At 43.8% G+C, this 60,948-nt stretch overlaps 1 long non-coding RNA gene across 1 annotated transcript; it reads right to left on the reverse strand.

Moving 5' to 3' along the window:
• Window positions 1-25,782: 25,782 nt before the first annotated feature.
• Window positions 25,783-50,088, reverse strand: LOC142362513 (uncharacterized). The gene is made up of 6 exons (XR_012765114.1): window positions 50,010-50,088; window positions 46,942-47,053; window positions 36,824-36,988; window positions 34,127-34,255; window positions 33,007-33,112; window positions 25,783-25,842 (listed from the first exon to the last, which is right to left on the reverse strand). It is a non-coding gene; the product is annotated as an uncharacterized LOC142362513 (long non-coding RNA).
• Window positions 50,089-60,948: the final 10,860 nt, after the last annotated feature.

Genomic DNA, 60,948 nt, shown 5'->3' on the forward strand with positions numbered 1-60,948 from the left:
TTCGCTGGCCACAGTGTGGAAAAAGAAAACAAACACCACTCAAACCTGTACACTGCTCCGCTTTGAGGACTGATATTGAGCAGACTAAAGTGTTGACTCTGGATCAGGAAAACTATCCACACTCTCCTGCCTTGTTCACAATCTTCTTAAGGCCACTGCAATGATCTCCAAAGTGACCATCCAAACAGATAGAGAAAGCCTGAAGTGTAACTCCTCTCTCACTCGGTATCACGTAATGCCGAGGCTGGGGTAGAATTAAACGGGCAACTACTATATTTCAAAAAACAAAGATATTTGCTCTTCCAATTAATCTTTAGTGCAAGGGCTTCAAAGCAGCCCACTGTGCTGCTGCCCACCACTGGGAGATGGGTGTGGGAAGTGCTCCATCTCGCTGCCCACACAGCCCCGCCAGGTGCCTGGTGTTCAGAGCCCGGTGCCTTTCGGAGGGTGGGAAATGCTCACATACCAGCGCAGGGATTAAGGCAGACCGTAGCAGGAATGTCTAAAATGGGTGTAGTCGGTCACTTTGGAACAAGGGGAGTCAGTTGTCACTTATTAACCTGCATCCAGATGAAATTACGGGGATTAGCTCCCTTTTAAATCAGGCACCTTAATTAATTAGTTCCAATAAGCTAGTTCTCCAGCCTGGTGGTGAGAGGGACTCCAGGGATGCCAGCAGTCACTCACCAGCAGGCCGGTCAGCTGCTTCAAAGGAGAAAGAACTTTTTTTACTCAAGACAACATGCTGACTTAGTATTAAAATCCTACGTTAGATAGCTACTGCAGGATCAGAAGTGCTGACCCAGAAGTGCCAGTTTCGCTCTGTGGACCTCAGATTTGGATGCTACATCTGGTCAAAGTGAACCCCACATCTCCACAGCAGAGCACTGCTCCAAAGCACTCATACTGTGGCATGAAATCCCAGTGGCACAGGCCTGTCCCTCATATAAGACTTCTCTTCATCATCTCACTCAACGTTACAAAATAGATTCCTAATGTTGCCTTATGCCTCAGCCCACAGGACTGAATCAGAATTGAAAAGGTGGCTCCAAAAATCCACCTCGATCTACCACTCGGCTCGGACAGGCACCTCTGCAGAGTCTCCTCCAGCTCAGCAGCAGTGCTGGAGGTGAGAACAAGGTGGGCAGATTTCATCTTGTATCCCAGCACATTTGGCCAGAAAGTGTGAAAAGGATGAAACGGGAAACGTTTTGCCTGTGCCTATTGGCGCCCGTGGGAACAGCGTGTATAAGCAAGTCATTTATCCTCCTCAAGCTTCCTGTGGCAACCAGAAACCTGATAGTTTGGCAGATGAAAACAAAATGAGCACAGGGCAGATCAGACTCAAGGGCACTGCTATATGCACAGCTCAGTTCAGTGCCGTCTGCAGAGCGATACCACATTTGAAAGGAATGAAAAAGCTGAAGAAATAGCTCATCGAACTGAGAAAAGGGGCGACAGACGAAATGACTGCCACTTTACAAAGGCCATTTCTTCTCCTGCCACCCCCACAAATGAACTCTAAAACTGATGCAAGCAATAGCAGTAATTTCTGAAGCAGGCAGCTCTGGCCCTTGTGAAGATGGATCAGAGAATGGAAGTCTGGGATTGATGCAACCATTATATATGATCGTCCAACCAATACTCCCCAGTGTATTTTGCGCAAGCCATTTTTTTTTTCTTTCATATGTCCCCTTTTTTTTTTTTTTTTTTCCAGCAAAGAAGACTTTGTATTTGCAGGATTAAGTGCAATTCTTGTCGGATACTTTTTCGGCAGGAAATGGAATTTTTAGTTGTGGTTGTTCAGTTCTGTTTTTCCTCTAAAAGCGATTGTTTCCCAGACTAAATTTCTAGTTTTCATTTAAAAAAAAAAAAATCCTTAAACCCAAAGCTTTTTGGTATTTTTTTTTCCAAATTCAGCTTAAATTCAATGTAGTTTGAATATTATCCTCTCTGACTACCCTATTTCGAGCTACCTCTTTCCCAGTATAAGGTGACTGTCTGCACAGGGAGACACCAAGACACCCTGGGAGCTGTGGCATATCAGGGATGTCCAATCCCTAAAGGAAAAGTGAGGCATCATAGCTTCAGCAATGTATCTTTACAGAATTACAGGATCACAGAATCACAGAATGGTAGGGGTTGGAAGGGACCTCCGGTGATCATCTGGTCCAACCACCCTGCCAAAGCAGGGTCACCCAAAGCAGGACGCACAGGACCCCATCCAGGCGGGTCTTGAATATCTCCAGAGAAGGAGACTCCACAACCTCCCTGGGCAGCCTGTTCCACTGCTCTGTTACCCTCAAAGTAAAGAAGTTCTTCCTTTAACTGCACTGTAATTCCCGGGAGGCATCAACATGCTATGCTGCAAACCAGAGCTGTCATTTGCAGCTGAAGATAGTCCCATTTTGATTTTTCACACCTAGTAAGGTCCTCTAGAGGCGAATATGATGCAGGTAGAGGAGGGAAAAACAATCAACCCTCTACCACCCACATGCAAGGACATGTCTGCCCTGTGTAATGCAGGGCAATATTTGAGTTCATCCCACTGGAGTGCCCAGTAGGACAGACTTATCTAAGGTCATTTATGGTGGGACAGAGGAGGGGAGGGAAACATATCTGCTCATGGGGGAGATCATCCCAGATCACCTCCAGGGGATGGGAGTGGGGCACAGGTAGGAAGTGGGTGCTTGTCTGGGGTAGGCTGCAATGGGATCCCTCACACGGTGAAGATGTGGCCACCAGCGAGCAACACCCAGCGTGAGCCATCAGACTTCTCACCATTGCGGGGCTGCTTTTCCCATCATCTCTGTACTCCTGCATGCATCCAGCTCTCCCAGCTGGGATTTCCATACAGACCATTGCTGAAATCCAAATGTGCAGCTCAGCTTGAGGGTGACAGGCTGCACACCGCTCTCTGCTCTTCAGAGGCTGCAAGCACACTGCCGAGTCAAAAGGCAGAAAACCAGGATTACTTCTGGCTCGAGGTTCCAGGCATGGCAGCAGAAAGTTTCACCTTCCCATTGCAAGGTTTCATTTCCCGTGCCAAGCCCATGTCAGACGTCATGTCAAGCCTCTAAATTCTCCTTTTGGAGTTTTCCTTTCAAAAAAAAAGCAGTGCCGTTTCTAGGAGGTAGGAAGCTACAGACTGCTGTCTGGTTTGATGTGTGTGTATTTTTAAAAATGAATGAAAAATGTTCTGGATGGATAGGGCGTAACAATATGTAGGCCTGAGGCATCAGATGGTTAGAAAGCTGTATTCAGTGTGTGCACAGATGTAATTCACTGTAAGGAATATGTGACACCACACAGCAGTTCAAAGTAGCAGGCTGGTACTAATTACTATGCTCTTAATGACTTCATCCATCAAACCATAACATGTTCTATAATTATACAGCACAGCCATATGACAACCAAATGCCCAGCCACGCTTTCACAGAAGATGGTTACACAGCAAAATCCTCTGTTGATTACAAGCAGAAAACTTGAAAAATAATTGCATTTTTAAGATATATGAGCCCCCAAAATTACTTTATTTTACCCTTTTGCAAAGAGAAAAGGTAAACCATTAAGGGTTTGGGAGGAAGGAGGTTGCACACAGATAAGGCAGGGAGGCTCTGGTGAGATTTCACACAGATCTGGGATGTCCACAGCCCATGACTTGGACCAGTTAAGAACACTAGGCAGACATGCCTTGGCCTAACAGAGTTGTGCTGCTACACAAGGACAGTCCAGTGGCGGGAATAGCACCTAACTGCGACCAGGGGAACTGCCTCGCAGGCTGGCAGTGGCCTCAGCATCTTCAGAGGGTACAGCAGGGGAGAGGATGAAGTTTGTCTACGACAGATCCTTCCCAGGGTCTGGGCACCATCACTGCTCACATCACCTCCGTCTGCACCAGCAAGGCCCATGTCTTGGCTCTTTCCCTCTGTAAGATGAACACGCCTACCACATCTACCATCAACAGCTACCCTCCTCTCCAGAAAAACAGCACACTCCAGCGCACAGACTTCTCCCCCTGGGGAGAGGGCGTGCGGTAAAACTCTGCGACAGATGTCATTCACACTGCTGCGTGAACTACAGAAAGATGCTCTGGTGCTAGAGCAGAGGAAGGCAGGGGTCTGGCCCCCAGTTTTCTGCAGCCTTTTCTTCTTTCCCTCCTGAGGTCCAGTCCCTTCGTCGCTTCCGTCCACTCGGCGACACCCTGCTCAGCGACACAGCATAGATGGAGGTAAGTATAGCTCACCCACTCATCGTTTGTGCAATGCTGGCTTCACCCATTTCACGTACACATCAAAAAAGGTGAGTTTCCCATGTTTTCATTTACTGTCTTACCACTGCTTTTCTTCCAGAATCACTATGGAGGGTGTTCTACAGGAACCTAGACAATAAAACTACAGACAATACAGAATATATCAGGATGAACTACATATTCCCAAGCTAATAAACCGCGAAGCTAACATTGCACAGATATCCTGTGACAGACACCTGCAAGCCCTAGAGCTGATTGCTGGCTGGCTGAGCGAGGCTGCGGTGGGTCTGGATGCGCTGAGCTCTCCTGTCCTCAATCCATCACAATGAAGCAGAGGATTTCTTCTCGCCTTACAAACCTAACTTGCATACCAGAATCAGAGGGCTAATCTCCCTAGAGTTTCTCTGTCGAGTTGAATGAGTGAAACAGTGAATAGGTGAGTTGGCTACCTCTTCTGTGCATCTCTAAGCCATTGACTACGTGTGTGCGAGTGCTTCTTTGTAAGACACACTGGCACAGGGATGTAAAGCATCAGATTTATTAAACAGCATAAGGAAACCACAGAAAAAAGTGGTCAGGAGCAGACCAGAATGTGTCAGACGGGTTCTTATATGCCAGCTCAGCAGAAAATTACTGAACTTCAATGACCAGATCTTGTCCCTAATTTGGGAGAGATGCAGCTTCCGGGAAGGGCATGACACAGACCCAGTTAGGCAAGCTGAACACAGAGTCTCCAAAAAGCATTTAAAAATGCAGCTATCTTGCAGCATATGCCTTCAGCATAATATATGCCACATATCGGCAGAGCCCTCAGGCACAATACTAGTCCAGTTAATTTCTCAATCGATTGCCAGCCCATGGGTTTTTTACACAGATATTGATGGCATTTCAGCAACTTGATCCAGAGACCTGCACTCCTGATTCAGAGATGCAGGTTACTCATCATATGGAAACAATCAAATGGCTGTAACAGCCTCAAAGAGTGCTTGATTCCAGGAAAAACAGGAAAAAATATTTTGTTTTAAAAATGGACAAAATGTACAGTGCTTGTTCCTGGTAGAACTTCTTAAATCTTTAGAGTATTTCACAATTTAATTATTGGCATAAAACTTGCAGTTCATAAGCATGAAAATGAAAATTTTAAGTGCCTTTCCTCTGCTAGTAGATAGTGGGAGTACTTTCCTCTATGGGTTTTTTGTAAGACTAATATAACTGCTGAGAAAGGCCTGTATAAAACTATTCTACTTCATCAGCTTTTACTGAGTGCGATGAGGTCTAATACTCACCTCGGTGGCATTTCTGCATTAGTCTGTAGCATAAAGGCTTCAGGATGCTGCCGCTAGGCTTTCCTTTCCTATCTCCACATGGCCACTGCAGCGTTAACTACAGAGCCGCTCGGAGTGCCTTGACCACCGTTACCATACCCTGCTTCATTGCCACCTCTCCTCTTGTCTCCTGGCTGTCTGGAGCTTCATCAGAATGGTTGCACCTCCCAGGGCCTCCTCTTCTCCTTCCGATGGCCAGGTATTTTCTGGGTCCGTGGGGCACACAGGTTGCTGCAGCTGAATTGCCAGAAATGCCTCGTACTGCTCGGGTTTGTCTACAGAGCCTAGGGCCACCGCGTGGTTTGTTTGTGGCTATTCTGGTTAAAACACATAGCTCATCACGACACGGGGCAGCACAGGAATCTCCTGGAGCTCTTGAAAAAGCTTGGCAGTGAAATGCCATCTCAAAAATATTTCCTTCTTTTTCCCAGAGTGTTTTTGCCCCCACCTCAAGCCGTGCCCTACACAGAACAGGGCACCTCTTGAGCCCCATCGTTTGCTGTGCTGTCCAGCGGCCATTTGTTCCTACAGGTCGATGCCTGCCTCTAGCAACTTCTCACCCTTACACCCACAGAGCGTCCTTATTGCAGGATTTTGTCAGAAGTTTAAATGACTGAAGTCAGCATGTCTTGCCTCCTACGTACTGTCCCGTTGATGTCACAGAGAAGATCGATGCATATAAGCTCAGGAAGAACTGTTTGCACCTAAAGGAGTCAGCGTGGTTAACCACGGTGACCTGTTTCTGCACAGGAACAAAGAGTCGCTGTCTCACACCAGGCCACCAGCCACCACAGCAAGGAGACACACTGCCGTCCCAGACAGTGCAGCCCAGGCAGTGGCAGCTCTGAAAGGAAGGAGAAAAATTACCCTTTCAGTGTATGGAGGGCCTGGGGACCTGAGGAGACACTGCCAGATGCCACCAGCTTGCTCCTGCATAACTGCAAGAGTAAAGCCTCTGAGAAGACTGCATCAGTCACTATTCTCTGACTTAAGGAATGTCACACTTAAATTGGATTTTTCTTAGGCTTATCCTGCACCTTGTCCCTTTTTGCCTTCTGGGTTTGAACACTAGCAAGCAGTGGAGGGAAGGATTGCCTTAATACTGGGGTGTCTGCTGCCTGTGTCACCTCACTAGAGCCATGCATTATCTCTGCCAGTTTGCACCAGGCCAGCACAGCCAAGGGTTCGTTGCTATGAGGTTTTTGACATGAAAGGAGACTGTTAAGGTCAAGCTCTCCATCAGTCTGCAGTTTGTACTTTGTGTTGTGCCATGGGGCTGACTTCTTCTGCCTGTAGACCTTGCACACCGTAGAAAATTATATTCCACTGCCATCTCTTGAGCTGACCCTGGCAACAGGCTGTGCACACGAGTTCTGCACCTCCACAAACCCAGCCTGTGTCCCTCGAAGCTAAGACTTGCAGGTTATTTAGCTCCCCCAGGATTTTTCTGTTGTTTCTGTCAGTCGCTCCTCTATGTCCTGCCTTTAGCTCAACGAGTGCTCGCTGGACTCATTCGCATCCATGCTCATTTTTTAATGAACAAATTAACAGAAGTGTTAATATGGAAGTGTTCATAGAAGTTCCCTCTAGCTAAATGGTCATTATTGCTCCCATTTAGAAAAATCCAATCTACATTAGGAGTTTTTCACATCTTGCTTTGGCGGGGTTTGGGTTTGTTTGGTTTTTAAATCATTAATCCAAGGTAGTCAGTCTCTCTGTCCACAAGTAAAGCAGCACACGATGCTCCCAAGACCACCGCCCTCCACTGCGGTTTTCTGTCTGAAAACGGGAGTCAAAGAGTTTCAGAGAAGAGACTGCTGCTGGAAAAGCATCAGGACAAAAAAGGAGGACCAAGGACAACTGGAAAGGATTACCTCACCCTGCACCCTGCACGCGTCATCCCTCTCCACCCCTCACTCCTTCTTACTATCTCCACATCAATCTTTTCCTCCTGCTGCCAGCACCAGTGACTGCCTCAGCCACACCATCAGCGTGTAACCCACCTGCACTTGACCTTTTTTTTCCCCTCTCCCCTACATAAACAAACCAGGCTTCTGCCTAAGAGCCCATGAGGATGCACAGCATTAGGCACATTTTTCAGCTGCCGATGCCTTCCTGAGGCAACCGCAAACACCAGCTGCCAGCCACCCAGGTTCACAGTGAGCCAAATGGTCAGAAGAGCCTAAAAACGGTGGAGCAAGTTGGAAACCAATGAACTGGACCTGGGAGGTAAAAGATGACTCGTTAGTCAAAGTGGGTATTGCTTTCTCTGTCTTTCAAAAAAATAAAAACTAGTGGAAGTGCTCTCACGCTTACAGCCAGTCTTAAAGGGCATCATGGCATTACATCAGCCATGAGATTATTTTGTTTTCAGTATCACTACCCAAAGGAGAGTTAAGCACACGCAATAAGACTACGTCACAGAGAAATCATCCTCTATAAAAAGCGTGTTTCATAATAGGTGACTGTGTATTATCTTTTCTGCCTTTGGGAGATGATGAAAAGGGGAGTCATCACCAGCCACACTGTCTCCAGCATGACAGGCCAACATGCAGGTGATATTTCACTCCAATTACGGGTAAACTTGGCAATTCGTAATTCTGTCTAACATAGATGGACATGAAAGCACTTTGGAGGAAGTTCACGGGATGCCAGGCAATGAGATCATGGCCCCAAGGGAGGGGCATTTTAAGACTAAAAACAACAGACTTCTGCACTTTAAATGGGGCAAACCTTCAACATCAGGTCAAGGACAGGTACAACTCTGTGTGTGTGCATGTGCATGTGCACGTATACGCACACAGACTCGATGGAATAAGCATGTGCTTAGCTTAACATAGCTATCAAGTTGTAGCACTGCATTTCTCCAAACCTCTACTAAAATATTTTCAAAAAACAAGCACATCACGACACTTAGCAAGTTTTGCAGGAGCAGTTTAATACGTGGCTTCGTTAAATCTTTACATGTCAGGCTGTCATAGCTGTATCAACAAGCAACGTGCTGCCACCAAAAGGGGTTGTCTCCATGAAACAACACAGCAGAGCTCACGCCATGTGTGGGTCAGATGCCCAAGCAGGGCCAGGCCTGACCCACTGCCCATAAAGCCAAAAGATGAAAACTACAGGGAATGGAACAAGTACACAGACACGTCCAAGCTGTGGTGGTCACATACCTCGTCTGAGTTGCCAAGTACTGACACCACATCCATCTACTTATCTTCCTGAAGGAAGTACAACCCGTGTTAGAGCCCAAAGGCAGCCAGCTTCTGCCAGGCCCCGCCTGTGTCTGATGAACTAGCAGAAGGCAGAGGATCATTTTAAACCAAGGACAGCTAGGAATAGGCTGTTGTCTCACAAGGCAGTTCTGTCTGTAGGGAAGCCCCCTCGCAACTCCATCCTCTTCCTCTTGAGCAATCTTCTCCCCAAGGGGAGAGACAAAGGGTAAGAGTCTGCCCTTCAAAATTCAGAAGATAAGCACTGAAATCTGAGGTTGTTGTCCTTTGCAGTGTGTGCCCAGAAACTGATATATCACTACAGGGGGATGTATCTGACTTGTCTTAGATGTGACTTTGGCAGTGAAATGAACATCAAAGGTTGGGCAGATGAATCTTACGCAAGGCCCCTAGCACCAGAAGACATTTAGCAATCTGCTGTGCTTCCACAGCTTTGAAGCTCTTGTTCTTGGCCCCCAGGACAGTCCTTCTTTCCTTGCCTTCTCGACAAAGAGGCATCTCCTTTCCACCTCCTCTCTTGAAAACATGAAGTCCCATGAGTTTGTGCAGTCCCATGGCTAGAAGGAAGTGTGCAACCTGTAACTACTGCTCCCTGCTTTTAAAGGTCCAAAGGACATTTTAAGGAAGATAATGGGTGCCCTGCACATTGGAAAATGGTTCCTTTCAGCGTATTTGTCACAGGAAATGGTATCATCCAATGGAGACAGGCTAAAAACCAGTGGACCTGAACTCCACAATTAGTTTATTAATTATCAAACATTTCAACTCTGGAATCCGGTTTCTTTGTCTACAAACTGTGAATCATGACTTCAAGTATTCAAAATGCTTTCAATGCCATTAATGCAAGGTGACGTAAGGGAAGCATTTGATGTTCTTACATCTAAATCAATATGGGTTTTTTTCCCATGAACAGTTCTTTCAAATTAACACATTTGTTAGGCTTCATTCAGTAGTACTTTAGAGTGGGTTACTAGGGCCTCATCATACAAACCTCAACGAGAAGAAGGCAGAGAACCCACTGCAATAAAACACAGCAGCAAAAAGAGGGTGTGCTTTTCTTCTTGTTTTGTGACTCAGTTACTTGTGGAAGAACGTGGGGTGGTGTGCGGGGGATCTGAGAAGAGAAAAAAGTGATCATGAAATGATAAAGCTCCTCCTGAATAGGAGTAGCACTACAGCACTTCATTTATTCGAGGCTGTGGGCAAAAGCAGATTCTGAAGAAAAATTAACCACAGAGAGCTGATTTGGTTTTGAAAATTTTAAAACCCTTGCTTGGAAATAACCTTTTTTTTCTTTCTTTTTTTTTCTTTTTGGCATTAACTTGGTCTCATATTCAGAGCCACAATGGAATTTATTGCTGAAGGATCTCAATTCCAGCTCCTTGGGTTTTACATGGGTAACACCTAAGTGTGCAGCTGTGTGCTGTGCCGAACACCTTGTGCATGCCAGCTGACTTAGAAAGGGTGACTTGGAATTTTTCAAGTTCAGTCTTTTTATTCTTTTTACAGTTCTCTGTTCTCATCTCCTCCCCTTCAGCGTATTTCCTGTTTCCTCATCCTGTAATAGTTACACACACTTAAACGGTGGATCAAACACCTTTTGAGCTGTTGTTGTCAAGTTTTATTAACATTTCCCACATCGTTTCCTGTTTTCATACTGATGCCCCAGCAAAGGCCTGCATGAGTGAGCAATGTAGCTGGTCAATACCTACCCTGAACTGCTGGCAGATCGTCCTCTTCATAGAGAATCACCCATCCCAAAAGGTATTAAAATGATGTTGCTGCCACCATAAATTTAGTAGACATTAAAGGAATCATTTCACCTATCAACAGAGTTCAGCCAGCTTTGAGGGAGATGCAATAAACTTTAAATATATCAAGACTGGACTTGGACCTTGGCCAGGGAGTAGCAAAGGATGTTGCATGTGCCTGAGAACACAGGGGAGGTTTGTGTTGGTAGAAAGCCTTTTCCCAGCCTGTTGTAGGCAAGATGCCTCTGACAAAAAAAGTTGCAAAAAATGCCATTTTGTTCCTGCAGGCTGCAGCACCTCAATACCAAGTCCCATCCCTGTGGTTACACTTCCAACAGAGCAGTGTCCCAAAGAGCACTGAAGACAGGCACCAATAAATTTAAGAGAATAAATAAAGTTTCCATCGACTTCAAAGCAGCAATTGCAAGAACAAGCCTTCTGCTTGCAAGTATCAAGGTCTACTAATATAATATTTAGCATGCAAGATGCCCCAGTCTGTAAGTATGTGATGCCATAGGAAAACTGCTTCACTAAGTCAGCACCAAAAAGTGACTGTATGGAGTTTGTTACATTGCTCTCCCAAGTAATCTCCCTGCAAAATACAGCAACATTTCTCTATGGAAATACAAATTATGTGTGTCAGTAGGAGGAAACAAATCGAGTGCTTTGTGCTAGCCAGCAATATTAAAAGCAGCGGACACTTCAAGGCACATTCAGAGTATGTCAGACAGTGACTGAAAGCAGTAGGGAAAAAAGCCTACGTTCTCCCACATCAAGCTGCAACAGGGTTTGAGGGAGGGGAGTGGAGCTTTAAATGGTTTGAGGCTTAAAAAGAAGCCAAATCACAAGAGAAAGCGATTTCAGATCCAGTATGTCTGTGTTTCTAACCAAAAGTCTGTGTAAAAAAAGGAACAGAGAACTGTGTTTTTCACAATTTTTTCTTGTGGTGTTTTGCTAAGGCTGTTACTTCACAGGATGTTCTATTGTCTTCACTGCCACGATGCGCAGAAATACCCTGCAAGCCACTGTGGGCTCTGATACAGTGCCTGGCGACATGAAAGACATGTTTTTGCTTTCAGGACCGACAGACTGAAAATCAATATCTGAGAGCTTTGCCAACCACACCAGGCAGGCAACCTTCCCGGTTCAGTGAGATTTCAATGCAAAGGAGAAAAGCCACTAAGCCCACTGCATCCAGGTTGGTGTTTGCTGGACTCCTGAAGTCCTCTTGCTAAAGAAAAAGCAAGATTAAACTATAATTGTGCTTTATTTTGGTTCCTGAGGTGCTTTTTACGAACCTGGGGGGATGGAAAGAGGACCACTGACTTTTCAAGCTTTTATTTACTCCGCTGCAGCCAGGCTACTTTTCAATAAATATTCACAGCTGGGATTGCTGCATGATCAGGGTCTAGCACTACAAGAGAAAGCAGCAAAGCATTTTTGGGAAAGTTATTGGCACAGACCTGGGACTCCAGGAAGATCAGCAGCAGTCACATCTTTGTTCTGGTGGCCTCAAATAAAGGTCCAGCATCTGACAGCAGGAAGACCAGACCACAGAAAACAAGATCCTTTGTGCTCCTTAACCCACTGGGTACCTGGATTTCACCATTCCCAATGAAGGAAAGCCCTGAAGCAGTGGTAGGTAGAGATGGGAATGGGTTGATGTCCAAAAATCTGAGACTACACTGCAAGAGAAGAAGCAGAGCTAGGGCTATGTTTACCTCCACCAAGACCTGTGGCCACCATCTGTCTGCACACTCATATTGAGTGGCAGCTTAGGTCAAAGTAGGCATTTCCAGCTGGGTGACTTAGGGGATGTAAGAGCAGCAAGCCCTGCTCATCTCAGCCTTCATCTCTAGCCAAAACTAAAAGGTCTTTGTGAATAGTATCTTCAATAACCCCTTGAAGATCCAAATCTACCTCCACAGACATGTCCTTCTCCCCATCAACTGGCCAACAAGTTGGCTGGGATGAATCCTGCCCAGAGCCTCCCAACAATGCAGGAGCCTGCAAGAGAATTCCAGGGACTCCCTGGGACTCGTGGAGACCTCCAGCATGCAGACAAGACAGGGTGGGGGGCTTCTGCGAATCCCTGGTCTGAGAGTCAGCTCAGACCTCTGCATTAACAACAGCATCACCATACCCCAGCTTCACTGTGGAGAGGAGCCAGCCCACCTGGAGGCGCAAATGCTGGAGAAGACCATCCACCACCATCTAGACCCACCCATCATTATTATGCAAAATGTGCTTCTCCTGATGCAAATCTGTCCTGCAATGCACTGCTCTTGTGAGCATCCCCACTAGCCCGCTGATCTTTATTTCCACACCTTGACTTTGAGTACTGGGACTATCTTAGCTCAGGCAGTCCTTCTTCGGCAGGTCTTTTCACAGAAGCTGCCTGGCTCAGCACGTTCCTGCACCCAAGGAGCCATCCCTCACCCGGGACAGACCCCATGGCAGAGTGGGGTCAGCAGAGCTCTCCCTCCCCAGCATTTGAAACTCGTGCAGGGCTTGCCTCAGGTCTCAAACATCTGCGATGCCGAGTGTTTTGCACATAACTAGTGGTGCATATCCCAGACAAGATGTTGGGTTTGTCTGCTTGTCCTTCTCACTGGTCGTGACTGTATGTGCACTACAGCCTGCTCCAGTTTGGGACACTAAATATACAACAAAACTCTTAAAGAGGATCGAGATGAGCCAAAGTGCCAAAATAACCGCTCTGTGTGAGCGAGCTTGCATTCAGTTTTAAGGCAGCTATGTTTTGCAAGGGGGGGTTAAAGGTACGGGGGGAGGTTAGTCTGTGTCATAAAATGCCAGCAAGCTTTTTATACAACCACCAGAAAAAGTCCTTTTGGCTTTTTTCTACACCTACAGAGTCTTATACGTTGTCTTTCAGACGCCCCAAAAATTCCCCTTAGCACTTTTATCATTCAGCATCACTCCAGAGTTTAGTCAGCCAAACCATACCCTTTTCCAGTGTTAGATAAATTGCATCTTGAAAACAGCACAGAATCCTGTTTTTCTACAGAGATGAGTAAGATTTTCCTGTGTCATTAATATGTAATATCTTTCTGTGTATTTGTGTAAATATATAGAGCAAAGATACTGCTGTAAAGATAACAATTTGCCAAAGCGCTTTTTGCATTCTTTCAAATGTGGTTGTTTTACTTGCAGTTTACTGCATTTTAGTCATGTTTTGACATTTGAAGAATTTTCACTGAAAATAGACCTTGTACTAATAACAGAACCAGACATAAAACTCATAGTAATAAGGAGTAGCAGTAAACAACAGATTTACTATTTATCGCATACATTTATTATGTAGTAATGTAACAGAGTATTTAAGTAAAATGGAAATAATTCTAGCATTTATTTAATGAGGCTAAAGTACATACTTTAAGTTACTTGCACATATTTGACAGTAACAGTAATTCTCATTGACATATTTTTGGACCGACTTTGCCATTTTCAGACATGTCACCCTCTTAAAGACCAGAAATCTTCTTCCATGAAGAAGTACTGCATATTGTGAGGAAGGCTGCAAACTCTCTAATAACACAGATGCGAAAAATAATTTAGAAAGACTTCAGAAGACAAAGTCCTGATTGAAAGAAGCTTTTGTTCCTGGGTGTTTAGACCAAATTTTCTGCTGTCCACTAGTCCATTAGAGCCAAGATCTGCAAAGAATTGGGAATTCCGTCAGTCTCGGATTCAATCCTTATTTATTAATCAATCAATTAACTTAAAACAATCAGGCAGACCAAAATGTTCAATTTATGAAGTGTTTTTACAGAATAATACAGTTGCTTCATGGTATGTTGAGATATAGGACCTTGCGGAAGAGCATGCTGTCGACAAACAGCAGGATAAAGTTGTCACTGATTCGTAAGCAGCAAACAGGGGGCACAGAAAGACCAGAATATGCAGAAATATGGACAACCAGCTCTAGCTATGCCTGTTGATTTTGGATAGGAGGCATTTGTTCAACTGCATTCATTTGTAGCAGGAGGTTTTTTCATGTTACTTTTCCTCAGGCTTTCCTGGAAGTGGGATACTCCTAAGTTCTTGCAGCGACAGCCATTTCTTAAAGCAACATGTGAAGCGCTGCAGCAGGGAAGGCTGCAGGGAGGTTCTTTAGCTGCTTGGCGTAGCCAAGCCATGCTCAGCCAGCGAGACACTAACTCAGCTCCACTGCTTTGAGCACGCCTAGCACGGGCCTTCCTCCTCTTCCTTCCCCCTTTTAGCCAGCCCTTGTGCCTCCCAGCTTGAAGTTTTCATATTCAAAGTAAGGCTGCCTGCAACTGCAGCTGCATCGGCAGTCACCGTGACACCTGCTCCCACCAGTGCCAGCCCTTTGCTTTCTGTCCTTCTGCGAAGCTGTACAGCCCTTTTATGCCCCCCGGTTTCTACTGTCACCCTTTGCTAACTGTAGGACACACTGAGGTAGTGCAATTCATTAAGCACAGCTTTCTATTTCGCTCTAAAACCCGAGCAATTACAGCAAGCAAAACAGTTGAGCAACTTGCCATTGCCTTGGTTCTGACTATCTGTTCTCACCTTTTTAGGATTCATTTAATTCTCCATTAACAGACGCAGGCACGAAACCGCCTGCGCACCCTATGGCTGCAGCCCACGCGTGCTAGCAGGTCGCCGTGCCCCGCGGCACGCTCCGGCCGGGGCAGCTTCGGGCACAGAGGCCGACCAGATCTGCCGGAGGAGCACGGTGTGGAAAGGAAAAGGGAAAGGGCATCTCCTGGGAAAGATCTGGGAGTTTGTATTTTTGCCAGCTTTGCTTTGAATAATTAGCACTGCTCGGGCACGCAAGCTGCGCTGTCGGTAGGGAGCTGTCTGGTTACACGCGCTGAGGTTTTCTCCACATCTGCCAGCAACATCCGAGATCCCGACGCAAAGCACTGCTCTCCTGCACCCAGCGAGGGGCTGCAGCCCCTCCACGAGGCCGGACCCTGCCCCAGGACTGGGCCAAAGCACAGGACCCCCCTGGCAGGGCAGCAGGCAGAGGCTGGCCAGGGAGCAGGCAGGCACGTGGGGTGCCCGCCGTTCTCCTGGCACCCAAGCCTCTTGCATCTTCTGGCACGCTTTGCCTCTGCAAACAGGTCAAACCCAGAGGTAAAAGCAAAAAATAAAACAAAGGCCGTTTATTTCAGAAAGGCAGATCTAAACATTTCCTTTTCCCCTTCTCCCCCACCTCAGCACAGGCCCATCCTCAGAGCAAGAGTGAGAGGAAGGGTTCTGTGCAGTGGGACGTGCTGTAAGAACCATGGGCACGACAGATGTCTTCGCAATGAACAGCCTCTGCCCTACTTGCACCGCACCGTCGCGCAGTCAGATGTGCCTGTGTCATATGGAAACTAGGTTAAATTAAAGGGGTGTAGCTTGGTGAACCTTCATTTCAGCATTGTTTTATACCTTCTGAAGGCTTTTGTCAGTTCTGATACAGATAGGAGTAGGTCCTTAGGAGGTTTGTCTGAGTTAAAAGCTAAGGCAGGAATATGGGATTTGGGCTGCTGTGAAGGAAAAAGATACCATTCTGGAAAACAAACGTTATCAGCCTAAAAGTGCTGCTGTGTGTGTGTTTTACTGTGTTCTTAGCTGCCACACCGACGCCAGCCTTCGCAAAGGATGGGTTGGAGCCTCAAGCCATAAAGCGGCCGATACCCCACCTTTCCAACCACTCTGAGTCTCCCTGTCACAAAAAATAAACATTTCAAATAAAGCCCAAGTTAGCACATTGTACTGGGACCAGTGCAGGCACAGTCCCCATCCCTCGCACCCCACATCCCCGGGGCAGCAGAGGCTCTCGCATCCCCTTTCTGCCCAGGAACAGGGACCACCTTCCCCCAAAAGCCACAATTAGTGACCTCCAGGGATGCCACACGCTCTGACAGCAAAAATAATTGAGTTAAAAGATGTGGGAGATCCGTGAGCAATCTCAACCGTAACTCCGGGCAGGTTATTCATGACTAACTCCTACATGGGCCGGATCTTACTCAGCAAACACGGGGCTGGGGCCTAGGCTGCGCTTTCACAAGTAGTTCAGCCCAGTGATAGTGAATGCTTTATTCCTCGTGGCAACGAAACAGTGAGCAGCTTTCTCTGGTGATACCATACCCGCCGCGCTTTCAGCAATCGCCGTTTACACTGGGAAAGCAGGGAGAGGAGGCTCGTGCAGCCCTGCGTCTGTCTTTAAAGGGAATGTTGCTCTGCAAAAGGTGGTCTAAAGTTTAACTAAACAGAATTCGAACCTTGCAGCATTCAAAGCCAGTCTGCAATTTCTAAACATCATTACTGGGATCCGCTTTGCTCTTCAGAGCATCAGGAGATACTCTCCCACCGACTTCCAGGTGGTGGATATGAGCCGGGTCAGTAAGGTGGCTTACGGTGTCTGTAAGCTCAGGCTTTATTACAGGTGAGATATTTAAATGCTGCTTGTTTGTGCGGAATGCCGATGACATTGTGTTGCAGTACGGAGCACTGGAACAGGCTGCCCAGGAAGGTTGTGAAGTCTCCTTCTCTGGAGATATTCAAGACCCACCTGGACAAGATCCTGTGCAGCCTGCTGTAGGTGACCCTGCTTCAGCAAGGGGGTTGGACTAGATGATCCACAGAGGTCCCTTCCAACCCCGAACATTCTGTGATTCTGTGATTCTGTGATTCTGTGTATCCGTAGTTTGGCCATCAGCACTGATTTTGGTTTTCATAGTCAGGGTTACAGATTTTCTTTGCTTTCCTCCTCCAAACTGTGCTCACTGGTACTAGTGGCTATTTAAAATCAAGCCCATCAGCAGATTCAGAATATTCTCTCACAACTGTACCCTTCTTTCCCCTCCCAAAAACCTCCTGCTAAAATGCTGCTTAGTACATGTAGAGAACAGGAGAAAACAAACATTGCCCGTTTGTGTTTGAAGCCCAAATACCAACCGAAAAGATCCCACAATATTAAAAATTATGTTTACAATGTGATAATAGCATTTTCCCAGTGTGAGTGGTACTGGTAATCATAAAAGCAAACACCTTAGGCCATCTCTATAGAGCACAGCCTACAGTATTGGTCCCAGGGGAAGGCGAGTACTCCGGTGCTCGGCGGAGGAGCTCTGGTATAACATATCCACTGACCCGCACTTGAACCCACCACTTGCTGTTTTCCTCTTATAATCTAAATCTGGAAATGTGCTGTCTGGTCAGTAGCGTACTACCAAATCATTCAGCGAAATGCTCGAGATGCCATAAAAGCGTGCCCGTGCTTGCAGCGCCGTGGAAAACGAACTTGTAAAATATAGCTCGCAGCCACCGTTATCGCAGCCACCGTTATCGCAGCCGGCCCACGCGCTGCTGCCGCGGAGGCACCTCCGTAACGCGGCCGGGCAGCAGCTGTGCGCATTGCGGACATTGTGGGTGGCTGTCTGCGCGCCCAACAGCTGTCCCCGCCGGCGAGCCCAGCGGCGCCCGGCTGCCCCGGAGACCGCCCCGTTTCGCTCCAGCAGAGCCGACGTCGGAGCGCCCCGGGAGAGCGGTGCCGCCCTCCTTGGTGGAGTTTTGTGGGACATGGCCGCCTCCAACAGCGGTTTGCCTCCGGATCAGCTGCCAGGGCCAGCTTCGCAAAAAATGCTGGCAGACACCAACTATTTTGTGGACATATTTGTGTTAAAAAAGACCAGGCAGTGAACTGTAGCATTGGGGTTTTGCCCTTTTTATTCCCCAGCCCTGAAATTTAGCCGAATCCATCCACTTCGATGAGCCCGCTCATGGGCTGCCTGTCAGCAGCTCCTGCGTGTTGACCCTGGTTGCACTGAAGTCGTGCGCATGCTTATGACTTGGGCATTTGTAAAGGACACTATTAATCCCTCCACAAACCTTCTCACCTTATGCCATTGGATAAGAAAAACAGCCTTTAGTTTTTGTTACCAAAAAAAAGCTCAAAAGTCTTCATTTCCAGGTGGACTTGGTCTGCCATCAGTAGATGGATGCTCTTGGCCGTGTTTGCAGAAGTCCCCAGATCACAGTGTGAGGGGGCTGGGGCAGGCCGGTGTCTCAGACACATGAACCTTCAGAAATGTATCTTCTCACTGCAATCAGAAACTGCTGCCGCAGCTGCAGAGGCCACCAAAGGCTTGGATGGCAGTGAACACCGAGGACGCGGGCAGCTGGAGGGAGCAAAGTGCGTGACCTCACCTAAAACCGCCTGAAATCACTCTGAGTCTTTCTATTAGGTTCAGCGATCTTCGCCTCCCTCCCCGAATGAGTAACGAGGATCCCCACAGATTAGGCAAGTGAGATGCACGCACAGGCAGCCATAACAGTATTAAAAGTGCTTACTTATGTTTAGATACTTTCTAACTTTCTATACTTTTTTAACTTTCCAGAAGCAGCTGATGTTCTCCGAGAGTCGTCATGGGTTAGCTTCTGGGGTGTTTTCCAGTTTCGCATCAGAATCCCCACCAGCCGTTTCAATCGCTCCTGTGAGAAGGGAGCATTTTTTAGTGTGAAGTGTTTTTTTCAGGCCATATATTGCATTGACACTTGAATAACACAAAGTAAACTGTTGACTCTTCTTAAACTGCAATGCGTCACTTAGAAAGCTTTTAAGCAGGACCATACACTTTGCTCATTCTGATTTAAATACCAGACTTTTTTAAAGCTGTGTAATACACAGGAAAGCATCAACTGTACAAGCAAACACTTCTTTTTCCTTCCCAGGGTCAGTGGAGGAGCTCTGCTGAATGCTCCATGCTGGTGGTGTGCTCCAGCTGCAGAGGCAGTGCTGTGACCCTTTCAGGCACAGGGGCTGGCGGAGTTGGGCACACAGAGATCTGAATCTTTGGGAGTATTTTGTGAGTAAGCAGAACAGGAATGGAGAGCCTGATTTTTAAAAACAGCATCTTCTTTACAACTGCCAATACTGAAACTCCAGCTCAAGACACGGGGATTGAAATGAAGCAAGTGAAGGTTAAGCAGCTTCATCAGGCAGGACTTGGAAACCATAGGTCTAAACTACTAAGCAACACCTGACTAAAAGAGAACAGGACTTGTTACAGGCTTAATGTCATACTGCAGGGGATTTTTCTAGCCTTGGAAGAGCAAGGGAAGATGGAAAAATGCACAGGATTTTTAAAAACCCTTGTCTGGTGTTGTTTGGGTTTGTTTCACATCACCTGTGGGAACAAATTTGCCCTTTTTCTTTCCTCTCCCCCCATCTGGCTAAGGAGCTTTGGGTCAGAAGCCCCAAGGAGGAGCAGGCACGGGTTCAGTATTGGGGCCAATTGGTCAAGCCTTCCTATTGCCCGGCTGAGGTCATTTCTCAGATGTGAGGATGCTCTACCTTACGCAGAAATGCCTTTTAAACGCGAACTGAAAAGGGGAAAGGAACACTGAGTTACACGAGGGATTTCTGTCCCACTTGCTCCCTCTGACCAAGCAGAGAGGAGAGGTGAGCAGAAGAGAAAACAAACTCAAAGGAGTCTTGGTAGATGTTTTTCTGCTGTATCAAAACCCCCTTGGCATTTCCTGGTGCACTGAAGATATCTCAGAGCTCATCTCCAGTGGCAGAACAAACACTTTGTGTCTCAGCGAGCCTGACACTTGTGCACAGCTTCATGATGTTGGAGTTGCTCCACCTAGATAACACAAACAACATGCACCGGTACCCATGCTTCTCAGCAGGCCTTCAGGGCTTGGCAAGGGGAACATGGGACCTCTTTGGGGGCCTCTTTATCTTTTGAAGAAACCAACTAAGAAGCCAAAGGAGATAGGTAGATCCACTGTTTCCAATGGGGCTGTGAGCCAATGCTAGAAGAAAACCTAAATGATAAATTACAGACTGTATGAAATTATTAAATCCTACACTGTATGAAGAGGTGTATGTTAAGAAGTATCCAGAAATGGTTGTTTTCACTACCCACTGAGGACCTAGTATCCTATCTAGCAACTGATAGACTTTGGAAGTTGTTTCATCAGCACTTGCCAGACACCCACTCCTCTGATCAGACCTTTGCTCCCAGGGAGCACAGGGCTCGGAGAGCCCTCCTAAGCTAGCAACTTATTCTTGGATCACAATGAGTTCTTTATATTTACAAAATCTTTATTAGCCTCTGGGGGCCCCAGATAAAGACAAAAGACCATAAAAACATACATAAGAGGTCAGACCAAAGGTCCCTCTAGCCCAATATCCCGTCTCTAATGCTGACAATAGCAGATGCCTAGGAAAGAGCACAAGACTAGGGCAAGCCTATAATAAAACTACCATGATATACTCTGTCAACCTCCAGTGATTTGGAGGTCAGGGACTTCCTGACCCAGATATGGTATGTTTGTGTTTGAAGGCAGAGAAGGATTTGAACCTCTACTCCAAGCGTTTGAATGCTACAGGATAAAAACACTTAACCCAGCTGGTGAGAGAAATAAATGTTCACTAAAAGACAAAGCTGGTGGAAGCAGACCAGAAGTGCATTTCCAAGCTCGAGACGTTACCTTCAAGAAAACACTCAGCTTTCTGAGGCCAAGAAGTATCTTTTAGCCTGAGAGGCTCCAGCTGCTGGGCAGCACTCACCCAGAACCTTTCTTCCTTCCAGCTGATCCCCCAGGAGCTAACAGGGAGGATGAAGAGCTGTCAGCAACCTGTAGGACCAGGGCATCCGAAACCTTCCCAATCAGTAATTCAACCAGATGCTAAAGGTTCTTCTCAGAAGAAATAGCAGATTGGGTAGGGGTTTCCTTCAGGCATCAGACCTAAAAGGCATCTTATACTGGAATGTGGTGGGCAAGTGAATTATTTACTGGCCAGAGCACAGCTATCACAGCTGCAGTTAATGCAAGGAAGTAGTTGCAATGCTGAAGTCAAGGGGTTATCACGGTGCCCGAACGCAGGCCAGATCATCGGGCAATGCCCACGCACTAGTGAGCATGTGCCGATAGTGCCGCCGGGACCACGCAGCCCCAGTGAAATGCTGCTGCGTCGCAACCGGCAGCATTCGGACCCAGGCCACGAGAACAGCCACCACAATAGGTCTCGGGAGGGGCAACAACAAAAACAAGCTCGGGTCCCTCCACCACATGAAAGGCTGCGCAAACATTCATTCCCCTGCAACACTTCTGCAGGGCCCTGGCACTCACATGAAAGAACAACTGCACTTCAGACCTACTCCACTTTTCTCTGTCAGCCACCACATCCCCTATTGAAATAATTTCCTGTTTTATTTTTAAGATTGCTGCTGTCATAAGCTGTTGTCGGCATGGGGGTGGGGATGGGAAGGTGGTGTCTGCCCGGCAAGCACAGGAGCTGGCTGGATGAGGGGTCAGCTTGGCGGCTGCTCAGCAAGATGGCATGGTAGCAGAGGGAATGCCATGAGGAGCAAGGGGAGGGTGATGTTCATTGCTTCGTAACATCTCCCCTGGAAAACCGAGGAAAGCAGGCTTGATAGGACACAGGGAGAGAGCCTCGTGTAATGCTTTGACTGCAGAACCAATGTTTCAAATCCTTGTGGTGCAAGAAAAAAAGAAAGCTGTGAGGGACTAGGGTACCTGTTTGATGATCGGTCCCTGTAACTGGAACAGACATAGAAGTCCAAATTCTACAGCAAGAGTCACAGTCAGCACAGACATCCCCTCTCCTTATGGTAGCCATAGCAGAAAAAGTAAAAAAACTGAAAACTCCAAAAAGTCAAACTGAAAATGGTGCTAAATGATACTGTTAAGCTACAACAGCTGCATTATTGCTAGCATTACCTCTGCCTCCGGGTCCCAGGTTCATGTTCTATTTACATCAGGATAAGTCTGTTGGGCCATCATACTCGCCCATGGTTTTTTTTTTTATTTGCCTTAAAAATACACGAAGCCAGTGGCACAGTCTGACTGAGGTGAGGGTCAGATCGGAAGGCAGAACTGAAATGAGTAACAACCCAGTTGCTGGAAATTATTCTGCAGGCTCTGGAACAAACTACTCAGTTTCACTAGGGGCCACTGTGCAGCACAGGATCGGCCCTTTCCACGGGGCTGGTGAGAAGGGCCAGTGTCACATCATAGGCATGACTTGGGGTTTTTTTTTACATTTCAGGCCAACAAATTGATTTGCAAAAAGCCAAAGATTTTTGCTCAAAGGAACATTTTAAATATTCACCAGCAATCCATTCCCAAAGCCAGAATAACTTCAAAATTTAGGGTTTTTTTAATGCCAGAACTCATGTAATTTTCATGGCTGTGAATCAGAACATCTTCATTCTTGTGGCGTGTTTTTCACTTTTATGAACACTAATTTCACTACATTTTTAGAGTGGTGACTTTAGCCACAGCGTGGCTGCTGCGAAGTTCCCACGGCTACCAGTAGGACTTTTATGTGGGAAATCTGTGGGCAGCAGGGAGCCTCCCTGTTTGTATCAATATGAGCTTCCCAAGAACATCAGCCTGACATTTTCTCAGCCCAAGAGTCGGAGCACACATGCTCTCACTTAAGAGCTCTCTTTTCCTAAGCTGAAGGACATGTGTGATCATTTTAGTTCCGACAGTTTTCTAGTAGGCCTTTTGCACACACAGAAATCCTGCGCAAATGAGGTTTCTTTTCTCTTCACCCCACAGAAGCCCAGTCCTACGAACTGCTGAGTACCATTTGTAGGGCGCTAAGGGGGTCCAGCAAAGACCAGGAGATGTGCAGAGCATCCTCCCAGCCTGCGCGATCCAAGCATGCCGGAGACCCTCAGCACTGCGGAGGCACCCATGCTATCAGAGATCAGGCTGTCGGTGCTGGCAGGTCACCATCGGCACAGCCATCCCGCAAAGAGTCTCCCAGCCCTCCGCTCAGTGGCTATGGATTCCAGCGACGACCAGACACATAAACACGTCTCCTGTACTTGCATACTGGAGCACTTTGTGCAGAAGGGTAAGAAGTCGAAGAGCGCATTAGAAACATATATATTGTCTCTCCCAGATGAAAAAAAAATTGCTTTTTTTGTTCTCAGAACATAAAAATGCAGTGGGAGGGCAATGGGTGAATTGTATGGCTTTGGCTTTATTAGAGATAATATATTGCAGGGAAAAATCAGCTGTGGTGGAACACTGTGTTCAGTCAATGTTTAGAGAAGACCACACAACCCACGAATACGAGAGGACCACGCTCAGTGATCATATCTCACTATCGCTTCCTATTCGCAGAACTGCAACCACAGTAATTGTGGAAAGATCTAATGATGGACATCCGCACTCAGGAATGGCGAGGCACTGGGAAGCAGGGAAGCAGAAACTCTCAATCGTTTATTACTTCAGTCAAAAAGGCTGATTTCCTTGTCAGTGAGAGATGCTGCATGAAGCTGAAGCCAAAAGAAATCTCCAAGCCCTGACCCTTCAGAATGCTCACAGCTCCCCGTTTCCAGTCCCAAATGTCCAGCTTCTTTACGAACCCGTCCTTCGGCAGCCGCTGCAACTTTCACTCCTCATACCTGGCTGCAGGTGAAGTCCATATTACACTGCTCTGGGCATATTCTTCAGCATCGTGCCATGTGTTCCACATGAAGACAGCAACACTGTGAGATATACTCCTCTCCAGCTGGCATTGAGAATGTCAACACATAATTTAGATGTCTTGAAATGGAAAATAAGACAAAAAGCTGAAGGTACTTTTAGTGTTGTTGCAGCCAGGATAGTCCAGGGCTGTAAGTGTGGTGAGGTTTGTAGAAAGAGGTAATAACTTTCCTGAGACCAACAGACATATTTGGGGAAAAAAATAAAATAACCTTCCTCCAGCTCAAAACTATCACCTCTCCCTACAAACTTTGGTGGCATTTGATCATTTTAGCACTTAATAGACCCGCTAGTCTTTAAAGTTCTCCAGTTTTGACTGCTAAAACCTGGGAACTGTTTCCCCATGCAGAGTGAGAGCACAGCAGCATGACAGCCGTGCTCGTCGTGGGCCGGCAGTAGAACAGTGAGCGTCTGCTCAGCTGCTGAGAAAGGCGTGGGGACGATCAGAAGCAGCCCTGGGCACATCCACAATGTGGGGCGGCCATGGGGAGCGGTACGGCCTCCCCAGCCACTTGCTAAGCAGTGACTTTAGAGATGCTATGTTTTGGAAGTGCTTCATTTGAAAGGCCCAGGCCAATGGGAATTGTTTGGGAGCAAAAGCATTGGAGAGCGTACAACAAAACTCAAAAGCTGTGAGGTGCACCAAGAAGACTTATCACAGACAGTTTGTGCACTTCTCTGACATCAGAACAATTTTAAAATATATCTGCTAAAAGATGCATTGAGCCATCTGCAATATCTCCCTTATTCTCATTATTTCAGATGATGAGTCTGGTAGCGCATCCCAGCACTATTTCAGTCATCTTTCAGCGTAAGTCAGAAAGAGAAACATGTAGAGACACATCACAACTGGGGCAAAATTCCTCCTGAAAATCCTCACCAATGGCTAGTGTAACCCCTAGTGCAAGAACACCAGAAAGGTTACTCTGTCATCTATAACTTAGCCCCATTTTGTAAAGCAATTTCAGTGTCTGTGTGTGCACGTCTGTGCCTTTCCCCTCTGAAGCGTGGTTGAACTCCTTGGTCAAGCGAGCCAAATGTGACAAGAATCTCAAAGTTACCAGTTTCTAAAAGCTGCATGAAAACAGCTGCCCAAATCAAAGAGAGGAGACCCATACACAATCTCTACAAGCACTCAGACTGGAAGTGGGGCTGTGCTATGAACCTATGTGTCATCACGTCCCCCGACACCCACTGCAGGGGCAAGGAGCTATAACGCTTCAACGTGGAGAATGTCTTCAGCACCAGTTTGTGCTCACTCGTTGCACAAATCCACCGGGCTTCAGCAGTCCCGATGTCTGAGCGATTGCTTACTGGCATTAAGAGCATGCTCACTTTCAGGGTACGGCGCTGGAGATGGGGTTTTGTTGGGGACCTGAGGGCTTCGCCCCACTGACTCAGCAGCCACCTAATCACTCTCTACTGACTCCTCAGCCTCAAATGATGTCAATCCCACCAGGCGCCTGCATGCAGGAGGCATGTGTGGAGGTGACCCAAGTGTCAGGCTGATGAGAGGGGCTAAACAATGAGAAATGTGCAGAAGAAAAGGAGGAAGCAGCAAAAGCAGGGCAGAAGAGAAAATGGAGGGATGCAGGAGGTCGGTATTTTGGTCTCACTCTGCAAGACTTTTTGGTGCCAAGTCATACAAAAGGAAAGTGGGTGGCTCTAAAGACACAGTAAAAATGAGATTAACTCACCTACCAAATTCTCAGTCATGCTCCTCCTATAACCGCTGCCAGGAAGTATGAATAATCAATCTAAATTTAAATAGAAGAAAAGAAAAAATAAAATACTATACAGTGTGACTAGTCCACGAAGAAACCATGAGTTTACTCTCTTAATAACTAAAAGTGACCCAGCCAGTTTTCCAGAGCAATCATCTCTCGTTCATGGAATAAAGCGCTATCTTAACTGCCCGTGTATGCCAAGTGTGCTGCATTATCTGCCTGGATGATTGCATTATTTTACCTGTTTGGATGAAATTACATTTTGTGAGAATGACAAACTAGTTCCCCAAGTGTCAGTTATTTTTCTGCTTAGAAAATACCACATAAAATTATTCCATCCATGGAAGAACTGAAAAGCTTTAACTACCTACTTGCTCATATTTTGTAAATTACGGAAGAAAAAAAAGCTTGTTGCCACCGCCAGCATGAGACAAATGTTTCACTGCATATGACGAAGGCTGACAAAATTTCCACCCCAAGCCCATTCGAGTTCAGCTTGGGACATGCCTTACAGACTTTTGTTTTTACTTTGAGCTGCGCAGAACCAGTATACTCCTACAGCTCAGCTAGCGTTGTGTGTGCTTTGATCTCCGAAACCAGACTTCTAGAAATCTTCACCCTTGGATATTTATAATGCTTTTGTTTCACCCTTGGATATTTATAATGCTTTTGCTTCACTGAATGCAAAGTATATCATTAATATCTGCACCTCAAGAGTTCTCCACCAGATAATGTCTGAAATGTAGCTCTTTGGGAGCTGTTTCGAGAAAGACTTCACCAATTTTAATCCCTCAGGAGCAGAATTTCTTCGTGCAAGTCAGTGAGAGTAAATACTATGCAAAATGAGCAAAGGTGGCAGGAATGAGTCTGCAGGCAAAACCCACCATGAGTCAAACCGTCCTCCAGCTACCACATGAAATTGCGCTGATAGAGGTGAGACTGCACGCATGCCACGAAGAGGGCTTCAGCTCATTAACGTCTGTGAGAGTTTTTCTCAAACACGAGTGTGGTCCCAGATCTGAAGTCCATTAAAGCCTTTCAGTCACTCCGGATCTGGCTTTAAGAAAGAGCAGTTTCTGGTGTTGAGCTTGACTGCATGTGTTGAAGCAGCCCAAGCTATTGAATTGTTGGCGCTGCTGTGATGGAAACAAAAAAGGAAGCAGAGCTGAAGGGACTTCTGAGAAATGTCGCAAACCAGTTCACCGGACAGGAATTGAACAAACGATCAAGCCATATGGAAAGAGGCTGGTTCCTAGAGATATGCCGCATACAGCCATTTAGTTTGCACGATGCCTTTCAGTGCTCCGGTAATCGGACCCATACAGAAGGATTGTGCTACCGGACAAGAAAAACTGAGTTCTTTAACAAGGTCCATAAATTAAAGGCATAATCGAAGTAAAAAATTACGTATTTTTGTTGCTGTACCACTGTGCACAACAACTCTTGACTAAAAATTAATAATGTATTGCTCACTCTGCCTATATGCTGAACCTGAATAACTTAATGCAAAAATCGCTAGCCTTTGCCTTTTATCAGACCGAGAAAAGGGAAATTAGCACTCTCTTTTTTCTTCATGTTTCAGTACAAAAGTACGAGCTTTGAAGTTCTGCATTTGTGAAAGAAACCATCATGGCCTGTTAAAACAAGCTTTTGGTACTGAAAAGGTTAACTAATTTGGTTTCCCTGATAAGTTTATCTGTGATCAGAACTGAGTCATACAGAAAATACTCCTACAAGATTTGACCTTTTACTTGTATCCCACACTGAGATAATATTATACTTGAAATGGATATCAATAAGAACTTTGTTTTAAAAAGTATATTTAAAATAAATTACTTTTAAATAACAGAAACTGTTTTCAATTAGCCCTGTTAAAGGAAATCAACTAGAAAGTTATGTATGCTTTTTTTTTCTTTATATAAATTATACCCAGGAGTCCTATGATAGCAGCACTGTACAAACTATGCACTACCTTTATATTTATTTCTTATCAAAATAAACTTAACAAATTAGATTTGTTTTTACAGCACTTTATATCCAATAATGACAATGTTGTATTGGTCCCAGGATAAAAACAATGAAAGTAGCAGCTGAATGGTATTTTTATTAAGAGTTAACAAAAATGTCTTGTGCAAACAGAGTGTATAAAGAAAATTAATTCCATAATTCCTCATGATGAAGGCGTCCTGCTCTTTTTTCTTTTTTCTCACAATATCAATCTCATTTGGAAAGATCATTCTGAGGGGAAAACCTTCAGTTTTAGCATTACTTGCTCAGCAAAATGATATGGCTGAACTTAAACATTGCTGACTGTTAGGATTTAATATTAGGACCTGGCAAATGTTTTGATAACTTAATCCTTTTTAAACGAAAACTTGTTTGTTACTGAAGATGTTGGGAGCCCAGAAGAAATATAACCTAAAAAAATAAAAGAGCTAAAGATCCAAAGAGATGTTTCTTCTTTTTCCCTTTTTTTACATTTCCTCTACCTTGAACTGGTTCCTCCATGCTAGCATTTTAGAGGCCTTCTTATTGGTGGCAGATTCAAATATCTCTGAGAGATTCACCGTACAACTCAGCAAGAGTCCACGTTTTCCCCCAGCAGTGGAAAAATGGCAGGGCTAATAGTCTGGGGTTTGTTACTAAAAATGAGTTCTTACACACAAGAAAAAAAAAAATTAAAACATTGTTTAGAACATGTGGTTTGCTGCTATTAAGTTAACAGTGGAAAATCTCATTACTTTTAAAGTTAATTTTATTTTGTGGTGGGATTGTTCTCCAGGCTGAAGCAGATTTTCTCTTAAGCACAGCCTCTAATCCTACCTTACAGTGTGCTGTTCAGCAAGTCACTCTTTGCATAGCTTGGTTAGGCGCACGTTTCAAGTCAAAGTGCTGAATTAAAAGGAAAAAAAGAAGAAAAAGAACTTTTTCCCACATGTGCCTCTGGGGCTCCTACCAGGCACTCCTGTGCCATCTTCTCCAGCTCTTGCTCTGACTAAGGGAGTTTTCCAATAAAGATCTTGGGTTAAAGGTGCTCTTTGAGCAGTGCTAAGAAAGTTTCTGCTTCTAATGAGAGATCAGATGCTGCTGAGTGCTCTGATGGGGTAAATTAGAGGTCGGACAAATTCTGATGCCAGCTCCATGAAGGAAGCACCATGGAGAAGCAGAGGTGTACGAAAGGTGTAACACAGTTTGATGGACGAAGGATTCTGAAAATCCAAGTGGCCAAACAAAGGAGAAAATAGAAGACTGTAAAGGTTTCTAGTTCGGGTTTCTTTTCAAATTTTGGAAGCACCTAATCTAACTTCTGACTTTCTGTTGAGGTATAATGATTTACAACAACAGAGAACCAAATCTGCAATCTGAGGGGAAAATAACCCCAAGACAGAAGCCTTGCTTACAGCTTGCGTGCTATTTATATATATATATATATCCTACTTACAAGTTACTATGACTCAAACCTGAAACTCTCATGGCTTAAAATATCAAGTGAGATTCAGAGTCACATACTTGCATTCCACCAGCAGCCCAGTGGTTTTTTTCTCTAGCATACGCTCACATCATATAAAATTCATTCCTGTGCAGAGGTGAGCCATACATTGTAAATTCCTCTCACAATAACCCTCGTGTAACTCAGTCTGTGAGCTGTATTTCAAGATACCCTTAAACCTTCAAACTCAGCCATTCCTCTCACACTCTGCACTTTCCTAGGTACCGGTTCACCATGAAACTTTGACATATGAATAAGCAAAATACATGCACACAAGATCACTAATTATCCAATTTTTTTTTTCCTGAATGTCACTCTAATTTTTCTCAATAAAGTTGCCAAAGTCTGAGATCTACATCTAATGCTGACTCACTTAAGCCCACTGCTGCTGAGGCCTTGCTTCTCTGTCAGTGGCAATTCTGGAAACTCACGATTTCATTCTCTCAATATTTTCTGGGAATGGAATTGCATCAGCTGCCCAGTGAACACAGGAGTCCTGACCAGTCTGAACTGACACACAGCCAGCAACGCTCTGCTACAAGTATCTCTGTCTCAGTACAGTTGATAGGTTTGATTCAAGCCAGTTGCACTAAAATTTCACAAAAAGTGAAAGTAGAGCAGAGGACTCTTCATTGCTTTGGTGCAAATCAGAGTATCTCAGGAGGAGGGGGTCTGATCTTCAACCTGCAGCTCCCACACCCGCTAAGGAAGAGCAGCAGGTGCTCCGAAATACCCGGCTTTGAACTTCAAACATGTGAATCCTTGGATGACCTCCCAGAGGTGAAGTAAGCGACTCCTGCCACTTTGGGACTGGGTGCCATTTAGAGCACTATTAGAGAGTCAGGAAATGAGTTCAGAGCTGGCTACAACTATAAAAAAAACATACAGACTGGGATTTGGGACTTACCCCAAATCCCTCGTTTTACAGATGAACAAAGCTAAATGTAACTAGACTGGGACTGAGAAAATTTCATCTCTTGGCAGATGTCTAAAGTATCAGCTCAGAGAGCGAGAGCATGAGACCTTGCTCTGACGGAGGGTGATGCTTTTAGAGCCACGGTGTTCATCTGTGCCACGGGGTAGTGAAACCACCTCATTTTTGACATCTCACACATGACCTTGAAAAGTGAACTTGTAAAAAAGGGAATTATTTCAAGAGCTGAGTGAAACTAGCTTGTTCATTTTGCAGAGTTTTTGTGTTAACTTTCTTATGTTTTGCTTCATATAGATCTATACCCCACAAGTTTTGCTTTGAGTTTTAGCTTCAAACAAAGCAAAACTGATCGTAAACCACCGTATTTTGACTTTTCAGGCTGAAACTATATCTCAGCCAGAAATTTTCAAAAGCCAAAGTGCAGAGTACTGGCAGCCTGGGGTTTAGCTCAGCCGGTTTTCAAGCTATCAGACTGAGGGTCAGAGACAAGCTTTTCCTACATGCAGGGATGTTGAGACCTGGCTTTTCTGTGCAGTCCCATGTCTGTATGAAATTACTCAAAACCATGCAATTTTATGTAGTTTCTTCCAGGAATAATAGATGAATCCATCCCAGAGCTGTCAGATTAAACTAATATTAAATAGTGGCAAATTAGCAATTGTTATTTTTAATAATTTGTTTCTAGCTAGGTCCAATAAAGTTACTACAAAGGTTTGCTTAAACAGAAATCCAGAGATACAGATAGCACTGTTTACTGCTAAATGAATGTTGTTTGCTTACCTTTACCATCTTAACAGACCTGACTTGTCAGAAGCAGTACGGTAGTGTCGGGAAACAGCTTCCTGAAGGAAGCTTTGAAGAAATACCTACTTAAACATACATTTATCCTTTCTTTTTTATCCACTTTCCACATTTATTTTCTTAGCAGCCCTTCAGCCCAATTGTTAAAACATTGGGTTATCATTCTTGCCAGCCACAGCAAATCATTTCTGTCTAATTTACAACAGCACCTATTACCATATTTCCATGGTCATCGTTTAACTTTCCACTACATTAACAACCTAGACCAATTTTACCTAGCAAGCAACCTAAACCCTCTAACTTGACAAAAATATTGCATGCTTGCTTCTCTTTCTAAGCATCAAAGAAGGTCACTACATTGACACTGGGTATCAGCATTTTTCCTGTGTGATTCACTTACACCAACAAAACCCTCTAGACCTACATTTTCCTTTTTTGAATTTCTGCTTAACCGATGGGATCAACAGGTCCCCTTCTTCGTGGGTGGTGATAATGTCAGTACACCACTGCCCAAATAACCTTTCTCTATAGGGAAATGCTAACATTTAATTCTTTAAATTTAAACCACATGTATTTTGGTCTCATAACTGTACTCTGTATTAACAGCCTTTTGTTATTAATTTGTATCACTAAAAATCTTAATGAAACCAGTTATTTAAATTGGAAAAGTTAAGTGCAGTAGACATCTAAAATCCGTGTTTGAGCTATAATACATCAAAATATTTAAATAGTAACTAAATATTTTGCTTAACCATTGTAAACGCGTTTTCAGAATTAATAATGACACAGCTCTGCATATGTTCAGTGTAAAGCTGTGTCTCAGAAGAGCTATTCTTTTTAGCTCATTTCAGGGAACATAAGCAATGGCTTTTGAATGGTTTCTATCTCTTACCTTCATCTTATACCGAAACAACAAGTGTCATTTAAGTGCTCTCTACATGAGATCTCCACCAAGAAGAACAAATTATGTGTGGGTTGACCACATTCAGTTTTTCCTCCTGGTACTCTCTGGAAGAGGCACTGCCATTGTATACATTCTTTGCATACATTGCCATAGGGTGACTACAAACATACAGCTGCCAGTGGAGTAAAAATATCGGTATTTGGGACAAATACTCAGGAACTTCTTGTTCAAACAACACGAACCACAGTTGGGATAAAGTGTAACGGTTTCCCTAAACTAAACTGTTCCTCTGTAAAATTTAACATGACCGCAAATATTAAAAAACAAAAAGACAGATTAGCTCTAAAACTGCAATTATACTGAAAACTAGGGGAGGTGGAAAGACTGTATAAAATTTTAAACTGTTTTCTCCAACCTCCAGAAATGAAACAGTTTATATACTGTTTACACATATAATTTAGATATTTACATAGTTGAATACTTATAGTCATTAATTATACATTTCATGTTTCATCATATAGATGTGTTATTTAATACATATAAAATGTAAACTTCTATGTTGCAGATAACAGAGTTTAGATACAAGCACATTATCTTTTGAATAGCATTTTTCAAAATATGGACCACCTCCCAGGTACAAATTCACGCTGCCTTTTTTTTCAAAATCTGAATTCTGTAGCTAATTCCATAAACTAAATGTTTCACTACCCAGAATACACTTTAGTTCCCTGGACTAACATTAATAAAAGTAATGTCTTTTCCCAGTCTGGCTATGGGAGCTTACTGGGGCTGTTAAATTATATCATAAATAACAGTCATCTGAGATGGTTCCAACAACTCCAGAGATATTCTGTGGGCTTGGTCACAAATTTCAGGGTGCTTAGGTTGTAGCTCTCCAAGGCTTCCCATAATGTGCATTCTTTCCCATTTCACAATCTTTCAATTAACTGCCAATCCATAAACTTTTATCACATGCCCTGGTATTTGGTAAAAACATTAAAAATGCCATTACACGCTTCTTAAGGGACAAACCGTTCCCAGTTCTGTGTAGGAATCTCCCTTCACCTTCATTCAGGCTCAGATTCCCAGTGATCAGTGACATGAACGACACCAAGAGGGTATCTGTTTCTTGTTTCAAACAACCACCGCAGCCATGCCCAGGGGGTTCACCCTGAAAAAAAGAATAAAGTCTTTAAAAAAAAAATTTACTAGATGAAAACTGTTCTTCTGCTTCATTCATAAATTATATAATTAATACTGTAGACTACTAAATCAGATTTTATGATTGCTTTGTAAGTCACACTACATCATGACTTTTTCTGTAAAAATTTCATTTTTTAAACTTCTGCAAAATTAGTCCAAATTCCTATCAATCATACTGCTAGTGACTGATTAAAAAAAGCTCATGGGAAAGCGTTCTCTGTCTATACAATCCTAATTAATGCCTGCGGTGAATTTTATCCAGAATTTGCTACCTTCCAATAGCTTTAATTTTCTTTTAAGATGTCTTAAATTCTATTCATATAAAATACATAATTTTTATATATTATATACCACAAATTGTTCTTGTTATAAAAGAACAATTCAGTAATTCTCAACCCCACATTGTACAATTGATATAAAACTACACTAACTAATATATTCAAGGTTAACTTCCCTCTGATTCAGTAGACCATCAAAAATGGACCTGATTAACATAGGTTTCTAATTGCCTATGTAATTAATGCAAGTATTTCTCTAATTCCCTCTAGCTGAGTGCCCTGGTACCTGAAATTACTGCTTTCTTCAGCGAAATTAGTTTGCTGCATCATGCCTATCATGCCTTACTTTCACCAGATTCCCAAAAATTTTGAACATCAGACCGCTTCATTCCTGATGAGAAGCCCCAGACTTCTGGCCAGGGCCTTTCGTGGTGCGTACCCTCAACAACAGCAGTTCCCAACTCATGCACAGGCTCAGCTCAACCACCGTAATTCAAAGCAGACTCTTGATGGCATCCTGTTAAACGCAGTAACTCTGTACTTTTTAGATACAAAATTACTCTCCTGCCTCTATGTCTCACTAAACTTAGATAAAACACCTTAGATGGAATTACCTTCACAGCTGTGCTATTTTTTAATTTTGTTAAGCATTCATAGAGGCATATTGTTTCTTACAGGATTTATCTAAAGGAGAAAGAAGTTACCTCTTGCCCTCTGGAACGCCCTGGAGTATCCAGGGTATCTGCGCAGGGCTGGCAAATATGATGCGGACCTACAGGAGACCCGCACCTTTGAACTGGCAGTGAGAGGCCAGGTGGGATCCTCCAGGGCCTCTAAAATGACACAGGAGGTCTATGTTTAGGCACATGCATTTCTTCTAAAATTAACAAAATAAAATACTAAAACTAAATTTTAAAAAGCTAAATAATATTTTATATTATTTCACTTAACTAAGAACATGCGAAAAAACATTGTAAAAACTCCAAAGAAATAATTTTGGCTAAATCTCACACTTTACCATATAAAACCCTGCTGGAGATCATCACCGTTTGTTATCTAGGTCCCACAAAAATAAAGCACATAATGAACAAGTCACATTCATAATACTCGTACTTTTTTACTTCAAATTTTACAAAACCACCACATTTTCAAAGTTAAATACTCAAAGAAATCAGAAAACACTAATACAGGATTCATACAAGGCCAATACTACAGCTTTTAGCTATTTTAGAGTGAAGTTTTAATACTACTTTTATATACCATTTTTTCTCATTCAGCAACTGAGTCTTTGATACTGTTCACAAGGAAAGCGTTGTGACGTTCATCACTAAATAACTTCTTGAAAAAGATATAGCTGCCTACAGTACAATTATTTTACATCACTGTTGTCATTACAAATTCTAAAAATGTAAAAGTAATTCCCACTTTCGTGTGCTCCTCGCAGCCAAGCCTTGGATCTTGTTCTCATGTCTTTCCTCAAGCAACCTTCCAGTAGGATATAGGGTGGGCAAGACACCTCTGCATGGATTCCAGGGTAAGTTTGTTTTTAAGAGCCAGAAGACTAGACTTGGTAGAACCAGGAGCCCTCAGCAATGAACCAACAGGGGCTTGGTTCTTTATAACTCAGTCACACCTTTCTTACTGTAATTATGAGAAATCAAAAAGAATCTCTTCATATTAAAGGAGACTGCAGCTAATACCCAGACAAATACTCAAAGGAAAATATAAATATTATAACAGACATTAAAATTATTATGTGATTATTTTCTGCTCGAGGTTCATTTATGAAGCAGAAATTGAAATACTACTTTTGGTTACTTCGGACAAAATCCCAAGCAATTCTACTGATTTCAGTTGCTACAATGACATTACTTCAAGTTTACCTTGAAGTAAATGAGCTCTGAATTCAACACCTCAATTCTGTGTTTCCTCTTGGGGAACTAAAGCTGAAAGCCCATCATAAAGATTGATGAATATCACTGCTTTTATAGTTATGGGAGGTAAGCAAGCAGTGGTGAAGATGCTACAGAGAACAGTAAAATGCAGAAGACAGCTTTAACTAGATATTGGTTTGCCTTACCAATCACCTGCCCTTTGTCAGTTACATGTCAGGATTACACAGTGCACAAAGATTATTAAAAAATGCAGACCAGCCAACTTTCTCGTGGTTTTTATTTGGAGTAAAGTATCCTTCAAAAGCTGTATTTTAAGCAAACTTTTTTTTTTTCTTTGCCACAGCCAAATTCTCCAGTTCAGGAATTTACAATATTTTCCTTTTTCCAGAATGACACCTGCTGGTGGGAGAAACATGGATGAATTGCAGATACTTTATAGGTTTTGTGGTAGCTAACCTGACATATTCTGTGTGCATGCTCACCACCTGTGTCCAGGCAAACTATCAAAAACAAAGATTTGGAAACTGTAAAGGTGCTATAGGGAGTATGTTGCAGAAGTAATATAGTTTTCCAATCTCATTTAATATTTGCATCACCAAGCTACCTACTACTCAGTCAAGGCTTCAATGGTGTTTCACTGTTGGACACTAGCACTATTGTGGGAAGCCCACAGCATTAACATGTCAGATTGAGGTGAAAGACAAAAGGAAACCCTCCCTGTCCTGTGCAAAGAGCTGCCATGCTGCTTCAAACCCTCAAGTGCAAGTAAAACCAGCTGGTAATGCAACTACTGGTGCTTTACACCCCAAAAGATTAGCATCTCAAAGGGAAGTATTGCGCACATGACCCGGTACAGGAGGACATAGCTAGGAGAGATGGAAAGCAAGTTGCACCTTTGCCAAAACTGTGACAAACACTCCTCAATACACCAGGCAGCATTAGGCTCTGTCATGGGCTTCCATATTCATAGCACCTCTGTTGCCTGGTCTATTGGCATAGCCTCCCCTGCAGCTAAACCGGAGCCAGAGTTGAGCTTCTGATGCTTCCAACACATTTACAGCAATATTTCCAAAAGTGATTTCCAATACTAAGCACATCTTCACCAGGAATACACAACTGTATTTCCTTTTTCTGAGATGCCAGCTATCCACCATCTATCCACTGAGCTGAAGCACAGGTGCTCGGAACCCTGAAGCAAACCCTGAAGCTGGAATCTAAAATATCTAGAAATACGAATTATTGAAGTTACTCTGAGATATTTTTAGACATTAAATTGCAGTAATTTTAATAAAACAGATTTTGAGAACTGTATGTTTTAAACACAACTTCTGAAGAAATATTTGTGAAAAAATTCCCAGTTATAAAGAAAACAGTATTAAAAATTCAATTCAGAATTTGAATTCAAAGAAGTCTTTTTAATTATTTACAAGAGCATAGGCAAACATACATACTCAAATGTGTTCCCCCTGGGTAAATTATTAGTATATAGGTATTGCTACGGCATACCTCATTGTAACACCAGAAAGTAAACTTTCTTGTTGATTACAATATTTATTAGACGGCATTCAGCTGCAACTTAGCAGACTTGGCTTCTATTCCTGGGTTTGTCCCTGGCCTCCTTTATGGCTTTAAGCAGATAACTTCACAGCTCTGTTCCTTTAGTTCTCCCACCTGTGAAAAGAAGAAAACATTGCTTTATTATGATAGTTAAACGACTGATTTCCAAAGATTGCTTTTATATTGGTAAATGCAAACACCTGAAGAGGGGGTGCATTGCTGTAAACTCACTGATAAATATAAGACACGTGAGACTGTTTCAACAGATAGTTTAGATCTGCAGAGTTTCTTTAAACGTATGTCTTGCAAAGTTGATCAAAGCTTCAGTCCTACCTACGGTTGTACGTACCTCTGTTTATAGAGTCCTTGTTTGTCACACATATAATTGTGACTATCAAGAGCTGGAACCTTATCGCAACTTTGGTTTATTCCCCTTAACCCCCTCAGCAAAGCAATGACTTCACGCAGAGCCCAGCTACACCGAAAGCTTTCAGAGCGGGACCTCAGCCCAGGGTAAGCACTTTGCTGAGAACAGCAGCAGGCTGGAAGCAGAAAGACTGCCGTAATCCCCAAACCTGTGGTAGCCTGGCATTCCCCATGAGGTTTGAGCTAGCTGAAAAGCAGAGAGAAAATCGCAGAAAAGATGCCTGTGTAAATGCATTCCTAGTTTTTACTGCCGGAGCCAGAGGAGCTTCACAGGTTTTCTAGTTGCTTCCACGTAGCTCAAGGATTGTGTCCTTGAGCACAGCATTGCTCACAATTGACCGTGACTGTCTCAGTTCTGTGCTAGAATCCAGCAAAAAGACTCTTCTCATCCCAAAGCGATAGCACTGCTTTTCTTGTCAGATTAGAGGTCAGCTTGAGCTTTGAGCTCAGGTTACTGCTCATCCTTAAGCAGTCTTTCCAGTTTTTAATGCTACACATGGCAAGTGAAATGCATGCATGGGAGAGAAACAGCCTGGTATTCAAATAAGCCTCTGCACAAGGATGAGAGCTCTGAAATTGGTCAGTTTTTTTCTGCTCTCTCCACTCTACTTATTGAACTCATGTGGCATAGAACAACCTTGGCGTTGGGACTACTTTCATGTCCCATTCTTTTTATTTCACCTAGGACATTCTTAACTCCAACCTTTTAAGCCTTGCTCACCGAATCATGAGATATGAGTGATTGCCCACCCTACTTCTGACTAGGCAGCTACTAGCAAATGGGTTTGGATCCAAGCACTGCAGCTACAATGTTTTTAAGCACTTTTGTCATGTCTGGTTATGTGTTACCAGCGTCCTTTCCCATAGAAGACCTCCCATCCTTTCCCCCACCGAACAGCATATGCCTTATGACAAGTGCCAGCTCATCCAAACTCCCTTAGCTGCTAAACCATGCTGTGACCAAAAAGCTCCTCCTCGAAGGCATTCTGGCTTCAGCTGACCTCCTCGGAGACAGCCACTGGCTCTGCAGAAGTGATCTCTAACATCAAAGTTAAGCATTACTTTAAACTCATCTATACAGAACCATAAATAACCATATATCATGCCATCCTTTAATTTTCTCACTAGTTTTGCGTGTGGAGCTTTTCCTCTGCCTGACGGACATGCTTTTCTTCCTCCTGTAACCCGCTTCCTCCAGCTTTGGTTGATTCTGTACTTCAAAGAGTACTTTCTTCACCCCAACAAATATGTCCTTACCTTTCTCTCTTTTGTCTCAAGCTTTCTTTGTTTGTCTTACCCACATAATTTCTGCATTTGTAAGGGACTTTATTGGCATGTACCTTTTTGTTGCCTCTCTCAGAGAAATTCCTCTCTTTCCAACCGTAGCCCTTCGCAGCCGAGTCGGAAGGAACTGCTTATCTCCAGGGTGCAGTAACTTCTTTGGGTGGTGCAGACGCCGTGCAGCCACTTCTTAGTGACCAGCGACTTGTGCCACAAGGATGAATACCAGGAAACTTGTGTTTTCTGAATGTCACTTACCCTGTATCGGCCCAAAGAGGTCTGGAAGGCCCAGGTTTGCAACTGGGAAAGCATGCCCATTTCTTCAGAGCACTAAAGGCCGCCGAGGGCTGGAAGTCACTGGTGTGCAAGGGCAGCACATGCAGGGGTGACACTGGGAAGTGAAATGCTGTGTAGGGAACCAGAGCTCCCAGAAAACTGAACCAACGCATCCATCTGCACTTCTGCTTCTGAGACAGACCTGAACACAGCCACGAGCACGAGCTACCCTTGTCCCACTTGAGGAAAGCTCACCGCGCTCTGTCGTGGGCAGACAGCCTCCCTGCCCGGACCACGGGGCAGCAGAGGAGGTGTACACCGCTCCTTCCTTCCCTCTAGGAACGGTTAGTGCTATATGGGAGTCTGACCCCCACACACGATGCAGATCCAGAACCACAACAGTTCCCCTGCACAGAGGAAGCATGAAGATTCCTGAGTGGTGCACATTTTTGCATTCCTAGCTTCTGCATTGTCTTTTTTTCCCTTCTGCACTGTTTCCCTTTCTCCGAGTTGCTTGTCATTTTACAATCCTACCCCAAACACCAGAACGACAGTTACAGTTTTCCACCTAAAACCACACACTTTTAGCCAAAATGTCATATATTTTAAACTCTGGTAAGAGAAAAAAAAAAAAGAGAGAATCCACACTGTGTGATCTCTCTGCATCTGCACAGGACTGCTAAGCACTGCAGACTGCACAGGCTGTAATATCAGTCCACGGGCAAAAAAAAAAAAGCACAACTACCTGACCCAAACTAGCAAGGAAACTTGAAACTTGATTAGAGAATTGCTACTTCACTACTCTTCTCCTCCTCACGTCTTCCCTACTTCCCTATTTGGTTCCTCCTTCTCAGAGAAAAATATTTCCTGGGGACATATCAAATACCTTGCTGCACCACAGCACATTCTTCACTGAGATCCAGAAAGGTTAGATTTTACAGGATGTCCCTTTTCCAGCAAATCAAAGTACCAGACTTGCATACCACATTCAAGGATTTTTTTCCAAAATTGATTATTTAAGGGTGGAGGGTTTTTTTATTATTTACTATATAGAAATTTCTTTCCTTCAAGATCTGTTTTAAAGCTTTGCACACCTGAGGTCGGATAAATAGGCCTGCTCTTGTCCACATGACTCTCTCCTCCCTTCTCACACAGAGAAACAGTGTTCTCGTCACATGGTCCTTTTTCTCCTTATGAGACACTCACACTTATGGTTTCACATACCTGTTCTGCCTGAATTCTGGAACACAGTTATCCCACTCCGCTGACTGGAGCCCATTAATTATCCTGAGCTTTGCTCCCCTGTTGGTCAGCTAATTGCCATTTCCATACTCTCAGTAAGCCTCCAGACTTTGCCCTGTTGCTACATCATCATCAGTTTATCCAACACAGATTATAGTTCATCTTCACAGCATAGGAGCCTTTCTCTTTCCCACATCTTTTCTAGATGAAGAACTTATTGGTATTTCTCTCAAGCTCCTTTCATTTGTTTTTACTTTATTCCTACATATCCTGCCTTCTGAGACACAACTTTCTTTGCTGATCTCTCTTTTCCTTCTGTCCTTGCACTACCTACCAACATCTTTTCTGTGATGATTACTCATCAGATTAGACACAATGCCTTTCCTGACTGTTTTTTTACTTTTGTTTGGGATATAAGTTCTAGGTAGCTTTCACATCTGAAACGTTAAAAGCTCCTCCACATTTCAACCCCTTGGCTCCTTAATCCATATAACTTCAGTAACTAATTCATGTAGTTTATCAAAATCTTCCTCTTCAAAACCAGGAACAGTCCTGCTTCTATCCATTCTTCTATTTGGTGTAAGCACATTAGACTTGTGAGTACTTGATTCAAGGTTTCTTTTATTTTTATTCTTCCACAGAAGCCATGGTGCTCATCAAAACTAAGTCTACAATAGGAATGGTTGAGAAGTCACTTGATGAAGAAGTATTTCATCTACTGTGTTTATAACTACCTTGAGAAATAGGTCCCTACTTCTGCACACCTTTCTCCAACCTACATCTAGGGAGTCTAAGTCTCCCATAAAGATCTAATTCTCAGTCAGTATTTATTTCTCTAATTACACTACAGAGATCTCTGTTCATGTCTAGGTGATCAAGATGAACTAAGGGTTACAGCAAACATCTGGAATGATCTCTACAAGTTCTCTTTTAACTAACTTTTCCTGAAGTAATTCCGACATGGACTAATTTTGCATTAGGCCAGCAATAGATACTAATAATCGCTTTTTTTTCTGAGGGAGAGTTTACGACACACTTTTTTTTTGAGAAAATCAGTACACCATATTTCCCGCTCACTCCCAGAGCAATTGCATCACCAGCCAGCACAAACCCCAGGGCTGCTGGACTCCTGGCTGCCCTAACACTGGGATAGCTCAAAAAAGCAGCCGCCTGTGAATCAGGAAGCCTTGGGGCTGAGTAGCCTCAAGGGGCAGCAGCCTGAGGACTCCAGAGGCTTGGGGAGGGAGACCAGAAAGCTCTGATCCTCCACCAGCCTGGTCAGAGGTGAGGGGAAGAAGCCTGAGAGCTGCTAGCCCACCGCACGGACAGTTGGGAGCTGGCTGTGCTGGGTCAGGGGAAGACCTGGGGGGGCAGAAACCAGAATTTACTCCCTTCTCATTTTAGTGGTGTAGCTTTTGTCCCCCTGAAGAGGTGACTTTACCCACTTTGTTATTTATTGCTACACCGGTGGTCTGATTAGCCTAGCAGAAACCCGAGGTTTGGCTGGTGGGGGTGGTGGAGATGGGGCAGCAGCCCCCTGGCTCGGCTGCCTCTGGGGCTTCAGAGGAGCTGACACACCTCGGGGACAGCATCTTCACCCCACGCAAGTGTCATTTCCCAACTAAGCACGGTCCCATCCGAAGGCTTTTCACAAGTTGTTGTCTGCAGCACGCCACCAGCTCCAGTTGCCAACAAAATATTTAAATCTTTCGCAAGTATTAAAAATGTGAAGCAAGACCAGCGTTTCAGCCACCAAATGAGTAATATCTCTGAAGCAGACTCAACAAGAAGCTTGTGGGAATTTTTGTTGAGCACTATTTACTACTACAAATTGCTGACCAGATCTAGCCTGTTCAGACTACTGTGCTTGTTACGCTAACAGAAAAAATGCTGAATTCTGGGCATCTTTTTTTGTTGTGGTGTACTCTCACTCACTTTCACTAACACAATATGAAAATGATACCTGGGATTACAATAGCGTGATGGAAACTTTCTACTACACTTCAGCGAGCCTTAAGGGAAAACATGTACATATGCGCTACAGATATTATTTGAATTTCCAGGAACCTTGTCAAAATTGATCACATGAAAAAAAGCAAGACAATTAGGAAGAAAACTGCTTCATCAACTTCTTCCATTACTCATACCATGGGGCAGATGTAAGATAAAAACCCAAAGCATCATTTTCAAAGGCCTTTTGAAAATTTGGCTGGATTTCCTCCCTTGTCACCTTCACGAACCACACAAAGAATGAGCAGTCCATGATCTTTTGAGAAGTGAAACATCACCTAAAGTAGTGACATGGTTCGGGATTAGGTCCAAACACCAAATTGTTTAGCTCAAGAACAAACCACGCTGTACTTCGCCTATGCATCTGCAAACAGAATAGGATATGATGAAACAGAAGACTCTCCTTGTGGTTTTGTGTGTATCATCCTTGACACTTTCATAATTAGACGACATAGGCTACCATTAAAGTCAATTGCAAAGTTCCCATTGACTTCAGTAGATGTAAACCAGGCATTAATATCATGCTTTTCAGTTTTCTTGAGGTTTAAACACCTCATAAAATAAATTTACAGATGAACTAGTAAATGTACACTTACAAAGAAACCTCCTAAGGAGTCCCTGAAGCCATATTTTTAAATGCTGCTATTCATTCAGTTTATATCGGACAGATTAAGGGACAGTCAAACAAGAGTGCACAGATCAAGAACAGCAATAAGAAACCCTGAAAATATATTCCAGAAATATAATTCCAAAAATATCATTTGACATATTTGACAAAACAGACTTAGAAGAGGGTTTTATATTCTGTGACGTATTTCACAAGCTCAGAAATCCCTATCTATTTATTTATCTGCCTATCCATTTCAGTGATCTATAAATGAAAACATGTACAGTACACACAGCAAGTTTTTTTCCAGGAACCCTTTCAAAACCACTCACATAAAAATGCAAGAAAAGCTAATTGAGAAAGAGAGAAAAAGTGAGGGGGGAGAGAGAGTCTAACCCATGAGAAGTCAGAAATACTGCCATTCGGAGCTGACATTTCCTTCTACAGAGCTATGTGCCCACTGGGCATAATTTTTGATCTCGCAGACTTTCCACATGTAAAACTCCAATTGACTTCAGTGCAAATGAATGAACTGCAGGATCTAATTAAGCCTGCTGAGGTTTGAAAAACAATCTCATATCCTGCCGGAACATTTCCATGAATTTCAGAGATTTTCGAGATAGTTTGCCTAATTCATTGCCAAATAATCATTTATAAATAACTATAATACGTAAACAGAAGGTGAGCATTAAATGATAAAGAGATATAAGGAACTGAAATTACCTAACCTGACTTGATGAAGGCTTTATTAAATGGAATGTCATTCACGACACTACCAAAAAAAGAGTTGTGATTGATGGATGACATTTGCACAATCATCTTGTTCCTGATACTACTGGCACAAGCAGAAATGCTCTTCTGGCAATTAATAACCACTTGGGAAATGTTTGCCCACTAGCACACAGGAGCACGGTAGAAGAGACAAGATTCTGTCCACGTATCCAGAGCAGAATTCAACTACCTTATCCTGAAGACCTTTTTTTTCTTCTTCTACCATGCCCTTCTTTGTTCATAAAATACCTTGCACCATCTTAACAAGTAAGCCAGAGTTCTGCAGTTACCACCCACCAATTCTCCTCAGTGCTGCTTCACCTCCAGAGCAGATCCATGGTATCAGGATGAAGCCACATTAGGAAAAACACAGTGCAATCACAAAACTAGAGTCAGTGTTTCAATGCAAACATATGTTGGAAGCATACGGAGGCTGCAGAGATCATTCTGTTATTCTTAATTTTACGATACTTATCCATGTAGCTTGCATATTATCACAGTGAGGTGTTTTGCATATACTTGTTTTTAAGAACAAACTAATAAAGACTATTTCCACTATGTTCGTCATACCCACAGAGACCCATCAGATAGCATGGTGCATTCAGGCCCACACGGACTAATAGAGAAATGAATGGCAAAGAATCACAGCACCGTGGACTAACTTTGGTTGTGAAGGGCCTCAGGAGGTCGTGTGGTCCCACCTCCCAATCAAAGCAGGACTAATTTCAACATTAGATGTGGTTGCTCAGGGCCTTGTTGAGGTTTTCCAACTCTTTACGTGCATTGAGGCTAGCAGCAAAGAGAAACTATACTGGAGGCTTGCCAACAGCACACGAACGAGGAAACTTGGGAGCCCCGAGTTGCATTCCAGCTCAGGAGGGGCAGGCTCCCTACTCTCATTTCCGCTGCATAGCATTGCTGCAGCTCAAAGTAACGCCCAGGGACAATACTGCGGGGGTTGCCTCTGGTTTGGCCTTTGGTGCACCCGGCTAGTGACTGCTCAGTCATCCTGTGAGGACGGTGCATGGAAAGTCTGATCACGGGAAGGAGCTGTGCGAGGTGGCAAAGATGAAATCTCTGGAAATATTTGCTGTTAGGCTTTAGTAAATCTCTATGGAATATTTGGTAACCATGTTTTTTTCCACATCTTGGAATAGTCGACCAAATCTGAAAGGCTTTGTAAGGATGGCAAAAGGCACATACCTGATTCAAAGGCAGAGAAAGACTTGTCTTTGCTCCAAAATCTTTTAAAACACAGGGGTCAGGGGTTATTTTACATGAGCAGAAAACCGTATTTTTTACTAGCCGCTCTCTTATATATAGCTCAATCATTTATCAATTCAAAAATTAAAAAGGAATAAAAACTTAGAGACTGACACTGGATAAAAATAAATTTAGCCTAAATACATTAATTTCAGCAAATCTCTGAAAAAAAATGAAAACAGAATCTTGTAACAGGAAGCATTAGGAAACCTTCATCATGGGCAGAGCTGCCTGTCCTGCCTGTAATATTGTTTGTTAAGCACTTTGGAATCCTTAGAAGTGAACAGAACCACATAACTGAAGCTGCTGGACTGCATTTCTCTGCTCACCATTTCTGCTGCAGTATCTTACTGTTAATTATTGCTATAAACCACAGCTGGCCAGTGGGAGCACCAGTCAAGTACGTGTTCCTCTGGAACTAAACACCAGAAAAAGAAAAAAAATCTGAATATGCATTGCATCAGGATTAAAGACAAAGTTTGAAGTTTGCTTCCAGAGAAAATGCTGGTGCATTCAAACCCTATTAATGTACAGGGGAGGGAGTGCCAAAGGACGAGAGCTCTCCACAAATACAGCTGCAATTCCATGAAGTCAGAGCAAGCAGCTCCTTGCCCACAAGATGAGGTAAGTCAGGGATGTAGTGTAACAGCCCACATAACACAAACAGATCTTGCAGCTCTATCTGGGCCATCAGGCCCCAAAACTAACAATATTAAACATATCATATGTATAGCTTTTGTATTCAGCTTGGATTTTATTTGTGGATTATCTTTGACAGTTCTAAATCCTGATTTTTTAAAAGCATTCTTTCTACTATCGTTATTAAGAATGGGTTGGGTTTTTTCTGAGCTTCCAGCATGCAACATCACCAGCTGGTAAGGGATCACTTACGAACTCTCCATCTTGTCGTACTCAGCAGAAAGATTGCTACTGATTTCAGAGGAGCAAGATTTTCACCCCACAGGAAATGAAGGTAAGTGGGAAATAATACTCACTTCATCCAATTAAATAGTAAAGCTCACACATTTTCAGGACCTCAGTCCACAGACATTTCCTTTTTCTGTCAGAAAAGTACAGTTGGGAGGATATGTAACATAAAGTACAAAAAAGGTGCTGTAACACAGAGTGAGACAAGGGGGCCAAAGCTGTAAATTCCTTCCATCGACATGGTAATCTGTATTTGTAAAAGGCCAATATTGAGCAGGCAGTGAAAACAGAAACGCACAACCACATCACATCATTCCACTGCCAGAAACATTCATACTAATTTCCACCATCAAACACACAGTATGATTACTTAAAGGTTTTTTTAACCAATCCTACTTACAAAAACAAAATCCTCAAGATGGTATAACTTCACATTTTCATATTCTGTAATATGAATATACATCAGATTGGCAACAATCTGTACCTTGTGTACAAGCCTCCTTCAGGGTCATTAACACGGAATCAACTCCTTACAGTAAGTCAACAGTTCTTTTTCTTGGTTTTTATGTTAAAAATTGAAAATTAATCTTGCAAGTCATTTTGAACCAGCAAAACAGGGTTGACAAAGCAAGCACTGTAGTCTGATATCCTTTATTAGGCCAACTTCGAGTTCAAAAATATGCAAGCCTCCTTGACCACACACAAGTTCATGTATGCAGAACTCCAGGCTGGACCCATAAAACGTATTAAACTACTTGCTTGGTCACTACATATATATAGACAGAGTATATATGTATATAATGTATATGCATACACTTTTGAAAGGCTACAGAATAAACTGTCCATTGATACAGGTTTAAAATTACAACTCTGAGGGACTTCTGTGGGTTGGCATGTGATCTTCATATGTATCACTGGCTTTAATAAAGAAAATATAGCAACACACAAAACAAATCCTGCTTCTGATTTCTAATGAGGTCTAATTTCTATGAAAAAGCTCAGGACTTAGTGTTAGCAACCATAGGTTCTTTGCTGCTAATAATAATAATGAGAATACTGGGCAAAGATATGGCACTGTGTTTCACACCAAATGTTTTACAAGGAACAATACAGAGGGTCACTAACCTTGTAATACCTATTATACTTCAGGATGTTTCATGCAGGTAAAACCCACCCTAAATGGGTATGTCTCTTCTGCATAAGAATTCCAATGTTTCTAATGTTGCTATGTGTCCACAACAAGGTGTGTGCATAACCTACTTACCTCTGCTTTTCCTCCCACAAGCATGTAAACAGATCACAACCCAGTCCTTCAGCTGCTCTCAGTCCACATGGCAAGCCTTCCACCCGGGGAACTGAAGGGCCGGTTGTGGGAGCTACGTACAAAGAACACATCGAAGAATTACAAAGGCAACGATGGCAACCACTCTTCTTTCTTCAAGTTCTGGCACCTGTGAAACTCCTTCTGGGTGTTAAATTAGGAGTGCAGTCACACCAGTAAATGCAAGTTGTTCATTGGAACAAAGACTGAAGAATCAGTGTCCTTCAAGCCTTCATGCTACCAGCAGGAGTACTGCTCCATAAAAGTGAGTATCAGTGATCATGTGGTGTCTCTACAGCCCTCAGTTACTGGAATTCTGTCAGCACATGCTGCGGCAATACCTTGTGCTCTAGTTGTATATGCCTCGAGACGGGCTGGTGGATCTAATTTGATAACATCAAATGTGGCTCTGATAAAGTCTGCTAACTCACTTCGAATGAGTTTGAAGCTGATGCCACATCTTTTTAGATTTGATCCTGAACAACAAAGGCTGTTTGAGACCAAAGAGGATCATAGATCTGCAGAAGAGCTTTGTCTGGCTAAGGCAGTATGTTCAAGAAGGATCGACATTTTGATCCTTCTACCGGTGAACTGAGTCATGGGAAAAAATATTGGTAAGTGGATATACTGATTAATAAGAAATCTGAAACCATCTTTCGAACAAATTTAAGATGTGGCCTCAGTGTTACCCTATCCACCTGAAAATAATATGAAGGATTAGACATAAAAGCTAGAACTTTATTTATCCCTGAGCTGAGGTAATAGCTACTAAAAATGTGGATTTCATTGGCAGATGATTTAGTGAACATGATGACAGATGCTCAAACATGGCTCCATTAAAGATAAAAGCAACATGCTTAAATCTCATGAGGAGGCATTTTTTCTTATTGGTAGAGAATGTATGTCAAGACCTTTAGAAACCTAGGAACCACATAATGAGAAAATAACAAAGAATCAGCACTCATAAGTGTCTGGCTGAAGTTCCCACTAAATGGACTTGGACAGATCATTTTTTCCTGACAACAGACACCAGAAAGACTGGCTTGATTGTAGCTCCTCACTGCAACCTATGATGAAAAATACTTCCTGCAGCCAAACAGAGAGCCAAGGAGAGGACTTTCTCCCTAGAAATATGGTTTTTTGCACTTCTAGGATGAATCTAGTCCAGAGATGTCACCTGCAAACATCAACACCATTAGGGGCAGAAGGAGGAGATATAGTATCAGAGAAAAATATTGGGACATTATGTTCCTTGAAGATGACAGTTTTATCAGTGACTGGGAAGATACTGAAGATGTAAAAACTAAAATTAGCTATGCTTTTGCTGCTGGGAGTTCAACCTCCACTGCCTGTTGCAGCGTCAGCTGCAATGCACTGGCTCAGTCGGCCTCAGTGTTTTTTGTCCTTTTCTTGTTTGGTATTACCAGGGGTGACTGAAAGGCCAGCTGAGAGACGTCCTCCGTTTCTCTGTGGGCCTCAGTGACAGCAGGCTGCTGCTATAGTACCGGTCTTCTGGAAACACTGGTCTCGGGTGCAGCTAATGACAGTGGATGGCCTCAGCCCTCTCATTAGCAGGACACGAGAGGAGAGAAACAGATACTTCTAACATGTGGTTCGGACCAGATGAATAATTCCTCAGAATTACCTACTCCTCTCCATTAACCACAAACATTACCTAAGGTGACATGATTAGATACAAACATCCATATTGCAGACTTCTACATTTAGATTAGAAGAATCCCACCCTAGACATCTGCATTTCAGAAGAGGAAAACACTGGTGCCTGATGGCATAGATGCACCTAGGAGGTGATATTATCATCTTCCACACTACAAAGACGAACAATTTTGACTCCCAAGTCTTCTTTGTGCATTCACAATGAATGACAAACTGCACATTTGGAAGGAATGTGGCCCATTTCTCAGGAGCAGAACCTAGATTATGGCCACCATGTCATACTTCTTTCACACGTGGCTTAAAGCCTGGGAACTTCATCAAGCTGATCGTTAAAAGAAATTGCACATATATTAACTATTATTTTATTTATTTGCCAACAAGCACAGAGAAACACCTAGTGTAACAAAAAAATATAGCAGCTATGAAGTACCATAGCAACAAACCATCCCTAACTAATACATCAAAGCAAACACTAGGGCTGATCTACTTATTTACCAAGGAACCAAAAGGCAGAGGCTTGCAGAGCTGGGGTCTGCTTTTCACCTTTGGACAGAGTCCTGTGCAGAGAAAGTATATATTCTGGGATTTAACAGACTCAGAGAAAAATAAGCTTTTATTCTTGCTTCATAACAAGATTCTTCCATAATATTTTTGTAATTAAAAACTAGTAGGCAGGTGAGAGGCAGAGCTGTTCCATGTGAACAAAGAGATGAGAACGGAAAGCGTAATTTGGGCTCCTACTTCCAGTTCCTACTGCACAAGCTACAAAATTGCTGTAATGTCTTTCTCAGAGAGCTTTATTATGTTCTTTCATGTTGTCTTCCAAGCTAGAGTGGGCCTACAGACCTCCTTTGATATGTTTACACCAAATTAACGTTAATTAATGATGAAGGGTACAATGAATGTCAGCTGACCAAATGTAAATGTCTACATAAGAGTGAGACGAATTGTCTCTAAGCTCCATTGACTGTATTGACTAGTTTGGCTACAAAGGGCATTTAGACACCCCACCCCACACCTACATTTACCCCAAAGGTAAGTATCTAAAATCTCTCCCAGGCCTCCAACTCTCACTGGCAGATAGGTGAATATACCTTAGCAATGAACTAAATGGTCTTAACAAGATGGAGAAATGGTCTGAAAACAGTAGGAAGCAATTCCACTGAGACAAGAATAAAGCTCTACACGTAGGCAGCACATGAAGGATGGGGGAGGATAGGCTAAGGAGCAGTTCTGAGAAAAATACGCTCGGATTACAGCTGAACAAACCGAAGATTAAAACAATGTAATTTCATCATTAAAAAAGCAGTCCTAATATGATGGGACATACACACCTGACAAGGCATATGAAGGAATCCTTCCATTCTGTTTGGCACAGGTTACATCGCATCCGGTTTTGGGGACTGCACTTCAGGAAAGATGGAAATTAAAAGAAAAGCTGCAAGAATGGCTAGAGGTCAAGAAAAATAAGTTATTCTCAAGCCATTTCAAGACAAGATTCAGAAAAGGTAGCAATAGGCTTAACCTGCAGCAAAAGAGATTCAGGTTACAGATCAGGCTTGTACATATAACTTGCATATGACAAAAAGGACAGTTTTCTAAAATTATTAAACACTGGAGTGAACCACCTTCAGGGGTTTTGAAATCTCCATTCTTGGAGGTCATGGAAAGCAGGTGAGTCAAATATCTGTTAAGGAGAACACAGGTATATTTAATTCTGCCCTGATCAGAGGAAAGGAGCAGATGACCTCAGATCTGCTCTAGCACTACGTTCTAGAATTCTGTGATAATCACCCATTTCAGAGACACAGAAGCAAAAACATGACTTGCCTTTGACTATAACAGTGTGCCATATCCAGAATTGGGATACACTGACTTATCTCATTCTTTTAAATAACACCAGCCAGTAATATTGACCTATTCTTCAGACAAAAACATTCTCTTCTTAACAGTCACATTTTAAAAACAGATCACAGAATCATAGAATAGCTTGGATCAGAAGGGACCTTTAAGGATCATCCAGTCCAGCCCCCTGCCACGGTTAGGGACACATTACACTAGACCAGGCTGCTCAAAGACCTGTCCAATCAGACTTTGAACACCTCCAGCAACGAGGCATCCACAACTGAACGCTTCCAGCGACGGGGCATCCACAACTTCTCTGGGCAACCTATTCCAGTGTCTCACCATCCTAATAAGAAATGGCTTCCTTATATCCAGTCTAAACCTACTCTCTTTCAGTTTAAAACCATTTCCCCTTCTGTCACTACAGGTCTTGGTAAAAAGTGCCTCTCCGTCTTTCTTGACAGAGAATTGTCCTCTTTGTATATTGAAAGGCCGCAATAAGGTCTCCCCAGAGCCTTCTCTTCTCCAGACTGAACAACCCCCACTCTCTCAGCCTTTCTTCATAGGAGAGGTGCTCCATCCCTCTGATCATTTTTGTGGCCCTCCTCTGGACCCATTCCAACAGGTCCATGTCTGTCTTGTACTGGAGACCCCAGAGCTGGACACAGGACTCCAGGTGGGGTCTCACCAGAGAAGAGTAAAGGGGCAGAATGCCCTCCTTCAAACTGCTGGCCACACTGCTTTTGATGCAGCCCAGAATACAGTTGGCGTTCTGAGCTGCAAGCACACATTGCTGACTCTTGTCCAGTTTTCATCCACGAATATCCCAAAGTCTTTCTCCACAGGGCTGCTCTTTATCCGTCCATCCCCCAGTCTGTATTGATATTGGAGATTACCCTGACCCAGGTGAAGGACCTTGCACTTGGCCTCATGAGGTGTGCATGGGCCTACTCCTCAAGTGTGTCAAGGTCCCTGCGGATGGCTTCCTTTTCCTCTAGCGAATCAACTGCACTGCTCAGCTTGGCGTCATCTGTAAACTTTCTAAGGGTGCACTCAATCCCACTGTCTATGTCACTGATGAAGATATTAAATATCTCTCCAATTTAGAGGTAAGAATGTTGTAGGGAATCATATCAAAGGACTTACAAAAGTCCACATAGATGACATCGGTAAATCTTCCCTTGTCCACTGACGCAGTCACTCCATTGTACAAAGCCACTAAATTAGTCAGGCACAATTCACCCTTGGTGAAGCCATGTTGGCTCTCTCTAATGACCTGTCTGTCTTCCATGTGTTTTAACATATATTCCAGGAAGACCTGCCCTATGATCTTATCAAGCACAGAGATGAGGTCCCTGCCTTGAAGTTCAGGGGCTTGAGAGATGTGTGAAGAGAGATTACCGTTGAAAAATTCGTAACAAAATTTGTTGACTACCTCAGCCTTCTACATGTTGGTTGTCACTAGTCCTGTCTTATTTATTGGAGGACGAGGGGGTACCACTTGCAAATTTTAAAAAGTCCGTAACTGCATTATTGTTGAATCTGTAAATACGAACTGAGGAATTTCATCATTTTAATGCATAAAAAGCCATCTTGCATTTACGCAATTTTTGTGGCTGTATATGCAAATGTTACGTAATATAATAAAATATCATAAAATATATGTAATATAGTAAATATATGCATATTACATAGCAAATAGTGATACAAAACTGTAAATGCAATATCATGCATTATTTTTGTATCTTTTTGAGTTGCCTGTAAATTACCTGAAACAAAGATACCAAAGAAAACTTGAAAGAATGCAGCAGTGTCGTCTGTCATATATAAAGATCACTTGCATTTTCTTCAGTGACTTCCCTGCAGAATAATGTTAATACAGACACAGAAGTATGACCTCATCATTCTTCGACCTTTTCAAAACAAATGGGTTGTGGGATCACCATGAAAACTGCAACTTCGTAATCTTCTAACATGGTCCAGAAACCATGCCAATCATTTGCACTGAATTGAGGGAATTTTCTGACGTTGTATTTCAATGACTTTGTGCCCAGGGCTGAAAAAATACCTTGTAATTTGTTCTAGATGGCCCAGGCATATACCCACCACTCCTATGGGGTCCTATGGCAATACTACAGAGCCTGCCAGCAAAGCAATGATCGGGAGGAGGAGAAGCATAAACAGACCAATTAACATTTTAAAGCCAAGTGTTCTTCTACATCTGTGTGGGTTTCACCTGCCTAAGCTTCTTCCTTTCTGCAATGAATTGTCTTCTTACTGTTACCTACTTCTTAGGAGTTTTTACCAAGTTTTAGAACTCAACTGAATTTCCCACTTCAATTTCAGGACAGTCTTTTCTGCATCGTAGGACTCTGAGGGAAAAGTGTAGCGTAAATGGTGTGTCTCATGCTCTGCATATTGCTATAGTTGGAGACGTACAATGGCTCTCCTCCATGCCTGGGGAAAAAAAAAACCTCGAAAGCTGTTGTTCAGCACATTGGGTTTTTATATACCAAGCCTAAAAGAGCAGTCACACATGCTAACAGACTATAATACTTGTGACCTTATAAATTAACAAGGTCATCAGATCTATCAGGTTACAGTAAAATCCTCATGCCATTTTTGGCTTCTATAACCCCTCAAGTAGCAACGTAGAAACCAGTGGCTCCAGGTCTGGCACTGTCTTCTGGAACTCCACCAGCGACACTCGCCATCCAGACCCATAGATACTGGAGCACAGATGGTTTAGCTCAGTTACCAGGTCAAAGACGTGCTCAGGATTTGTCTACACAAGGCGCTTTGAGAAAATTAATCAACCAAGTGAAGCAAACCATATTGGATTTAAACTCTGAATAAGTATCTGCACAGGTGCTTAATAATATTTAGTAAATCCGCATTAGAAATGTAGCGAGATTAACTTATGAGTCTCACAGATAGGAGTATCTGATGCCAAGAACTCTGACAGTGGCAGTTTCTTAATAGCAACTCCCTAACATGAGCCATAAAGCCTTCCTTCCTTCTTTCTTCTGAAGATTTTTTCAGGACTAGGAGAGGCTTTATCTAAAACAGCAAACCTTAACTAGGCAACAAGAGGCAGTCATGAAAGAAGTGATGTATCCAGCAGCCAAAAAGCGCATCATTATATAATGGGAGGCATTTGGATACTGTACATTTAAATAGTGCCCTGCTGATACCAAGCTTTCCTAAAATTCAAATCAACAAGGCATTCCCAACGTGGAGATTTTGTCTCTCTTTTCATAACAATAGAGACCAGAAGTGATTCATTATGCACCTGTCACAAAAAGCAAAAATTGCATAACAACATTAGACATCTAAAATACAGATGTCTACCTCTGACCTGTCAGATCATGCTCTACACAAATGGATATTTCTGGGTGCAACTCCTCTCTAAAACAGATTAGATGAAGTATGTACTCAAAGTACCTACTTCTCTCTTCTGACTATAAAGAAGTGTGAAGTGACATGGTGTACACTGTACACCTCTAAAGATAAATTATATTCATGTGTATGAAGTGTTCCCTAACATTTGTTTCATCTTGGCACGCCCTGCTGAGGGTGATCAAGTTAATGACTGTGGGTTTCAAATCTCTGGCTGCATGTTGTATGTCCCCTGTCCTTGTATAGGAAATATTCAGTGCATTTTCATTACATATCTGAATGAAAGTCATATTTTAATGGTATATTTTTCTTCTGATGTGTTCCAGAGATCCAACTATTTTCTCTTTCTTTTGCTACAAATATCATCTGAATGCCACTTGGCTCCAACACCGGTGTCTCAAGACACCATATTCACCTGTAGAAAAGATGGATAGAAGAAGGCTCTAGAGCAGTGTCTCACATCAGATGGCTCTAGCAGCCCCACTGCCCAGACTGTGACACCACATGAACCCTGACAGATATACTTCAGCTTGCAGGCCCCACTTCTCCAGTCAGGTTGGTGACTCCTCTCATAGGTAGTGCCTTCACCTGAGGCCATAGTTTGGCAGCTGCTGCTCCAGGCCTCATAAAGGCTTGAATTAAGTGCATATAGTCTTTTCTGGATAAGACTAGGTGGTGACATACTAATCTAGTTTCCTTCTGCAACAGGATAACAGATGGAAGAAGCAGGAGGTGTCATATCTTGACTGTTTTTGACATTGACACGTATTATTCTTCTACCTCAGACAGAGAAACACTGTTTAGAGGAAACTAGTATAGGATGAGTACAAACTGGCTGTAAACTCATTCACTAGGAGCATTTATCAATGGTTAGTTATTGAAATGGAAAGATGTATAGGGTAGGATTACCCAGGAATCTGTGCTAAATTGGGGACTTCTCAATATTTCCATTAACAACCTGAATGAGGGAAGATAAAACACGCTTATTCGCTACTGCAGATAATCCCATGCTAATAGAGGCTGCCAGCTCACTGGAAGATAGGGCTGAAATTCAGATTATCTTGACAAACTGGAGAAACAGTCTTAAACAAGGTGGCAAAACAGTAAGGACATATGCAAAGTCCTGCACTTTCACGCTGCACAAATAAGGCCAGGCAAGTATTGGTAAGACTGCAGCCCCGTAGAACGGAGCTAGGGGAGCACAGCCAGGATACAATCAACTGCATGCTGCAAATGAAAAAAAAAAAAAAAAGCAAACCCCATAGCAGGATACATCAAGAGTAAGACAGCCTTTAGGAGACTTGAGCTGTCTGCTCCCTCAGCAACGGCAAAGTCTTAGGTGGAATACTGAGTCTAGTCTGAGATATGGTAAAAGAGAAATCAGACTGAGTTCAGAAAAGAGAAATAAGAATAGTCAGAGGTCAAAAAAAAATATGAACCCTATGAAAAAAAAAAGCAAAAGGACAGGCATAGTTTAGTCTACAGATGGCTATGGAAAACATGGCAAGAAAAGACTTCCAATATGAAGGATGGTTAAACACTGGCATAGACTGCATGAAGGGTGTGTGAAACCTCCATCCCTGGATGTCGTTAGGAACAAGCTAGACAAAGGGAAAAGTCAGAGCAATAGCGGGTCATCCGGGCACAGGGGGAGGTTCAATGATCTCTGAGGTCCCTTCTAACACTGTTTTCTAAGATACAGTCATTCTGCATCTTCTAAACTCTTTGTTGTGAGTAGCTGTGTTTAGAGGAACTGTGCAAAGACCAGCATTTCTCATTCAGCATCCTCAGAGCTGAATGGACCTGAGCTTTTTACTTGTTATAAATTCAGTCAGTCCGCTAGTTCTCGGAGTTCACTGCATTAAAGCTAAGGCAGTTAGACAGCCTGCTTTTATAATGCTTTCATTGAATAAATTTGCAAAGCTGCTACCTAGAGTCTACATTATTGCTCAGCACCACTTTGTTAATTTGGAATCCAGATCTGGGGACTGATTTAGGAAAACAGTTCAGCTAATCCCTGGTGAATAGAAATCCTCAGCCTCAGATTGTACGGCTCACCAGATTCCCACACGTGCAAATGCAGCAGCTGCCTTGCGAAGGGAAGTTAAAATATCAAGTACAAAATTCAGGAGGTTTTCACATGACAAGCTTATGTTCATTCCTCAGAGATCCTCCAAAAGGAAGGAGCAGAAGCACTCACAAACTTTCCCAGTAGACAACTTTTGCAGTAAGGTGGCAAGTACACATATGTATTCTAGAAAGCTCTTTGAGGGCAGCAGTTCTGGCAGGAGAATGTTCAGGGTTACTGTTAAAATAACTAATTCTGCTAATTAGCCCTGTCTCATTTCTTTAATCAGCCAATACAATTAGCGTGCATACCCACGTGATAACAACAACCTACATATTTTAAACTATTTCCACGCAATTGCCTCATGCATGACAAAATGCATTCAGGCAGAGCACTACGCATTGTAACCCCCCAGTGAGAGCTTGAGGAAGAACTTCTTCCCTCTGAGGGTGACGGAGCCCTGGAACAGGCTGCCCAGGGAGGTTGTGGAGTCTCCTTCTCTGGAGATATTCAAGACCCGCCTGGACGAGGTCCTATGCAGCCTGCTGTAGGTGACCCTGCTTCAGCAGGGGGGTTGGACTAGATGGCCCACAGAGGTCCCTTCCAACCCCTACCGTTCTGTGATTCTGTGATTCATGCCTCCCTCTTCTCATTCTTGCTGTGCCCTCCCACCCCACTTTTTTCCACCTTCCCCCTCCCATACTTTCTTCCACTGTTTCTGAGATTTCTTCTTTTTCTTTCCAAATGAAGTTGTACAGGATTAACCTTGGAGGCTCCAAGTACCTTTACAACAGACTGATGCATCTCTCCTGTTCTCAGGAGCCAACAGATTTACTTCTACAGTACTCTCACCTCCTGCCAATAACAAAACGGAGCTCAGTTCTCTAACAGTGCAGTGCAGGACACTAGACCAGAACAGCTGAAATCCCTTCATTAGAAGCAGGGTATTCTTTTCCAGGGCTACTTTCTAGTAGATTTACAGATGCAGTGAAAGATCTTTGATACAATGCCTAAGAAAAAATGAGGCTCAAAATCTAAAGCGTCTCAGATCCTCACCTCCTGCTACCCAACAAGAAATATTTAAACAGGAGTCAGACATGTAAGGATCCCAGATGACATCTGGGGATCCAGGCCTACGGTCCCACCTGAGCTACCCAAGCACCAAGTAATTCAAGATGCTCTCAGATGGATGAGAGTCCCCTGTGGAAAACTCTGCCGAAGTTTCTAAACTGAACATACCTCTGGGCAGTGAACTAGGTGTTGCTGGTCTGTTTCCTGACATCTGCGTAAGAGGTGGCCGAAGTCACGTGTTATGTGTGGAAAGCAAGGTCTGTACAAAGGTGTGCTGATTGTGTTAACTTAGTCACAGTTTTTGTAGTGTCACACGCCGTTGAGGCACTCACTCGAGCTGCAACAAAAGGCAAGCTGCATTTACTAAAATAAGGTAACTCTTCTATGATGAGCAATACTTTCTGAATATCATTTTACACTAACATGCTAATAACTAACAGGACTTCCTTTTCCTATAACATTTTATAATTTTTATCTGTCTTGCTCACATCCTTAGGCCATCGTGGCAATGACATGACTACCACATTTTAAAATCATGCTATAGCTCTCCATTATCACTGTAAGTCTGTATACAGAATTGCTATAATGAGCTAGATGGTTTCTGGACTCCTCAAAAATGATCTCACCCAAGTAAGCTTGCAAGCCAAATAGGTAACATACAAACAAGAACAGTGTGTAACAGCTGATAAAAAAAAATTAATTAAAAAATACCTATAAAAGTGAAGAAATGCTAATCCTGAGGATGCATTCATCACCTTCAGAGCTTTTCTCCAACACCCTTTTGTTGCTTTGTTGGGAAGAATGACTGTAATATAAGGAAAAAGAGACATAACTGGTACAGTACTTGTAATCTATACGCTAACATATCCCGACTTCAGGGACCTAGCCTCTAAGGTAGGATACAAAGTGCCAAGCCAAGTGCTTCAATTTGCTGTGAAACCTGAGAAAATCCAGATTCTCAGAAGACTGACAAAGACGTAGTTGCACGTGAAGTCACGCGGAGGTGGGTGATACAACAGGCCAGTCATGTGAAGCTTCTGACATCTCGTTTCTCTCTAGAGTTTGCGTGACTTGAAGCAACAACTCCAAATCAGCTGGAACCTAGGATCCTCCTTAAGCACTGCTGGGCATTGCTGTTCTGAGCAAGCACTTCAGCGGGAGCAGTACCATTACCTTCACACACTGCAAATCCCCCCGGCCACAAACACAGGCATTTCACCACCCAGACTTCTCTCCTTTCTATCTACGCAGATGTACATTATAGATATTGAACAAAGTTTCTCCACACATTAGTCCTTTAGTGCATTAATCATTTTGGTTACTCTACCTTCAATTCCCTCTAGAGCACTTATTAATTTATGACTGAGAATTAATATCAATTAATCCATTAAAATGAGGAAATATACATTCAGATGTGTGCAGAGAAACATTTTCTTTCTTTATTTACTCTTAATTTGCATGTTGATGAGTCAAATCCCCACTGTTACATTGCCAAGTCAAATAAAATTTCACTGGCGATTAAAGTTGTCCCGTGGGATTGTACAAAACACGCGTCTTTAACGAACTTGGTCCGCTAAATGCAAATGGCCAAAAAAGAACTGTATTTTATATCTCTCAGCAAAAGTAACAAAGAAAACACCTTTTCAGAGCCACCGGCATTTCAGAGCGCAAATAATTTTCAGTTTCAACAGATGAGTATTGATATCTCTGATATAAATCTATATATAACTTTACATAATAAGTCTAAATTGTTCTCCTGGAGCCGCTGTCCCACACTGACAGACACCTCAAGTCCTCCAGCAGCTTTCAGCTTGCTTGTGAGCTCTAAAAGGCCACAGCTGAGATGCAAACACAAGTCTACTTTTAAATAACAATTTAAAAAGAAAGTTTATAGCTGGGTTTTTTTTTATTATTTTATTTTTTCTTTTGCCCTTTAGTTTCTAGCTAAGGGGCCCGATTCTGCGACCACAAAGGAACGGGCAGGACGAGGTCTGCTAGCAGGAGCATTTTGGGTCGTCACGGGGCGGGGCGGGGGGGTTGGAGGACACCACACACACACACACACGACAAAAACCGAGAAAGCACAGGGTGCACCAGGTGCAGCTGTGCAGCAGCCAGAAGGGGACACTCCCCCGTCCCGTCCCTGACTCCCCCCGACTCGCCTCGGCTGCCCCCTCCTCCCGGCGCTGCCCTCTCCCAGCCTGCCCAGCGCTGCCCCAGCAATCCCAGCACCGTCCCAGTACTGTCCCTGGATGCCCCAGCACCACCCTACCTGTACCAGAACGGTCCCGGCATGATCCCAGACTGTCCCAGCACCATACTAGCTCTCCCAGCTTTATCCCAGCGCCGTCCCAGACTCTGCCAGGACAGTCCCAGCACCATCCCAGGACGTCCCAGCACTGTCCTAACAGTCCCAGCCTGCCCCAGCTTTGTCCCAGCACAGTCCCTGGATGTCCCAGCACTATTCTAACTGTTCCAGGACAGTCCCAACCTGTCCCAACTGTCCCAGCATTGTCCCAGCACGGTCCCAGCACTGCCCCAACTGTCCCAGCACTGCCCGAGCGCAGTCACAGACTGTCCCAGCGCTGTCCCAGACTTTCCCAGTGGAGTCGTAGGCTGTCCCAGCGTAGTACCAGCACCGTCCCAGCACTGCCATAGCTCTTCCTTGGGTACCCATCTTCCTCCCCCGTGTCCCCCGCGTTGCTCTTAGGCACGAAACGGAGGGACTCGACGAGGTCACCTCTCCCCCGGCGTCAGTCCCACGGCCACGGGAGGGGCTAATCGCGCCCCGCGACAGAGGCACGGGCGGGAGAAGGAGCGGGGGGGCTCTGCCGATGGGACCCACGAGTGGCTCTGCAGCCCGGCCGCGGTGCGTGAGAGGCACCGCCCGCAGCGAAACGCCAGCGACCCTTTGCCCCAGGGCAGCCCCAGCAGGGACAAACCCTCAGCTCGGGGTGTCACGTCGGCAAAAAACTGGCCGAACGCAAATTCATTTCGCGTTTTCCTTGAAAGAAAAAAAAAAAAAAACAGCAGCCGAACCCGGGAGATAAACGACTTGTCTGGTGGTAAGTACTGACCCGCAGCAGCGGCCGGGGACGAATCGCCGCACTGCCAGCGCCTCAGCTGCAGCCTTCGGAGGCGAGCGGGGAGGAAAGCGGCGGTCTCCGCGCTGCCGCAACCACCTGCGCGCCCACCGGTTTGCCTGGCTCGGAGGTCTGCGAGGAGAACGTAAGGGGCTGGTGCAGAGAAACAATAATAATAATAATAATCGTAAGAATAATAATAATAACAATAATAACAATAATAACAACAATAACAATAACAATAACAATAACAATAACAATAACAATAACAATAACAATAACAATAACAATAACAATAACAATAATAAACCACCGACCCAGCTGCGAAGCACCGAGGATTCGGCAGCGGTTGCCCCCCGCAGAACGGTCCGTCCCGGCGGGGGCCCGCAGCGCAGGCGGCAGCGGGCGGGGGGCAGCCCCCGCCGGTCCCCGGTCCCTCTGCCCGGCTCCGAGCGGCCGAGGGGGCGCGGGGGGAGCGGGGAAGCCCGCGCACCGGCGGCGGGGAGAGCCCGGGGCCCCGACGGGAAAGCGGCGGGGGGAGGGGGGGGAGGGAAGAGGGGGGGTAAAGTGTCCAGGGGTGATCGGAAAGGCTGAAATTCCCCCAAACCCGCCCGTTTTGGTTTCAGAGGAGCGGGATGGAAACGACCGCCACCAACCACCAGGTCCTGAAAGTTTTTCCTGACTTTTCGGGGAGTCAGCAGTTACTTTTCCAGCTGGTGTCATTCTCGCTCTCAGTCTCTTTACGTGTTTCCAGCACACCGGGAAGCTTCCACCCGAGCAAGGCGAACATTTGACAGCAACTGCCCA

This window comes from Opisthocomus hoazin, chromosome 1, assembly GCF_030867145.1.
Source record: "Opisthocomus hoazin isolate bOpiHoa1 chromosome 1, bOpiHoa1.hap1, whole genome shotgun sequence".
Lineage (NCBI taxonomy): Eukaryota > Metazoa > Chordata > Aves > Opisthocomiformes > Opisthocomidae > Opisthocomus > Opisthocomus hoazin.